At 38.4% G+C, this 72,089-nt stretch overlaps 1 protein-coding gene across 1 annotated transcript; it reads left to right on the top strand.

Moving 5' to 3' along the window:
• Nucleotides 1-41,635: 41,635 nt before the first annotated feature.
• LOC145104767 (protein S40-1-like) lies at nucleotides 41,636-42,010 on the top strand. The gene has a single exon (XM_079041954.1). It carries the CDS (start codon nucleotides 41,636-41,638, stop codon nucleotides 42,008-42,010), a length of 375 nt encoding a protein of 124 aa, XP_078898080.1.
• The last annotated feature ends 30,079 nt before the right edge of the window (nucleotides 42,011-72,089 follow it).

Below are 72,089 nucleotides of genomic sequence, written 5' to 3'. Positions count from 1 at the left end.
TGGAAGTTGGGAAGTTGATCTTCCAATCAAATTTGCTTTACCAGTGCTTCAAATCATTGCTGATTCAGCAACACCTAGCAAATAGATAAGATCATTAAGGGTCATGTCATAGTCTGTTTCATAGTAGTCCCAAATGAACTCACTATGTGACTTAGGAAGTGATTGAACATCCAACTTCCTCAAGACTTTGACACCCAACTCTCCCGGCTTGTCAATATGTGACTTTATCTCCAAGATGTAAGCACACATAGACTTTGCTTGCCAATAGGGCTTGAGTGACCTTGAACTATTCAAAAACTTGTGGGTTAGGGAGAATAATCAGAGGAGGTGGAGGAAGTGAAGTATGATTTCCATGAGCCAACCATGGGACATCATCTTCATTAGGAAGGCTTGTTCCTAGAGTTTTGGGAAGATCATAAACGTCTGAACCAGACATATTTTGGGAGATATTCAAGATAGTTGATTTAAATTCCTTAATATAACACCCAATATGAAATATTAAGGCTAGGACCCAACACAATATTTTATAACTTGGAAGAGGGATGCCGTAATCCAAGCTATAAAATATTTGAAGGTAGGCGAATGATGATTCACCAATTTCCACCATGAAAAACGAAATAGGAATTAGGTTTTAATTGGTTTGAAACTCCTAGATCTTTTGAGATTCATTGAACTTTTCAATGGCATGTTTCAATCTCGATTGTGCCCACTCAAATTTTGTGACTGGGATGCCGAGGATCACAAAACAATGTGTGAATAACCATGCAAATATACTTGGTACCCTTAATATTTACCACTCAACCGATGTGTCGGTTAACCACACGCACTCCACCGATACAATGATAAACATTAAGTTACCCTTTGCCTACCTTGTTAAATCCAGGTTAGTGTGCCGGTTAACCACACACGCTCCACTAACGACTTAAGCAAAGTGCAAAATGTAATTTCATGGGTTAGCACCAAATTCACATTTTCCTAAGTAACTAAGATTGGGAATTTATAAAAAGTTTAATTACTTAGTATTTATCATTAATACTTTTAATGAAGGGAGAATTATAGTCCTTGTCCTACCCGTTCGGTTAACGACCCTCCACCAGTCAAGGAAGTGGTGGGTGAGAGTGGACACCCATTAAACTGCCATTTTATAGGCAGTAACCTTATACCCCCCTTATAGACCGACTTCGTGAATGAGGCCTACTTATGTGTTTAAAGTAGTTTTAATGAAAAACTCTTCAAGTTGCATAACTTGAGGACAAGTTATGGAAGACTTTAAAACATTTAAAAAATGAGACTCTCCATTTTTGATAACTTATGGAAATATTATGAGTTTTAATAATCATAAATGTGACTTTTCATATAACTTGAGGACAAGTTACAAAAACACATATTATGAATAACTTTTAGATTAATTTGGATTGAAAACATATTATCACATAACTTTTCTATTAATCTAAATCAACTCATAAGAACAAGATAATTCAAATCAAACACTTTTCATGTAATTAGCCTAACCATTAAACTAATACAAAACATGAATCTATTGACAATTATCTATGAAATTGGATTAGCATGAACATTACCACATCAAAAACAGGTTTACAAGTTCAAAAGCAGCTTAGGGTAATGTTCCTAGTCCAATTCCAGCCAAAAAACACGAAAATCTGCAATCTGGAAGCTCAACTCGTCGAGTTCTTCAAGGATCTCATCGAGTTCATGCCTTAACACATGAACTCGGCGAGTTTTTGGCCAGAACTCGTCAAGTTTTCCAGTCAGGGCTGATTTTGGTTTTGAAAAACAAGTTTGCATCAAGTATAAATGAAAACAAGCCTAGGCTCTGATACCACTGATGGGTTTTGAGCATTCTAACACTCCTATGGTGTACATGCAACCCTAAATACCTTGGATCTATGTTTTCTCTATTATACATGCAAACTTGAACTTTCCAAGGTATTACCCTAACTAGCATACAATCTTTGATACTTGGGTAATATAAAGAAGTTAGAAGACATACCTTTTTATGTAGCTTGATTCCATGGAGCTTAAGAGCCTAGTGCCTCAAGTGTACACACACTAGTGCCAATTTCTTGAGCCATGGGGTCCTTATATATTGTGCCAATTAGGGTTACACCATGTAACCTATGTCTTTCCATATTCTCCATACTCCATGGGTTAAAACCTCCATGGAGTATCCATGGATTACTCCATGGGTTTAGCCCAACATGAAGAACTATGGATCATAAGCCCACATATATAAGAATGAATGATTTACACAATCAATCCCCATATATTTAATAGTCTCCTTTCGATCACAAAATTAATTCCAAATTAATTCTTGATCAATACTAATTAAATAATATGATTTCATATTAATATATTACAACTTATAATATATTAACAAATCATAAATATCCTTTTCTCACAAAAGTCTATCCAAATTGTTCCGATGCCATGCAAGCCAAATGGACCATTCCAATCGGGTCAAGTACATACCAATTATAGTTATGGACTTAGACACTAATCCAACATGATACTCCCAACAACCCTTAACCGTTCCCTTTATCCAAACCAGCTGATTTGTGAGTCTCCCGACTTCCGTCAATGCACCAACACCGACAATACTATAAGCAGAAGAAATCAACATCATGATCACTAGGCCCACAACCTATGTCTGGAATACCCCTACAAGGTCCTCAACATAGGTCTGGATTGCCTCCGAGCACACAACATGAGTTTGGAATGCCCTTCACGGCCCAGAGCCCATGTCTGGAATGCTCTCGGTATTACACCAATCTTGTCAACATTCCATCATTTGCCTGGAAACTCACAACCAGCACCACGAGGGCCCAAAGATACTCAACCTTGTTCCACCGCCTTGCAGGGACTTAATCAACATTCCTCCCAATGCTATCCGAGCACAACAATGCCACATTCTTTTACCACACAAAATTCCTTTCACAGAGCAAGCTGCTACCAATGCAAAACCCCATGAAATCATGGTCGCACACGACCCGAGATTAGGATAAACGGTCGTACTCTTGATCCAATTCAAAGGCTATAACCAAAAAAAGAACCATGCATATAATTCGAACCAAGTGCTCCATTGATATCTTGACCAACCCATATATACCACTCTTGGCAATATAATGAATTTACCACAATGCACTCCCTTAGGGAACCCATAACCTCGTCCAAAAAAAGGGGAGAAGTACCAGAGTTCAAACGGAATGACAAACCTCAATCATTAACAAATAACATCCTCACGATCGGTCGAAACAAGATCCCATACTTGATTGAGACTAAACAAATCCCACCAATACATAACTAGCTCGAGAAGACTTCCAAGGTGATCGTGAATGCTACCAAAACCTAAGCCTGCCATGAACCAAAATTCCACACCCCCATTGAGGGTAAACATACCCATAGACCAAAGGAACATAAACATATTGAACTTGATGATAGGTTGACACATCCATTGAACTTCAACTGTCACAACTTGAAACTTTTGTAGAATCTCCACTGAATGACGAACGAAACAATCAATGATCGAGGACGCATTGACATTAGATCTAATGAACCAAAACCCGTGCGGAGATGACGTACCTAACTCTGTGACTGATTTCCTGATCAAACTCTGCCCAAGCTAGACTATAAATAGAAATCCATACCACGAGCTGGCAATTCCCTCATCAACCGATACCCAACCTCAATGATCCTAGCGGCTCCTCATCTATTCATTGGCACCCCCAAAAGGAACCAATAGCTGCAACGAGCTCTTGACCAAATACTTTCTGCTGAGAGACAACCCATGTACCTCCTGGACACATACATTCGATCGCCACTTACTATATACCCCTGCCTTGACCAAATCCTGAAATGAGATTCCACATACCCGCACCGCAGATCCCTATGAGACATTCTTCCAACATCACAAACTCGAACCGATCGATGATCCATCCAACCAGAATACCTAGTTCTCCCCCACTTAGGGTTCGAACTACCACCCACTGGTGTTGAAACCAAACCATATCTCAAACCGGCTCAACCAGGTACAACATCCCTGACCGTGGAATGTATAACACACACATGGTGATCTTCTAGATAAGGATAAAAAAATCCTAAGAGAATTCTGAGTTTCCGCTGAAGACCTCTGATTTTTTTTTTCAATCATAACCACTTTAACATTAAGGATTTCATGCAAATGTAAACGCAAACACTGACTTACGATCCAAAACATACACCCCTTGCCTATAATCCACATCTTCAATCTGGTACCTGACTTTCCTATATCCAAGGAAAACAGACCCTTGATCACATCACTAAGCATCCATACCACATCAATCCTCTTGTGCTTCCCATGCTGGCAAACTGTTTCCAAACACCGCCACCAACTGGCCCCATGTTGGGTTTACATCCCAACTCTAAAAGTCACAAGCCTGCTCACTCCTTCTCCGAACTCAGAAAAACTAAAGGGGTATAATGCCCTCTATAGATAGTGACATTCCAATCCATCAATCAGCCACTCACTTCCACCTGCAATCCCCAAGCCGGTCATAACAATCGTTCCATTCTTGAGTCTCGTGACTCAAATGCGTGGCCTCGAGCAAGGCCTTCGAGACCTCAAAACTACAAAATTATCTAGGTCTGCACCATTCAACCCAAACCGACATCGCCACCGAGGCCCAAAATAATTTCCAGACCCATCCTCATGCCTGAGCAACCATAAACAAAAGATTGACAAATACGGATCACTGCCACAAATCATGGTATCAAACCATGCTATATTCCCCGACCAACCCTTAGAATCCTCAAAACTCTCCTTGATTCGAGTATAGATCCTATGCTTCCAGTAGTACGGGCCCAATACTACCTTCCACACCTATCCATACTTTCCTCAAAAATCGTCTAGGGTCCTCTAAGACCTACTCATAACAATACTCCAATACCTGCTTAACAACGAAACAACCGCAATAAAATACTTCTTAGGTTCTCTTAGGATTCCCCACCTCCCCTGACATCAGCTGCTGAAGGACACCAATCAATTTTATGTTGGGTTTTAGTATACTACAACAACCTAGTGGTGTACATACAACCCTAAAAGCTTTGGATCTATGTTTTCTCTAATTATACATGCAATATTGTTTCCAAAGCTTTAAGCCTACAACTAGCATACAAATGATATAAACTACATAAAATACTAGTTAGAAGTTTACCTGTTTGTGTAGCTTGTAGAACTTGATGAATTTGGCCTTTAAAAGCTTAGCCCCAATAGTGTGGAAGCCTCAAATGGAATCACAACACATCATGGAAAAAAGTGGAACTTAAGAGAGAATTACATGCACCCAAGAACACCCATGAGCTCCAAGAACATGCATGTAGGCGTTTTTTAGGTTAAGAACATGTATTTATATGTTGGATTTCAAGGGTCATGGGTAAAACCCAAAACCATACCCATGGGTTTATGATCCATGGTTAATGTGGCCCAACTCTTTATGTATCCATACATAAACTTGGTCCAACATGGATCATAAGCCCAACACATATAAATATAACTAATTACCATAATTAGTCCCCATAGATTTAATTAGACTCTTTTGATCACTAAATTAATTCCAAATTAATTATTGATCAATACTAGTTAAAACATATGATTTCATATTAATATATTATAACTTATAATATATTAATAAATCATATATATAACCTTCTCTCAAGAATCCATCCTAAAAAAGTGTCCTAATGATATGCAACCCAAATGCACCATGCTACTCTCGGGTCAAGTACATACCAATAATAGTTATGGGCTTAGACATCTAATCCAACAGTCTCCCACTTGGATAAGTCTAAAACTATTATTGCAAGTACTACTCCAAAACCCGACTAGCAATCGTAGCTCTTAAAAGCCGTTGTCGAACTCTGACCTAGTCAATGACGTGTCCATTAGATAAGGAATCATATATTCCTCCATTCTAGATACCATATGGACTGAGACATGGATTATAATCAACCTCTCTGTCCATCTGTTGTTTCCCGATTTCCGATTTATGACGGCCGACTAATTGAAAAAATCAAATCAGTCCAGGCCCGGCCGAGCACTTACGTTTGTCATCACTAAATCATCGAGGGGCCCACATATATCGCTTTTATCCCTCCAAGGGTAAAAGGAATATATAAACTTCAACTCATATGCTTACTCTATTTACTCATCAAATCACATACAACAATGCGTTTTATAACACCAAGTTACTGGTGCGTTTTCACATTATCAATGTGTAACCGACTTGTAGACTGCAACTCATATCTCTAAATTTGAAGAATATAAGATATTATCGTCTCATGATCACTCATGATAAAATCCATGAAGTGATTCAAATGAGCGTGGGTTTAATCCAATACTCGAATCTTATTCTAGCAGCACTCATGAATACTGCAGCTATGTCTAAAACATCTAGACATACTACAGACCCATTCATGACAGTCTTACCTCAATACCTACTTCCAAAGTATGATCGACTGTGGACGGTTTGAATAACCTAGTTATTCAGGAAGTCAAAATATGCAAAGTGAAACACAAGAATAATACTAATCTTATATGGCCCCAAAACTTTTGAGTCATATTGATTGCTCATTATTCATTGTATAATGTTTCAAATAATCAACTTAATGCTTGATCTAAAACAATAGTTGTCCCATGCTACAAGCATGCACACTATGTTTACCTATGGTCCTTTCTTTGTGGAATAGATAAATTGAAAACATTTCAATGATGCTCATTTCACAATTCCAAATCCTTATGACAAATGTAAGAATACAAGATTCTTTGCCAATCTGTTAGATTCTAAACTTATATGCCATGATCCTCTTGTAATGACTATGCACAAAAGTCACAAAGACTTGGCAACAGACATTACAAAGTATTCCAATGGAGACCAATTCCATGGAAACGGAGTCTCACATTCAAAGTACATTCCTTTGAACATCCTTCTTGCATTAAGTTTTTTAATCTTACACAGATTTAAAGAATAACTTCCACCTATTGAAACATTTCCATATTCCCATTTTGTCTATCACTTCTGAATAAGAGTTGCCTCTTTTCAGAATATGTCCATATGGTCCTTCCAAAATTAACACTATACTTCCAACTGTCTGTGAGGAACCAATCTTTGGTAAGCCTCAGATTGTCCTCGAAAATTGCTTAATCATTTTAGTCATATACAGTTCTGGTCCTTTTTCCCTCTTAATGTCCTAGGCATTTGGAAAATTCAGAACACATAGAAATATTATAACATATGTAATCAATCCTATACCCGAAGCATATGGGATACGATTCATAATGTCTCACATAAAGACATGATCCTAGACCAGTCTTTTGCTATAATTTTTCCTATTATCCATGTTCTCAAAATTCAGACTATGAAGAGGGATGCCGTAATCATAATCGAATATTGAGAACGCAATTAATATTTCCATATATAGAATTTCCTTATGTTAAACCATTCCAACATAACATTAATATATATACTTGACTAAATTTGATTAAAATCTCAATTTAAGCTTTTAGAATTTGAATGAAGTATAATTTCCTCTCCCTTAATTATAGCAAAACAACTTTTCAAACCCTGCAACTTTGCAAATTGAAACTTTTGTTTTCTATAATTAACATTGCTAACATGCAACACTTAACATAATAATCATGCTCCCACTAACATGATAATTATATTCTTATTAGCATAACACTTATGCTCCCACTAGCTTTGACATGTATCTAGAAATCAGCTGGACTTCTAGAAATCAATACTTTATTGACTTTCATTACCAAAGTTCAGGTTTCTGATACGAGATGCTTCGATAAGAATCTATCTAAGCTTCCCAAAATCATACACCTTTCCTTAGATAGCTCACATGTGTGTCTAAACATTTTTAGAACTATGAAAAGGGATGTCGTAATCATAGTCTCAAATGTTTAGACCTTTGCCATTGCTCACAATTCGAATTATGAAAAGGGATGTCGTAATCATAATTGAATTTGAGAATGCAAATATCATAATTTCTATCTGCTTAAAATCTATTTAGTGAAAGCGTTTCCTCACCATCATTTTCATGAATCGAAGAGAAACCTTATGAAACTTAGATTTTATGGTGTATGTGTTCCTATCCATATGAATTTGTCAAAAACATAACCACGAGAGGAGGTTAGTGACAAATCCAAACTCATATGGATTGAACTCATTCAATCTTAACTTCTTGCCACCTGGCAGCACAAGGGCCTACCATTGCTTCCAAGTAGTTATGCAAACAGCTGAGAACTCATAGAACTCACATGCATAGTCAACTTTAACTAGAATGGGCACAGAAACAAGAATATGTCAACACGATAGGCTATAAACCTGAAGTCGTGTGCTAGTGATAAACAATACCCTTGATTAGTTCTTGAAACTTTTCAAGATCTTTAAGACTCCCACTGAACTCTTGACATATAAGATGCTCTTGTCAAGAACCATTCCTTGACAAAGCAAATATATTCAAGAGTTAGTGCAGATTCTTATCAAGACAAACACTTCACACCATTGGCCTTAGTTGGTCTTTGTTTTATCCAAAACATCACAACTCACCAATTTCAAATGTACAAGAGTAGAAAACATTTTACTCTACATTTGATAAGTGTTTTAAACCTTCTTAACATTATGTCACTCAAGGCTCGGTCTTGGAGTGTTACTCTAAGACTCAATTTCGGAACGAAGTATGATTCATCTTTTGATTTAACCATTTCAACAATTCACGGTTCCTCTTCTTAGTCAAACAATTACACTAAGATGTCCTTAGAGGATCAATTTTGATATGGTTTTTCCTAATCATTAAGATGATCATAAAACATGATACTGAAGTACTCTCCCATATTTTCAGATAGGAGAAACTTTTATCTTTCTGCCTAATTTGATTCTTCTCATTCGTCCTGCCATACATTGAAACTTTTCCAATGTTTCAGAATTATACTTAAACTTGTAAGCACAACCATATTTAGTAAACTTTAGTAAATCATGACGAATGGCCTTATCGTTCTTTGTGGTGGACCTGATCAGCGCACAACCAAGTGTACCCGATCTCCTAGTCCTTCACTTGACTCACATATACATGTGAACAAGGAATTAGTCTTAATTTTCCAAAGATGAAAATTCTCATTCATCATATAATACAAGTTGCGTGATTCCAAGTTTCTATCCAACTGAAACTTGGGTGATGTGAATCTTTCCTTATTTGGTAAATTATGACACTACCACAAATGAAAGAATCAAATCTATTTTCCAATATTGCTATCATATAAAGAACAATTTCCACAAATCCCATTGTAAGGATACTTAAAATAAATAAAATCAAAAATTTTCCTTTTATTTTAAAATTGCGGAAAAAATTATCCTTACAATGCAAATACATATGAAAACTATGTTGTTATCTATTCCTAAGCAATTTATCATAACTCTTAAGTAGCAGCTCAAAATTTTGATCTTCGAACCATGCGATCGAAATCAATCTTCGCGATCAGATTCAGCATACTCTTCTTCTAAGCTTCCTCTCCTTTTTCGATTCAAGAACACCACCAAGAAAGATCAATACTTGATTTAGGGTTTTAGATAACAAAGGAGGCTGGTAAGGAGGCCGGTCAAGGGGACTTAAGACCTTTTAAATAGGGTGCAACACCCTAAAAATTAGGGTTTCCTTCCCTGCTGCCAACACGCCGTGTTTAGGCACCTCAACACGCCGTGTGGGCTCATTAAACTTCGCGGCCAAAGACATCTCGACACGCCGTGTTGAGGCTCCAACATGCCATGTCCCAAAGAGAAAACATAACAACTTGGAAATAAATTCATAACAGGAAATCAAGCATTACATACACACACACACACACACACACACACACATATATATATATATATATATATATATATATATATATATATATATAAGTTCGTAAAAAATATCTTTTTTAGGTTAACAAACGAAAATTATTAAAGAAAATCAAATTATATATGAGACGGAAATAAACACGAAAGTTTATAAAATGGAATATGGAAATAACATTTTACAAAGTTCTAAGTGAATGTGTCAAAATGACATTTTGTAACATCCGGATTTCCATGCATGACAATTTGAGTATTTCTTTTGAGTTATGAGGAGGGACTCGACGAGTAGGATCGCGATTTCCTTACTGGATTAATGAAGGGACTCGACGAGTCGATGGGTGGACTCGACGAGTCCGAGCTGTGGGCAGAAACCCTAAATCTTTGGGCATGTGCCCTATTTAAGGGTCCATATAGCCCTCAATTGCGGCTACCAGTCCAGAGAGAGAAACCATAGAGAGCTTGAACGAGTGGTATAAGAGAGAAAGCCTTTTTGATCCTTATTAGTGTGATTTTGCAAAGAAGAAGGTGTTTCCAGCAAGAGGAGGTCAAGGGGATTGCTATTCTGTGGGTTTCCAGCTTGGATCTGCAACTTTGAGGTAGTAAATCGATCCCTTCTTCTGTTTAGTATGAGATCCTTGAATTTAGGGTTTTCTATACCCTTTTATTGGCTTGAAATGATGAGTATATTGTCCCTTTGAGTGTTAGACTCTGGATCTGGACCTTTAGAGGTCCAAAGAGCCTTATCCAACCTGCTTTATGTTGTTCCATGGAAGAAATGATCTTAGGTTGCCTTTTTAGAGATGATTTCACCAAAGAGAGCCCTATGTGTGTTGCATGAGTGTAAAGGTCGGACCTTTACGTGATTATTTTAATTGGGGAGGGTAGATCTATAGGTTAGAGAAGCGGATCTGACCTCAGAAGGTCATTTGAGTGTTGCCATGGACGCTTCTCGCCGAGTTCATAAGTGGACTCGACGAGTCGAGTCAGGGTTGCCCCGCGATTCGTGACATGTGTAACCCGTCGAGTGAAGGGATGACTCGACGTGCCAAGTGAGGCTAGAAGGATTCAGAGGACCCGCATGGACTCGCCGAGTCGCCCATGTCCACTCGACGAGTCGGGTCAAAGTTTGACCGTTCACTTCAGTTGACCTTAGGGTTTTGGTCAAGCTGATTCAGGAGAGTTCAGAGAGGGGCAAGATGGCCTTCTACCCAATCTTTAGAGATGAGGCTATGAGAGGGTATTGATCAGTAATGTTATTCGTATGATAGGAGGAGGCTAGGTCGGGACGTCAAGCACGAGAGTTTATCCGACTTCGTACGAGGTGAGTCTTCTCACTATACTGTACCTATAGTGGTACCTATGTGTGACCGGAAGGTCTTATATGGTATGGGATGTATGTGTTGTATGCTGTTATATGATATGGATGTGTTATTTATGAATGCTAAGGACCGGAAGGTCATTATGATATGGACCGGAAGTTCATTATGATATGGACCGGAAGGTCAAGATGATATGGATCAGAAGGTCATTACGGGTAGGACCGGAAGGTCTACCAGGGTTGTGGGACGGAAGTCCTTTGAGACACAGTGACCGGAAGGTCTTATAGCCTTGAGTGGCGTATGTGCGTATGTGGTATTTTGGGGAACTCACTAAGCATTTATGCTTACAGTTGTTGTGTTATGTGTTTCAAGTACTAGCGAGGATCGCGGGAAGGTGCCGGCATGATCCGTACACACTCATGGAGTTTATGTCTCGAGATTCTGGGATATGTTTTGTTATGATAACATTGGATACATTATGTTTTGATATTACCTTATGAATAAAAGTATGTTTTAAAAATGAAAAATTGTTTTGGAAATTTACGTCGTTACAAGTTGGTATCAGAGCCTTGGTTTGAGGGATTCGGATGCACCTTCGGGCGTATCTGAACTCAAACTGAGGATTTTAGGAAGTTTTTCATAAAAAAGGAACAATTTTTCAAAAAGAGTAAAAGACTTTGAGAAAAGCAGAAAGGAGCAGTGTGTACGATCAGCCAGCGCCCGAACGGTGATTTCCCAAAATACCCTTACATTATGTATTATGAGATATGATATGATATGTTATGCATGCTAGAGTAGGCTAGGTATTCATATTGGGACTAGAGTGGCCTGATTTGTGATGCCTTAGCCTAGGAAGATTTCTGTTGCTATGTGATGCTTGAGAGTGAGTAGGTAGCATTGAGGAGCTTATGAGAGGTCTACCGAAGGGTAACCTATGATAGCGAGATGTAGAGTACTTGTCATCTGGGATCCTAGGAGGAGGACTTGGGGTGAATACTGATGCGGTGTGGACGGTAGTATAGGGCCCGTACTACTGAAGACACCGGATCAATGAGCAGTCCAAGTAAGAATCCTTAGGGTACCAAGGAAACAAGTAGGGTTGGGTGATCGAGTACGAGTATAATCGATTGAGTCTTTGGTATCTTTGTGTTGTGTTTCAGAGACATCATGGTTGGTACACCACACACACCGGAGAACAGCGGTGTTAGCGATGATGAGATTCGCCGTATGATTTATGACGAGATGACCGCGGTGATCCGGAAGGCTAATCCGGAGGATTTTAAGTAGCGGATTGAGAAGTGATGTCATGGTTCGAGTACCATGATAAATAGCGGATTGAGAAGTGACTTCATGGTTCGAGTACCATGAGTTGTAGCAGGTCGAGAGGTGATATCATGGTTCGAGTGCCATGATGTGAGGTGGAATGAGAAGAGGGAACATGGTTCAAGTACCAGGATTCGTAGAAGATTAAGAGGAGATAACATGGTGCAGGTACCATGATTCATAGCAAATCGAGAGGTGGACACGCGGTTTGAGTACCATGACATGTGGCGGTTAGTATTTCTGGTTTTTACCGGTTATTCTGTGGGGATTGTCTAGACTGAGATCAGAGGTGAATAAGTATGGGGCCAGAAGGCCTTGATGAACAAGTTTTAGTGGAGCATCCCTTCAAAAGGGAAATCGAGTGAGCTCCGAGGGATTGTGGGTGATATGCCAGTTGGAGTCGCAAGACTCAGGGATGAGTAGGGATGGTGCATTATGGGAGAATACGGTCTGGGCTGGGCAACCGGCCGATAGTGGAGAGGTCACTTTCTGTGACCCGAGTGGTGCTATTTCCGTTTCCTGTGGGAGACGTAAGAGGTGGTGAGATTTTGGTTTTTGAGTTTGGGGGTGAGCCCTGTGGGATTGCACGGATGGTGATCTCCAACCAGAGTATATGGCAGTAGGTCTGTCGCGAGGTAAAGATATAGCTTGAACAGGTCGTCAGTGGGGACTGAGATGGTCAAGGACCAGGATACACCCTAATTGAGTATAGTAGGGTATGTGTTAGCTGCAGCGTCGGACGATCAAGAGGAGTATATCACGGCGGTGGCCCTTATTGTCTTTGATGGGTATTAAGAGTGGAAAAATGGTTTCTGCTCTTATGATAAGTGACGTGATGGAACGTTGGTTGAGGAGTCGATGATGAGGAGTACGGTAGATCATTACTTCCAGACTAAGAGTCAGGGTTAATACTGGATAGTTGGGAGGTCCGGTGATGGAATGGTGTGAGATTCTGAATGACTAGAGGCAGTCATGGTGGGAAGTTCTGAGGATTTCATCTGAGTTTCAGGGCATTTGGAGTTGCTCGATCTCTGTCGAGAGATCATCGAGCGTTGCGTAGCACCTTCCAAGAGTAGGTGCGATGACTACTGGTCGAATCAGTCGGTGTGATGGATTGCTGGTGCGCCGATTGGGGATGGTTCGAACCCTAAGTGGGGGAGAACCGGGTATTTTATTGAGGGGATCAGAAATTCGATCGAGAATGGTTAGAGATCTGGATATAGAGACCGGCGGTGCGAATTCATTTGAGCCCAAGGTTGTTGGTGATTGAGACAAGGTGCAGAGCGAGATAATGCATGTGTTATGTTTGAAAAGGATGAGTGCCTCCACGACAAGTGGCTGTTGATCGGAGACCTTGGGGTGAACGGGAATTCTTCAAGGTCATAATGGTGAATTCGAGATGGTTGGCTCGTAGGGTGAGTTCGGCGGATTAGAAATTCCGGTTCAATGATGGGGCTGTTATTCAGCTTGAAAAGGGCAGAAGTTGATTATACAACCAATTTCAGGTTGTGGAACAGGAAGATCAGTGGATGAGACGAGACGTCGTGAGGCCCTATGAGGTCTATCGAGGTATCCGACTTTAATGCATTGGATTTCGGATAATTTTGAGTCTTGAGTGGAGACGGCAAGTGGTGGGTCAAGCATCGATGATTCCAGTGGGAGCCCTTTCGGTTAATAACAACAAGTGAGATTGTCCAAGAATATGGATCGTAGCAGGGAAGGGTGTTTTGTTATGACGATTGCCGCCAGATATAGTGATGCATAATTTGGGTAAGTGCATGCACCTATCTATGATTGATCCGCGGATTGTGAATCAGTCAGAGGTTGTTGTGATGCTACGGTAAGCCGTAGTACTCACTAGTCAGAGGTTGTTGCGATGCTACGGGAAGTCGTAGTACTCACTAGTCAGAGGTTGTTGTGATGCTACGGGAAGTCGTAGTACTCACTAGTCAGAGGTTATTGTGATGCTACGGGAAGCCGTAGTACTCACTAGTCAGAGGTTGTTGCGATGCTACAGGAAGTCGTATTACTTACTAGTCAGAGGTTGTTGTGATGCTACGGGAAGCCGTAGTACTCACTAGTCAGAGGTTGTTGTGATGCAACGGGAATCCGTAGTACTCACTAGTCAGAGGTTGTTGCGATGCTACGGGAAGCCGTAGTACTCACTAGTCAGAGGTTGTTGTGATGCTACGGGAAGCCGTAGTACTCACTAGTCAGAGGTTGTTGTGATGCTATGGGAAGCCGTAGTACTCACCAGTCAGTGAGAGGTTGTGGTGATACCGCGGGAAGCCGTAGTATTCACCAGTCAGTGAGAGGTTGATGTCATGCTACGGGAAGACGTAGTACACACTAGTCAGCGAGAAGTTGTCATGATAAGGTACTCTTTGATCAGAGCATGGCGCAGAAGAGTTTTAGGCATGGGGTGGCCCTAATTTATGAGTTTTTGGGAACCTGGTGGTCGGAACAGGGGCGAGACTGGGGTCTCCTCAATGATAGGGAGTCATTATGTTCTGAGTAAGGTGTGGTCATCGCAATCCGAAATAATGGGATAAGTGAGGTACGCATGGGTTGCAGGAAATGAGTTCTGAGTTGAGTGCTTCGTTGGGACGAGTGGTTCCAACTCTGGGTCAGACCAAACTCTCGAGTTTGAGTTTGGCTCTGGTGGCGTGTTGGATAGGCGAGATGAGATTCTGGATTCTGAGGTGGGTTCCATGTTGAGGAGTATTGTTTGTCATCTGATGTCTTAGACATGTGTGGGTCAGTACTCGGGAATGGGAGGTACCGCAAGTTGCATGGAACGATGAGTAACAGATGACAGAGGTCAGGGTTGATTCAATCTCCAGTTGGGAAAGTAGCATTCACTTAGGTTTAAGCGAACTTCGCTGCTTGTGTGTCACTTTGGGCCGATGTAGTTATAGTAAGAAGGAAACCATGGAGACGGTTGGGATAATGCAACGGATGACCCTGGAGGTCCAACTGTTGGGTCGAGATCAGACCTGGTACTTAGTGTTAAAAAGGGATACGAGGGATGCAGCTGAGGCTTATGATTTCAGATGTCTGAAGATTTCTGAGCGAGCATGATTCTCTTGTGTCAGAGAAAAGGATGTTGAAAGTTTATTGTTCGGATGGATTCTGATAGTAGTTCAGTGGATGAGCCCTGGTGGGATGTAAACCCTTTCGTTCCTTGGGGCGTGATTCAGACTGTTTTGGTACGTTGGTATGAGTGATCGGTAGCCAATTGTCGGATTTTGTCTTGTGAGAATCAGAGGAGCAGTGAGTTATCAGGGTTTGATGTTCGAAGAGCGAATATCATGGTGATAGCGTAAGGGAGCGGTCTGGCGGCGGGCCAAGCCACTAGAGTTTCCCGATTCTGGGAAGGTCAGAAAGCGGTATTTAAGCGACAGAGGGGCCGGTTTTATTCCAAATTTGGAGTTCCTGGTCGGATCCAGGTATTCATGGACAAAGATGTCGTTTTGGTGTGAGAACCTCTCAGTGGTGCTTTTTGAGTGTTTGGTTTCTATCTATGTGATTGAGGAGCGATTTCGAGGGCGAGATCTATTTCAAGTGGGGGAGAATTGTAACATCCGGATTTCCAGACATGACAATTTGAGTATTTCTTTTGAGTTATGAGGAGGGACTCGACGAGTTGACGCCTAGACTCGTCGAGTAGGATCGCGATTTGCTTACTGGATTAATGAAGGGACTCGACGAGTCGATGGGTGGACTCGACGAGTCCGCGCTGTGGGCAGAAACCCTAAATCTCTGGGCCTGTGCCCTATTTAAGGGTCCTTATAGCCCTCAATTGCGGCTACCAGTACAGAGAGAGAAACCATAGAGAGCTTGAACGAGTGGTATAAGAGAGAGAGCCTTTTTGATCCTTATTAGTGTGATTTTGCAAAGAAGAAGGTGTTTCCAGCAAGAGGAGGTCAAGGGGATTGCTATTTTGTGGGTTTCCAGCTTGGATCTGCAACTTTGAGTTAGTAAATCGATCCCTTCTTCTGTTTAGTATGAGATCCTTGAATTTAGGGTTTTCTATACCCTTTTATTGGCTTGAAATGATGAGTACATTGTCCCTTTGAGTGTTAGACTCTGGATATGGACCTTTAGAGGTCCAAAGAGCCTTATCCAACCTGCTTTATGTTGTTCCATGGAAGAAATGATCTTAGGTTGCCTTTTTAGAGATGATTTCACCAAAGAGAGCCCTATGTGTGTTGCATGAGTTTAAAGGTCGGACCTTTACGTGATTATTGTAAATGGGGAGGGCAGATCTATAGGTTAGAGAAGCGGATCTGACCTCAGAAGGTCATTTGAGTGTTTCCATGGACGCTACTTGCCGAGTTCATAAGTGGACTCGACGAGTCGAGTCGGGGTTGCCCCACGATTCGTGATATGTGTAACCCGTCGAGTGAAGGGATGACTCGACGTGCCAAGTGAGGCTAGAAGGATTCAGAGGACCCGCATGGACTCGCCGAGTCGCCCATGTGCACTCGACGAGTCGGGTCAAAGTTTGACCGTTCACTTCAGTTGACCTTAGGGTTTTGGTCAAGCTGATTCAGGAGAGTTCAGAGAGGGGTAAGATGGCCTTCTACCAATCTTTAGATATGAGGCTATGAGAGGGTATTGATCAGGAATGTTATTCATATGATAGGAGGAGGCTAGGTCGGGACGTCAAGCACGAGAGTTTATCCGACTTCGTACGAGGTGAGTCTTCTCACTATACTATACCTAGAGTGGTACCTATGTGTGACCGGAAGGTCTTATTGATGGGTTTTGAGCATTCTAACACTTCCTAAGTGTATATGCAACCCTAATAACCTTGGATCTATGTTTGTCTAATTATCATGCAAAGTTGAATTCCAAGGTTATATTCCTATCTAGCAACATGAGGAACAAATTTTAACTTGCATGAAAGATAGAATAACTTACCTTGTTGTTGCTTATGATCCTTGAAACCTTGTGAGCCTAGCACCCCAAGTGTGATGCCTTAAATGCTTCACACAACACCAAATGCTTTTGGAATGACTTTAGAGAGAATACACACTTCTAAAATCGGCCTAGCCCTCTTGTTTCTTATTGTTGCCGATTTTGGTGGAGAATGGGTTTCTTATATAGTGTTGACACATCTAGGGTTACACCATGTAAACCCTAATGTGTCATGACTCTTCATTTCCATGACCCATGGGTTTGTAACTCCCATGGAGCATCCTATGGGTGGAACCCAACTTGATAATCCATGGAGCCTCTTAGCCCACGATATAAGATATGGAAGATTTACATAATCTACCCATATATTTAATTAGTTATCTTTTAATCACTTAATTAATTCTAAATTAATTCTTGATCAAACTAATTAATTAATATATTAGAACTTATAATATATTAATAAACCATAAGTGTTATTTCTCTCATTTTAGTTTATCCAATTGCATGGTGCCATGCAACCCAAATGGACCATGCCGGGTCGGGTCAAGTACATACCAAAAATAGTTATGGACTTATACACCTTATCCAACAGTCTCCCACTTGGATAAGTCTAATAACTATAACGGCAATACTTCAGGAACCGATCGGCAATCGTAGCTCTTTCAAGGTCTCTCGGAACTGAGAAGATGATGATACGCCATTTAAGATAAGTGATCATATAATCCTTTGTTCTAGATATCAGCCGGACAAATACATGGAACAATGTCTTACTTATTGTCCAGCAGTTTGTTTCCCGATTTCCGATTTGTTTGACAAAGAACTTAATTGAACACATCAACTTAGTTCTGACCGGGCCCGGTACATAGGTCAAAACAAAATCATCGAGGGGCCCAAATATCAGCTTCTAATCCAAGAAGGAACAGATAAACTTCGACTCATATGTTTGTTCTACCACTCATTGAATTATACACAAAAGCACGTTTTATAACATCGAGTTACCAATGCGTTAACGTACAATCAATGCATAACCAACTCATAAGTAACAAATCATATCTCTAGGTTTGAAGACTTATATGATATTACCGTCTCACGATCACTCGAGATAAATTCCATGAAGTGATTCCAGTGAGCGTGGGTTGAGTCCAATGCTCAGAACTTATGAGCACTTATGAGTGTTGTAGCCATGTCCAACAACTTAGACCTCTGCAACCAATCATGACAGTCTTGATTCATACCTACTTCCGACATATGACCGACTGTGGAGGTTCGAATAATATGATATACCAAACATAATTATTCTGGAAGTCAAAACATGCAAAAGAAATATAGTAAACGATCGACAAGAGATAGCAACACTTTACTCATAAATAAAACACCTTTTATTCATCATCTAATGTCAATTACACTTTACAAATTTCAAGGTTATCTAACTACTAAATCTAATATCATCCTTCAGCCCTATGCTCCGAGCATGCTGGATATGCTTAACCCGAGTCAGTCCTTTCGTGAGGGGATCTGCTGGATTCTCATCCGATGATACCCTCTTTGCCACGAGGAGTCCTTCTTCTATTCGATGTCTGATGAAATGATATTTTCTGTCGATGTGTCTGGATCTCCCGTGATCCCTTGGTTCCTTGGCTAAGGCAACTGCACTTTCACTATCACAAAAAATTTCCATTGGCTCTTTAATAGCTGGTACAACTCCAAGGTCTCCAATGAAGTTCTTCAGCCATATCGCCTCCTTTGCTGCCTCGCTAGCTGCTATATACTCTGATTCGCAAGTTGAATCAGCCACTGTCTCTTGCTTGGAACTCTTCCAAGAAATTGCTCCTCCATTTAAGGTAAAGACCCAGCCTGACTGAGAGCGGAAATTATCCCTATCAGTCTGAAAGCTAGCATCACTATACCCTACAACTCTCAAGTCTTCACTCCCACCGACGGTAAGGACCCAGTCCTTAGTCCTCCGTAGGTACTTGAGGATATTCTTTACCGCAGTCCAGTGTGCCTTGCCAGGGTTCCCCTGATACCTGCTAACCATGCTCAAAGAAAAGGCTACATCAGGTCGAGTACACGTCATAGCATACATGATCGATCCTACAGCCGAAGCATAAGGTATTCGACTCATTTCTGCTATCTCAACCTCAGTACTAGGGCTTTGTGTCTTACTCAATCTGGCGTTACTCTGGATGGGTAACTCTCCTTTCTTGGAGTCCTGCATGCTGAATCTCTTCAGCACCTTATCCAAGTAGGTACTCTGACTAAGTCCAATTAGTCTCATACTCCGGTCTCTCAAGATCCTTATCCCTAGAATATAGGCAGCTTCTCCTAGGTCCTTCATAGAAAAACACTTCCCAAGCCAGGACTTAACTTCCTGCAGAGTTGGGATGTCATTTCCTATGAGTAGTATGTCATCCACAATACCAAAAAGTTAACTATACTCCCACTAGCCTTGACATATACACAAGATTCAACTTCACTCCTAGAAAAGCCAAATTCCTTGACTTTCTCATCAAAGCAAAGATTCCATCTGCGAGGTGCTTGCTTTAACCCATAAATGGATTTCTCAAGCTTACACACTCTATTAGGGTACTCTGTGTTGACAAAACCCTCTGGCTGACTCATGTAAACATCCTCAGCCAACTTTCCATTAAGGAAAGCGGTTTTGACATCCATTTGCCATATTTCATAGTCATGAAATGCGGCTATGGCTAACAGAACCCTAATAGACTTAATCTTGGCCACTGGAGAAAAGGTCTCATCATAATCAACTCCCGGAGTTTGTGAGAAACCCTTTGCAACCAGTCGTCCCTTATAAGTGTGTACATTACCATCCATGTCGGTCTTCTTCTTGAAGATCCATTTGCACCCTATAGTCTTACGACCTGGTACATTCTCAACCAAGTTCCAAACTTGATTGTCATACATGGACTGTATCTCGCTGTCCATTGCCTCTTTCCACTTGGCTGACTCAGGGCCTGCCATGGCTTCCGCGTAACTGTTAGGTTCATCCAGACCTATCAGTGTCTCATCACTGATAAGTGTATCACCTTCCGCAGTAATATGGAATCCATAGTAATGCTCAGGTGCATTCCTAACCCTTGTGGAACGCCTCAGAGGTACAGACTTGTCAATTAGCTCAACAGAAGTTTCCTCCTCAAGTTGAGTGCTAGGGTTTGAAGTTCCTTCACCACTTGACTCTTGAATTTCTTCAAGGTCAACTTGCCTCACACTGTCTCCTTGGCTTATGAACTCTCTCTCTCGAAAGAAAGCCCTCCTAGCTACAAAGACCACATTCTCACTAGGTCTGTAGAAGAGGTAACCAAAGGATTTCTGTGGGTAGCCGATGAAAATACACCTCTCACTTCGAGGTTCGAGCTTATCATGAGTCTCGCGTCTCACGAAAGCCTCGCAACCCCAAATCTTAATGTGGTCTAGTTTGGGTACTTTACCAGTCCACATCTCATGAGGAGTTTTGGCAACTTTCTTTGTGGGAACTAGATTAAGGATATGGGCGGCAGTCTCTAAGGCATACCCCCAAAATGAGATTGGTAGTGAAGCTCGACTCATCATGGAACGAACCATATCCAACAAGGTTCGATTACCCCTCTCAGCTACACCATTCAACTGCGGTGTCCTGGGAGGTGTCAATTGTGAGACAATCCCACATTCCCTAAGATAGTCGAGGAACTCTGAACTAAGATACTCACCACCTCGATCGGATCGAAGCATCTTAATGTTCCTGCCCAATTGATTCTCGACTTCCTGTTTAAACTCTTTAAACCTCTCAAAAGTCTCTGACTTATGCTTGATTAAGTAGACATATCCATATCTATTGTAATCATCAGTAAAAGTCAAATAATAACGATTAGCATCCCTTGTGGCATGTTTGAAGGGCCCACACACATCCGTGTGTATAAGATCCAACAAACCTTCACCCCTCTCACAAGAGCCTGTGAAAGGTGACTTTGTCATTTTTCCAAGTAAGCATGATTCGCAACTATCATCTGACTTTAGGTCAAATGACTCCAATACTCCATCCTTTTCGAGTTGGCTTATGCGTTTCTTGCTTATATGTCCAAGACGACAATGCCATAATGATGCTTTATCCAAGTTATTATCATTAACAGAATCAATACACAATACATTATTTCCTAAGTTATCAACCACAGATACAGTTTCATACACACCATCACAAGGTAATGCTTTAAAATAAAGAACATTATTATAGAAAGCATTAATCGAACCAACTTCATTATCAAATGAAAAGGTGAAACCTTGTTTATACAATGCATGAAAGGAAATAATATTTCTTGCCATTTCTGGCGAATAACAACATTTATTCAAATCTAAACTAAACCCACTACTTACCAATAAAGTATAAACTCCAATCTTGGTGACAGGTAAAGCTTTCCTATTCCCCATGATTAAGTTTATTCTTCCATGCTCCACATTCTCACTTCTTCTTAGTCCCTGCAAATCAGAACAGATATGAATACCACAACCGGTATCAAGGACCCAAGAGTTAGAATGGGGTGAGTTATTAGATAAGATAGTGTAAATACCTGCATGGTTGGGTTTAACTTTCCCATCCTTCACATCTTGCTGGTACTTTGGGCAGTTCCGCTTCCAATGTGACTTTTCATGGCAATAGAAGCATTCAGCCTCTTTAGGGTCAGAAGAAGGAGTGACAAAACCTTTCTTGGTTCCACTTGAAGAAGAGCCATCAAGGGTCCTAGCCTTGGTACCCTTCTAAGAGCTCTTCCTCTTCGTCCCTCTACCTTTCCCGATTGCCAAAACCGGGGCAGAGTTTGGAGTAGGAGTGTTAACAACCGACTTACCCTTAAGACCTGTTTCTGCGGTCTTGAGGAGTCCCTGAAGTTTGCTGAGTGTGACCTCTTCCTTATTCATGTGATATGTCATGCGGAATTGATCATATCACGATGGTAAGGAGTGCAAAATGATATCTATTGCAAGCTCCTCAGGGAAGTTCACATTAAGCTTCAGCAACCGATCCACATACCTTTGCATTTTCTGTATGTGGCTCGTGACGGATTCCCCGTCCTTCATCATGGTTGTTATGATAGAGCATATGATTTCATACCTCTCTTGTCGTGCACTTTGATGGTATCTTTCCATCAGATCTTGGTGCATTTCAAAAGGGTAGAAGTCCTCATAGGACTTTTGGAGTTCCGCTGTCATGGTGGCCAACATGATGCATGCCACTTTTGTAGCATCCCTTTCATGTGCCCGGAAGTCAGCGATCTCCTGGGGAGTTGCAGTGGTCTCATCAATCTCCTTAAGCTCCTTGTCAAGGACATATTCTTTGTCCTCGTAGCGGGTAATCATCCTGATGTTTCTGATCCATTCATTGAAGTTGGATCCATCAAAAGTGACTTTCCCACACAAGTTCATAAGGGTAAAGGAGCCATTAGGATTAGAGCCAGAAGCAGCATTGTTTGAAGACATCTGAAAGAAGAGAACAAGATTAGTTTAGATATTAAGAGAGTCCTTAATAAAACACCCAAATGTGATATTAAGGCTAGGATCCAATCACAATATATTATAACTTAGAAGAGGTATGCCGTAATCCAAGCTATAACATATTTGAAAGGTAGGTGAATGACGATTCACCAATTTCCACCATGAAAAACGAAATATAAATATTAGGTTTTTAATTGGTTCTTAGAAATTCCTAGATTCTTTTGAGATTCAATGAACTTTTCAAAGGCATGTTTCAATCTCGAGTGTGCCCTCCAAGTTTTGTGACTGGGATACCGAGGATCACAAAATGAGGTGTGAAGTAACCATGCAAATCACTTGGTACCCTCAAGGTTTATCACTCAATCGATGTGCCGGTAAACCACACACGCTCCACCGATGCTATGGTAAACCTTAAGTCACCCTTTACCTACCTTGTTAAGTCCAAGTTAGTGTGTCGGTTAACCACACACGCTCCACCAACGACTTAAACAAAGTGTAAAGTGTAATTTCATGGATTAGCACCTTATTCACATTTTCCTAAAGTAACTAAGATTGGGAATTTAATAAAAGCATTTAGTTACTTTATAATATTCATCATACTTTTAATGAGAATTTATAAGTCCTTGTCTTACCCGTTCGGCTAACGACCCTCCACCGATCAAGGAAGCGGTGGGTGAGAGTGGACACCCATTAAGTTGCCATTTTATAGGCAACAACCTTATACCCCCCTTATAGACCGGCTTCGTGAATGAGGCGTACTAGCGGTAAGACGACTTGACGTTATACATATATATATTAGTAACTTATAATATTATAAAGTATAAGGGTTGAATTTTAACTTTTAAAATTCTAAGGGTTGGAACTAAAGTTTTAATGAAGACTTTACATGTTCCAAAACTTGAGGGCAAGTTTTGTAAACTTCCAAAACTTTTCATTTCTTATAACTTATGAATTAATTGAGTAATAAAAATGAAGACTCTTCATTTTTATAACCCTTGTGTTCTTTTAATGGCTTTAATAAAAGTGAGACTTTTGGTTTTCCATAACTTGAGGACAAGTTATGGACTCCATTAAAACACATTATGATCATGAATTAAACTACCATGAAGGTTACAAACAATTCCTATGATCATCTAATCTTCATAAGTTCAAGAACATGAATATGAACACTTTCAAGAATCAAAAATTACACTTAAAAAAAACTTGTAATTTTAATAATTGCCATTGTAAATGGATTAGCATAAACATTACACCATCTAAAACAAGCTTTAAAACATCAAAACAGTTTAGGGTAATGTTTCTAGTCCATTTCCAGCAACAAATGTGCAAACTTTCATACGAGCAGAAAACAGAAAAAACGATTTTTTTTCAAGCTGTTTGCACATAAAAAAAAAACAACAAACAAACCTAGGCTCTGGTACCACTGATGGGTTTTGAGCATTCTAACACTTCCTAAGTGTATATGCAACCCTAATAACCTTGGATCTATGTTTGTCTAATTATCATGCAAAGTTGAATTCCAAGGTTATATTCCTATCTAGCATACATGGGGAACAAATTTTAACTTGCATGAAAGATAGAATAACTTACCTTGTTGTTGCTTATGATCCTTGAAACCTTGTGAGCCTAGCACCCCAAGTGTGATGCCTCAAATGCTTCACACAACACCAAATGCTTTTGGAATGACTTTAGAGAGAATACACACTTCTAAAATCGGCCTAGCCCTCTTGTTTCTTATTGTCGCCGATTTTGGTGGAGAATGGGTTTCTTATATAGTGTTGACACATCTAGGGTTACACCATGTAAACCCTAATGTGTCATGACTCTTCATTTCCATGACCCATGGGTTTGTAACTCCCATGGAGCATCCATGGAGCATCGTATGGGTGGAACCCAACTTGATAATCCATGGAGCCTCTTAGCCCACTATATAAGATATGGAAGATTTACATAATCTACCCATATATTTAATTAGTTATCTTTTGATCACTTAATTAATTCTAAATTAATTCTTGATCAAACTAATTAATTAATATATTAGAACTTATAATATATTAATAAACCATAAGTGTTATTTCTCTCATTTTAGTTTATCCAATTGCATGGTGCCATGCAACCTAAATGGACCATGCCGGGTCGGGTCAAGTACATACCAGAAATAGTTATGGACTTATACACCTTATCCAACACTTATATGCTATGGGATGTATGTGTTGTATGCTGTTATATGATATGGATGTGTTATTTATGAATGCTAAGGACCGGAAGGTCATTATGATATGGACCGGAAGGTCATTTTGATATGGACCGGAAGGTCATTACGGGTAGGACCGGAAGGTCTACCAGGGTTGTGGGACGGAAGGCCTCTGAGACACAGTGACCGGAAGGTCTTATAGCCTTGAGTGGCGTATGTGCGTATGTGGTATTTTGGGGAACTCACTAAGCATTTATGCTTACAGTTGTTGTGTTATGTGTTTCAGGTACTAGCGAGGATCGCGGGAAGGCGCCGGCATGATCCGTACACACTCATGGAGTTTATGTCTCGAGATTCTGGGATATGTTTTGTTATGATAACATTGGATACATTATGTTTTGATATTACCTTATGAATAAAAGTATGTTTTAAAAATGAAAAATTGTTTTGGAAATTTACGTCGTTACACATTTTCAAAAGTAAAAAGAAGAAAAAGACATAAAATATAGACAAAATTACGTAAATGGTCTGTATGGTTTATCCATGGTCACAAACTTAATCATTACTACCTGAAACGTCAAATTACCCTCACGCTAATGGATGAAAACTAACGGTATTAGCAAAAAGGATCATGCACGCAAGTTTTGATAACCACATGAGCCATGCTCGTCAAAAAAATTTAACAATGACTAAATTTATGACATTTGTTAAACCATAAAGACCATTTATATAATTTTGTCATAATTTAATTATGCTTTTAATATAGTAAAGTTGATTTGTATAGATAAAATGACATGATATCAAGGTTTCAGTAGTCTTTGAAAGTTTTTGTTTTTTATTATTTTTATAAAAATATCAAAGTGAAAATAATTTCATTTTAATGTACGAGATTAAAGTTTTTATTTTAAATAAACACTTTTAAGATTTGTTTGACAAAACTAGTTAGAAGTTATAGCTTTTATGTGTGCAAAATGTTTCACAAAAGTAGTTGTTAGTTTTTAGGTTTAGGTCATTTTTAGTCATTGAGCTTTTGTAGGAGTTCTATTTTGGTCATTATAATTTGTTTAAGCTACCCTTGGTCATTAAACTTGTTTATTATTTTTTTTCATTTTAGTCTCTAATCGATGATAGTCGGTGTACTACATCGAATGAGTTGTCAGGGTTAAGATTTGTCATTGAAGTTTTATATGTGTTAATTTAGTCATTATACTTTGTTTAAGCTCGTGGTCACTAAACTTGTTTATTTTTTATTTTAATTTTTTATAATCATTAATAAAAAAATAAAAAAAAGCTACTACTTTTTTCATTTTCTCTACGCCTAAACTTGTTGCATCAATTATTTTAAAGTAAATTATACGAATAATCATTGTGATTTAAGGTAGTCTTCACATTTAGTCCTTTAACTTTTTAAACTCGAACGGTCCAAATGGATTTAAAAATACTATTTTTCCCTTATCCACCACATCGCTCCCATCATTGGTATAAACTGTTGAGTATTTGAGATATTGAAACTGATTTGGCATATTTGGTTATTTAGGGAAGCCTTTTTAGGGTTAAACATTTTATGATTCCCTACGATGCCTTTACAGTAGAAGTTCTTAATCGAGCTCTTCTAATGCATTGGTTTTATATTAGACATTTATTTTATATTTATGGTAGATATTTATTGTTCCTTATAAATAATCATTAGGTTTACTTTTGGTGTAAGCTTTTGACCAGATTAGATTTTTCTTTGTACGTTCATCTCATAATCAATACAAGAAAAACCTTTATCAGATTACTTGCATATGTTGGTGATTGATTCTTGATTGTTCTTGATATTCCATATTCGTCATCTCGGATTTTATTCTCAACAAGTGGTATCAGAGCGGGTTCTTGTAGATCTCAGCGATTTTTGCAAGAATCGATCTTGTTTATGGCGATATTTTATCATGAATCTCACCTTGTTCTTCAAGTTTTGTAAGTTTTCTGAAAAGAAAAAGTCTTTACCTCGTTTTTATTGAAAAATCTTGTTCAGATCTGTTATCTTCTACTCATTATTTCATCTGATTTGTTCTTGAATCGTGTTCTGGAAGAGAGTTAGAAGAAAATTTTCGTGTTTATTTGAATTTTCGTGTTCAGATCTGTTTTCTCTCACTAAAAACCCTTTCAGATCCGTTTTTCTCTCTCTAAAATCTTTATCAGATGTATTTTCTCTCTCTTCAAGTTCTATCATTTGTTGAAGATCTAATGGATCTTTTATTCTGTAACTCAATTTTAAAACTTGGATTAAAGGTCACTAAACCAATCTATGGTGTAAACAAATCATCTTTATTTCATGTTCTTGGTGATTCTACGTTGAGGAATGTTACTGAGTTATATAATTCTTTTGTTGATAAGAAAATAAATCATTACTCACGGGTTGATGAACGTGAATTGCAAAAGAATGAGAGAATAGTAGAACAATTTCGTTTTATCTATGAACATTTAGATCGGGAACATCAACAGATGTTGAAGATAAAAAGGGCTGAAAAAGAAAAAGAAGAAGTTCATAATGTTCCTCATGTTTCTGAAGAAAAGATGACTCCAGATGTTCTTGTTGAGGGGGAGTCAAGTGGTTCATGTGTTTCAGATGAGTTACAATCCGATTTTAGTTGTTCTGAATATGAATCTCAAAGTAAATCTTTGGAAGTCATGAAAGTAAAGACATTTTGTTCTATTGGAACAACAACAGATGATTTATTGTGTTCTGATGATATCTTTGAAGGATTGGTTCCCTACAGAAAGCCAATAATTCAAGATGTTCATATTTATCAAACTCCTAAGGATTGTGTTCAAAAGTCTTCAAATGTTCAGTTTCAGAGAAAAGAAAATGTTGTTCAGATCCGAAATTTGTTTCTGAAGCCTAGAAATAAGAAAAGGAAGAAGAAGAGAAAGAATAAGAGTAAAACAAAGAAGGTTTGGATGCCCAAGGTACAAGTGCCCATTGCTTGTGAAAAAGTTGAAAAAGCTGAAGTCAATAATGTTCAAAGAAAATTTCATTCAGATGAATATGTTAAGGGTTGGAGAAAAGAGAAAATAGTGTTCTGTTGGTTTAATGAATTTTTTGGAAATTTTTGTTTTCCAACTAAAAAGCGGGTATTATTTTCAGAAGATGATAGATTCTCTTCAAATAAGTGGGTATGCAAGAAACCAACTTCAATGTTGAACCTTAAATGGGTATCAAAAGTCCCATAAAAGATTTCGTCATTGATATTAAAAAAAAAATGGTGATATGTTTTGAAGATTTAGTCAAAGAGGAGAAATTTTATTGAAGAAATCAATTTCCATTGAGTTTTTATTGTTGGAAATGACAAAAGGTGAAAAAGTTGATATAATGGGGTGAAAAGTGACATTTTCTACAAAAAGGTCTGATTTCTTCAGCAAAAAGGGCTGAAGAAACTGTATGCTGCCAGCTGATACATTTCAGCAAAAAGGGCTGAAACTGTCATTCTACTGCAAAAAGATGGTCAGATTCTGAAATTTTGTCAAAAGGCTGTTAGTTTGGTAATTTGGCAAATTCTGCCATTTCCTTCAAACCTTAAGGGTAGTTCTCGTAAATATATCATCAACTGCTTGTGAAATTGGCTTGCGAACCTACTTTCAACGATGAACTTCTGCAACGTAATTTTTCTTAAAAACTGAAATTCACGTTCGGACTTTGTGCACCTGAATTCTAGTTCGGATTTTATTGTTTGGCTTTCGGAATCATTGGCACATTCAAGCCTCAATTTTAAAATCGGAATTAACTATAAACGAATGTTCGTTGAAGAAACGAATGACACAAAATCACGAACGAACTTCATCAAACAAAAGCGAAAGTCAAATTCAGAAAGGAAAGTCAATGAAGCGAACGTAGTGAAGCGAACGTTCGCTTTGAGTGTAGAATCAACGAAATTGGAAACGAAACTCACAAGAAGCGAACTTGGGTTAGCATCAACAAAAATTGGAACCAAAATAGACCGAACGTTCGGTCTATTTCGCTTTCGGTCCTGATTAGCTTTCGGACCTTAATTAGCTTTCGGTCCTTAATCTGCGTTCGGTCCTTGATTGCTTTCGGTTCATGAACAATTGATTTGGAGCGAGAGGATTAAGTTCGCTTCCTCATCTACATCTACAGGTTCGTGTTCGATGGTTCACAGTTGCAAATCAAACGAATCGGAATCGGATTTTTAATCGGAGATGGAATTTACAGTCGGCATAAAAGAAAACGACATTTGATTTTAGAAATTCAAGATTGGGAATCTAGAATCGGATTTCAAGAAAAATTTGAAATCTGAACGATGCTATACTGTCGATCGGAACTTTCTTTGGTGTTGTTGTTTGGATTTGATACGATCGTTCTTTAATTATGACTTTGAAAAGTCAATGGACTGGTATCATCGGCATTTAAACGAACCAGTTGACTCGATTCGCATCTCACAAACGATCACTGTGTTCATATCGAAAAGGGAACATTTGGACTATGGATTTAATTCGCAGCGAACGTGTCAATCAGGATTCATAGTGAACCGGTGATTGGGTTCGTGTTTGAAATCAGATTCGCTTTGGGGTATAATCGATGGGCTTGGATTCGTCTCCAGAACCTATGCTTGGATTCGCATCTTTATTCTCGAAACGAATGTATAAGTGAGATTGGTTGGAATCAGTGTTTGTGGATTTTGTTTACAAACATTCCTACTGAGTATACGAGTTACAGGTGTTCTTTTAATCAGGGGTAAAGTTAAGTGGGGAAGAAAGATCATGTTACACTATCGGTCCCTGAATCTTCAGCTACTTTACAGTTTCGGTCCCCTGTGTTTGAACAAATTGGCAACTTCAATTTATTTTGAAAGTCAAAGATGCGTGTTCTATAGATCAAACGAAGAAGGGTTAAAGTTTCAACTCCGGTCCCTATATTTTTAGAACTTATCAGTTTTTATCCCAGAATCCAAAATATTTTCATTTCTTATCCTTTTCTTTGGTCTTATTCTTTTCAAACCCTTCTAAAATAATTGCTTCTTATTCTATTCTTTTGTCTAAATTTAAATATTGGAAAATACAAAACTATTTTTTGTTATTTTTCCGGTTTTAATTTTTGAGAAATGGGTTTATTCTAAAGGGATTTATTTCATCATATCTGATGGGTTTTGAAGATTGTTGGTGATTCTTCTTAACTTTCCGGATTCTCTTCATGGTATTTGTTGAAGATTCAAAGGGGAGTGATGATTATTCAAGGGGGAGTTCGTATTTGGAAGATTATTTCTATTTCTCTCGCTTTGAAGACCCCATGTGCTGATGAGTATCACAATTTAGGGGGAGAAATGCCAAGAAGATCGGAAATCGTGATCTTCATCAGTTTCAACATCTAGGGGGGGATTGTTGAGTACTTGAGATATTAAAACTGATTTGGCATATTTGGTTATTTAGTGAAGCCTTTTTAGGGTTAATCATTTTATGGTTCCATACGATGCCTTTACAGTAGAAGTTCTTAATCGAGCTCTTCTAAGGCATTTGTTTTATATTAGGCATTTATTTTATATTTATGGTAGATATATATTGTTCCCTATAAATAATCATTAGGTTTACTTTTGGTGTAAGCTTTTGACCAGATTAGATTTTTCTCTGTACGTTCATCTCATAATCAATACAAGAAAAACCTTTATCAGATTACTTGCATATGTTGGTGATTGATTCTTGATTGTTCTTGATATTCCGCATTCGAAATCTCGGATTTTATTCTCAACATAAACGCACTCAATCAACGTGGAAAATTATTTTCACTTTGGGTGACCCCCCTGGGAGTCTTCGTATCGTGTGGCCCAAAGCGGACAATATTTGGTATATGTGAATCAATTGAAAACACGAACAAGTCTACATCTTCTTTCAGGAGCTCGAATCAGGGGACTCGATCCCCCTCCATTGTACACATACTATATTTTTTGTATAAAGCAATTGAAAACACGAACAAGTTGGACCAAATAGAATGCAGGTAAGAGGTTTGATGGTTGCCTTAATTATATGCTAAGTGATTATTCTTTGAAGTATAGAAATCCAAAATACATATAAGGAAAGAATCAAGATGACATTAACGTTCTGGACATCAAAATGACAACAAAATGCAGAGTGTGACAACCGTTAAATTCAAGTCAAAGTCAAAGTCAACAAGTCAAAGTCCACAAGTCAAACCGGTCAAACTTAATTAGTATTTGTATGCTAAAAGTTATTTTATGTATAAAAATGTGCATTTATATGTCAAGAATTCAAGTGTCTCAAAGAATCTATGTGGTTAGCAATGTAAAAACCCTAAAAAGGGAGTTAAACGCATCAAAACACGACTAAGGACCCTTTCGGGGACTTAAAACAATCATAAAAAAAGCATAATGGGGTTCACGAACCTTGCATTACGAGATTATACGATAATAATGGCTAAGGTTAAATCTCTCCAAGTATGTGAAATCTCTCCCAAATCTCTCCAAGTATGTGAAATCTCTCCCAAATCTCTCCAAGTATGTGAAATCTCTCCCAGATCTCTCCAAGTATGTGAAATCTCTCCCAGATCTCTCCAAGTATGTGAAATCTCTCCCAAATCTCTCCAAGTATGTGAAACCTCTCCCAAATCTCTCCAAGTATGTGAAATCTCTCCCAAATCTCTCCAAGTATGTGAAATCTCTCCCAAATCTCTCCAAGTATGTGAAATCTCTCCCAAATCTCTCCAAGTATGTGAAATCTCTCCAAGTATGTGAAATCTCTCCCAAATCTCTCCAAGTATGTGAAATCTCTCCCAAATCTCTCCAAGTATGCGAAATCTCTCTCAAGATCTCTCTCAACTTTTTTTAGTCATCCCGACCCTTAACTTGGCCAAAAACCGCTTGAAACGGAGAGTTATATCAAAAAACAGCTAATTAGGGCCGAAACCCTCCTTAGGAACCGAACCTCTTAGGAACCGAACCTCTTAGGGCCGAACCCTTCTAATAGGACCGAACCCCCTCGGAGCCGAACTTGTCAGAAGCGAGCCTGTCAGAAGCGAAGCACCCTTCTCGAACCGAAGCTCAGCAGACCGAACCGAGACCTACCCTTCGGTCCCTCCCCCTCGCACCTTCGGTCCCTTCTCCTCCTCTCGGTTCCTTCTTTCCCTTCTCTCGGTTCTCACTCTCTTAGAGCCGAACCTCGCAGGTTCGGTCCATATTGCCCGATTTTCGACTACTTTCGCTTCCTAAGCCCGTTTTTGACGTTTTTGACGGGATTTTTTCACCAAATTCATATTTTTATCATTTTTAACCCCCAGAACTCTTATTTTAATTATTTTTCAAGGATTTATTAAATAAAATAGCTTAGATTATCAAGTGGGTCAAGTGTGCCCATTTGCCCTCCATGTGTCATCCTCTCATTTGCCACCTTATCCACATCACACAAACCAAGGCACACATCACTTCAAACTCACAAGTTGCTCCAGCAACCTTCTATATAAAGAAATCTCTGGAGGATTTCTTGATTTACTTGCTCATTTCAAACATACACACACTTCTCATACCACCTCAAGAAAGCTTCTTTCTCTCTGCTTCCCACCACCTTGTGAAAGTGTTCTTGAGTTGCTACTGCACTTTTTGGTAAGTATTCCATCTAAACTCAAGTGTTATTCCATAATTTCATAACACTCTTGGATCATCGACTCATATCTTAACACCAAAAATCGTTCTTAGGATCATCCAAGCCTTCACGTGTTCATCAAGTGCTCTTGACTTGATACTACTTGACTTCAACCTTCCACTCTTCAAGAAATCACTCAAGGTGAGTTCATACCCCTACATTTTCTAGTTTTCTTCAGTTTTCAGGGGGGGAATACAAGTTAAAACACCAAAACATATTCAAAACTTAACTTGACAGCTTATAACAGAAAAGTTGTGACCTGTTCACAAACTGTTTTACCCAACTTAAACTTAATATTTTTCAAAACTGTTTAATATGAAAATAGTTCAGGTTTATACCTTTAAAATGACTACTTGCACATCTCCATACGATTTTTCTACAATTTATGGTGATTTTTACAAAACTGTCTATCATTTCAGAAACGAATTCGGACCAGTCTGTGATTATGAACACTTTCACATAAGTTAGAGAATTCTAAAAATCATAATAAAAATTATGAATAAACTAGACATATTTTCTAAACTCTCAGAGTTTACGGAATTAGTTTTCGACTTCGTTTGATTTTTCTATGATGATTTCAAAACAGTGCAGAAAGAGTAAAAACTGGTTACAGAGCTTACCATATTAACAACACTTTGTAGTATTTTGAGCAAAGTGCATAACAATAAGTTTCTAAATGTTTGGATGCATTCTTGTTAGTTGACCATCATAAACAGAAATTAGTCATTCATGTTAAGGCTTTTCCATTCATTTCGAACACATATAATAAACTATAATAAGTATGGTTTATGAAATTCCGATAAAAGCATACTACATGGAAAAGGTTTTACTCTCAAAACAAATGAGTTTTTCATATACTATATGATAAACTATAATAGTAATAGTTTATGGATTTCATATCACTAATTTATTTCATAGAAGGTGATTTCACTTCCACCACGGAAGAGGTTTTATACTCAAAACTATATGTAAACTAGTTAACATAAGTTGTGAGACATTCTCTATCGTACTCTTAGGGTACGGGTTCGAAAATCCTGTAAGTTATAACCAGAGTCTCTTGTAGGGAGAGCGTTATAATTGTGTATAGATCTATATTGGGATTGACAACCCACACCCATGTTGCTTGCATAAGTCCGATCGGCCGAATCGGGGGTGACAAATGTCATTTCGTTTCCGACGTCTGAAGAACGTCGCAGCAGGTCATCCGGTCGTAGTATGGTTATAACGACTCACATAGGGAGTTAATAATCTTTCAAGTTTACAGGGAAAATTCTACTTTGAAAAGGGGTTTTATCTATTTAAAACTACATGAACATTAATAGTACAAAACACACACTCATATTCTCGGTCTTGGGATTTAAGGCTACATAACTTTTTATAAGGAAAATATTGAATTTTCTTTGGGAAAACGCATTATGATTATAAATATCATAAGTACAAAACACACACTCACATTCTCGGTCTTGGGATTTAAGGCTACATAAATTTTATAAGGAAAATAAGGGATTTTTCTTGAAGTATACATGACAAAGTACCATATTTAATACTAAATGGCTTTCATGATATTAAAACTACGTTTCATCTAGAATTGTTAGACTTCAGCTATAATTTGCAAAGTGTGCATGTTAGAGTTATATATGAATTTAGTCGCAATCGACCTAGAATTGGTGGACCCGCCTTACTTCCTGTTCCTTGTTTGGTTGTGGACCTAGGGCAGACCCATTATATTCGACAGTTTATTTAACTTAAATTTTATATAACTTATATACACTGGGTGATTATAAAAGGAATCTACAGGTCTTTCTAGGGTACATTATTGCATAACATAGGAGAGTTCATTTCGCGTTTAATAAAGAAAATATTGAATTTTCTGAAATCATACTCTATCGCTTTTTACAAGGAAAACGGCTTCTTTCTCAAATAAAACTCTTATGAACTCACCAACTTAATTGTTGACACTTTTTCAAACTACTTATATTCTCAGGAATTCAGTGAAACAGGAAATCAACCGCTTTTGAGGATGGGACGTTAAATCGTCAAACATTTAATTTTGTCATCATAGTGTAATTGAATTCAAATCATGTAAAAACATACTATGGTATAACTTTTTCAATTATATTTATGATGGTTGTATTTACTTTGAGCACTATTATACTCGTTGTTGTGATACTATACATGAAGTCCTCCACCCCCGGACGTTTCCGCCATCCTTGGTTTGGGGGTGTGACACAGAGGGTGTAGCCGTGTAGTAGGCCAAAGTGAAAACTAATAATTGGAATTGAATAGGTGCAGGGTACCTTAAATTGGAGGGATCATTCGTATAATTTACTCTAAGATAATTTGATATAACAAGTTTAGTTGTGGAGAAAAGGAAAAAAGTTTTTTTTTTTTTATAAATAATAATAATAAAGCAAAATGACTAAAATGAAAATTTTAAACAAGTCCAACGGAAAATGGTAACTTAAACAAAATATAATGATTAAAATAAAACATCTAGAAAAATTCAATAACTAGTTATAAACTTGATAAAATTGTTCGTTGTTATAAACTAGCTAATACCGGTTATAATCACTAAATGAAAAAATTAATAAATAAACAAGTTTAGTGACCAATGGTAGCTTAAACGAAATATAATGACTAATATAAAACACTAAAAAAATTTAGTAACTTAAAATGAGCTAAGCTCTAGTTTTTAAAGAATAAAATTATATGAAAACTAAAAGTTAAAATTCTGAAATGGCAAAAGTTTTGCAAAAGTCGTTGAAATATAAAAATTCTTATTGCCGAACAAATTTTTTTTTAAAGTAAAAAGTGAAAACTTCAAAAAGCTTTCAACTATTATTTAATGAAAAAAAATTCGACCTATTACAACAAGTTTATTAGATTATTATTATTCTTAACAATAATTATCCTAATCTTGTTTCTGGTATTAATTTACAACTTTTTATTTTTCAACTGAGTTTACCAAACTCAAACACATCTTACTGTTTTTATATAGTCTTAGTCTAATGGGTAAGAAATATTATTAATTTTTTTAGGAGAAATGACTTACCAAAGTGATCATCTTTGTCGTTTTGTTTATATTTACATAATTTTTTTTATATGTTTGACTATGTAACTTGTTAATTGTATTCATATATTATCATTGTCACTGGCTATCTCAGATAACAATTGTAATATGCAAACACATCTAACAAGTTAAATGGTCAAACAAAAAACAAAAAAAATATATTTAAATGTGAACAAAACGAAAAGTTAATTACCATAATAAGTCATTTTCCTTACTTTTAATAGCGGTTTTATTTTTCATATTTGTTTGTATTATTTAATCAAACGTTTTATTAAAACATCTATAATGATTGATTATTTACCTCATTTATAATATTATGATTTGACAAATCAATTCTCTACTAATTTATTTTTAGTAAAAACTTATTATCATAAATATAAAGTAAATATTGACTAATTCTAAACTTTATTTTTTAATTAATAAATATGTTTTTTGTGAAATGTTTTATATAGCCTCATTTTGGGTTTTTTATTTTCCATAGAACCTATATATATATATATATATATATATATATATATATATATATATATATATATATATATATATATATATATATATATATATATATATATATATATCTTTTGTTTTTAAACAAATGAAATATTTTAAAAGTAATAGTATCCCACAATAAAATTAAATAAATCAAATATGTACAATAAGTATTGAGAGTCTTATAAAAAATAAAAAGAAAATATTACGTAGCAAATAAAAAAGAAATCTATATAATGTAAATGTTTTAAAATTATTTCAACTTTTTTTATACTTTTTAATTAGAACTTTATAAACTTTTTAACTTTTAATATAATGTTCTAAATTATCACTTAACGAAAGTATTTTAAAATGTTACAAAAAATATTAAATTGTCATACAAAATCTATGAAACATTTTAAAAATATTGTAAAAGAAAGTTTATAAATAATTGTATGAAAGTTATAAAAAAATTGTATGAAAATATAAAAATAAAAAATAAAAAATAAAAAATAAAAGAAAATAAAAAAAGGGAAGAAAAAAAGCTTATAAGAAATTTTTTTAATATTTAGCAAATATTTGGTTAAAAAAAACTTGTATGAAAATTATATGAAACTATAAAAAAAAGTTTAAAAAAATTATAATCAAAGTTTAAAACATTATATTAAAAAAACCTATAAGATTTTTTTTTTCACGTTTAACCATTTAACTTGTTAAATATGTTCACATGTCACCATTAGCGCCTAAGATAACAGTTGACAATGATAATATGTGAACACATTTTTAATAAATTAAATGATCAAATATATAAAAAAAAGTTACATAAACAAGAACCATACCAAAAAATAACTATCTTTCCAAAAATTTTAGAGAAAATTCGAGTAATAATCAAAAAAAGTGGGTGGTTTGAAGAAAATAACCAATGAAAAACACATTTCGGAAAATGACCAAAGGATCCGCAGAGCACCCTCTGCGGATCCATTAAAGCCTCTGCGGATCCAGCTACAACTCTGTGGAATGTTGGTTTTTTAATTTTTTTATTTTTTTTTTCGTTTTTTTTGCGTTTATTTTCGTTTATTAATATTATTTTTTTTAAATACACTTATACCTTATGTGATTATTATGTAAAAAATTTGACAAAAAAAGGTTAAAAATAATGAAATGTTTTATGTAATACGTTTGCTACTTATGTATGTTTTTCATGTATTTGTACTTATAAATAACGTAATACAAACCGGTGCATATAAATAACCTAATTAAAATTATACAAATATTCCATGGTTTTTATAGGTTACAAAACATACCTTAAAAAACATAAACATACAACCTTCATAATAAACATACTTTGAAATAAACTTCATCCATTCAAATCGAACCACGGAAACTTTGATCTGTTTTCGTATTCCGTCCATGGGTTATCTGTTGCTTGTGTCCCTAGGTTTACTGTCTCTTGCGTCCATTGGTTATCTGGCTCTTGCTGCCATTGGTACTCGGTGCAACCCTGCCATTGGTTCTGTGGCTCTTCCTGCGGTTGGTATTCGGTCTCTTGCGCCCATTGGTTATGTGGCTCCTGCTGCCATTGATGTTCGGTCTGTTGTGTCCATTGGTTGTCTGGATGCTGCTGCCATTGATGTTCGGTCTGTTGTGTCCATTGGTTGTCTGGCTGCTGATGCCATTGTTGTTCAGTATGTTGCGTCCATTGGTTCTCTGGCTCATATTGCCATTGGTTTTCGGTCGCTTGCGTCGGTTCCTCTTCTGTCGCTTTTGTCCCACTCCCTGACGCCCCGGTACGTTTTTTAGTTTTACTTTGGTTCTTTGGAACGATTTCCTTACACGTCCTTGCATTATGAGTTGTGTTATGGCATCTAGTACACCTTCTTATTTTTTGGTTCCTCACCTTGAGATGGAATACGATTGGTGTTTTTTGGTCTACCGGATTGACGTATTTCCATCACAGGAGGGTTAACAACCATAAGGTCATCCAGAACCTCCCAATCACTAAGTTCTGAAAGAGGGTATACGGCTTGCTCATACGTTCTTCGATATGTTTCAATTATATGCATCTATAGCCATATGCCCACAATGATCATTTTTCAAGTGTGTTAAAACCATTATCACATGACCACATGGCAAACCAGTTAGTTGCCAATATCTGCAAGAACAAGTCTTTTCCCTCAAATTCACTATGCCCCCGCTTTTGAAGTCATGCACTTGATATGTTGTATTGTCAACACCGGATACCGACCATCCTTGAATCCCCTCTTTATTTTTTTTAACCATATCTTCAGCCCACTTCGTAAGTATTGTCGTACTTTTTTCTGTTAAAACAAACATATATTATTATATATGACATTTATCATATAATTTAAAATTAAACATAATCATACCTGCAGCCATCCGCTGTTTGTAAAACCATTTTTGCATAAGTGCGCGAAAGAACTCAAGAAGTGGTAATATAGGCAACTTCCTTGCTTTATTTGATACAACATTCATGGACTCCGCACTATTTGAGGTCATATAATCATACCTCGTGGTAGGGCAATACGCTCTGGTCCATTTCTCACGTGGAATTTGACTGAGATATGTCGCTACATCATCTCTTATATTACGAAGTCTCCCCCAATAGAATTCAAACTCAATGGTTTTGTAAGCTCTTACCAGCTTCCAAAACAAAATTGCTGTTTTTTTGTTTTTTCCAAAGGTGTGGACTATGTTTCCTATTAGATGAAAACCACACAATCCATGTTGAGCATTTGGAAAAACATTTTGAATACTTACAGCAATTGCGGGTGCTCTATCTGTAACCATTGTCAGATCTTCCACATCACCAATGCATTCATGTAGTTTTTCAAGAAACCATATCCAAGAATCTGTAGTCTCTTTTGGGCAAATTCCATACCCGATAGGCAAGATCTGATTGTTGCCATCCATGGCTACTGCATGCAAGATGGTGCCTTTGTACTTTCCCTTCAAATGAGCACCATCCATAATAATAACTTTTCTACAACACTCTCTGAAAGCACGTATTCGCAACAACAATATAAAAACCGTTAATATATCAACAATATAATTTGTTTATAAACATTTAAGAAAATAACAAATATATTTAAAAATATATTACAGCGCATCCAATAGCGAAAAAGCGATACCCAAAACGATCATCCGAATCAGTTTTTATGTACGCCACAGTACCATGATTATGTTTCTTCTGATTGTGAAAATAAATTGAAAGTTTGGAGAAACTTTCTTCGAGGGTCCCCATTATCAATCCCAAAGCAAATTCTCTAGCATGTCACGCTTGTGAATAACTCATATTTATTTGTAGCAAAGCATTCATATCTCTAATTATATCATTAGGCTTCCAAACTCTCAAACTTTCTTGACCCATAATGTTATGTATTATGGTTCCCACAACTTCGCTATTTGCTTGCCTATGATTTGGGTGTATAAGTAATGAAGAACATGTATGCTCGTCATTAAACGTCTTAATTTTAAACATTTCTGTTCCTTTAATGACACATGCGTATAAACGCCAATTACAGTTTTCTTGCATACAAACAACCTGGTACCGAGATTTTGAAAATTTTTAAACCTTTATCTGAAACTTTTCTCTAACGGCTTTGAAGTTAACAGCAAATGCTAGCTCTTTTTTGGTGTTATAGGTTTGATTGACAATTAATTTATCATTCGGACCTAAACTGTGAAATGGTCCAGGTTCAAGAATATGTTCTGGACAATTAGGAATAGAAGGAATACAATACCATGGATTAAAAGCAGTTTTTCGTTGCGTGTACTCATCATCCGATCACCCTTCATTTGATTTTTCCTCACATCTTCGATCATCAATTTCAGGAACTTCTCCAAACTTGAACAAATTTTCACGTTGTAATTCAGTCATGCCCACTTTTGGTTCTTTATCATTATCTGATACAAAAGTGTCATTCCCTCTTCCCCTTGAACGGTTTCCATCACATTGGCTTTCTCTACGACCTCTATTAGTTTTTGTTGGATTAAACTGGTTGTTAACCACTGCTTGTTCTTCATCTTCTTCACCTACCACTGTTAAATACAAATGCACCGTCTTCTTTGATTCAGACATTACATGTCTCAATTGAAATACATCAGTTTCATCTCCAAGCTCCATGATATACTCTAACTCCGGGTGTTTAAAAGACAAACATATATGACTATTTAACACACCCGCCTTACTTCTAACCATTTGTAATAACATTTCATGGTCAATGTTAGGAGGAAGATTTAAACCATAGTTTTTCACATTATTTCTAACGTAAACCTCAACTCCATTAACTAACTGCCACGACCCTCCTGTACACAAAATAATAAAACTCATTTTACAAATCACTCTCTACAAACACAACAAAAAAACAACTTCTACTAGTAATTGAAACTCACAAACTCACAAATAACTACTTAAATACGTCTATAACTTCTATAACTGATCCGCAGATGTGTACACTGATCCTTAGAGGTGTGCACTGATCCGCAGAGGTGTGCACTGATCCGCAGAGGTGTGCACAGATCCGCAGAGCTGTACGCTGATCCTTAGAGGTGTGTACTGCTCCGCAGAGCTGTACACTGATTCTTATATATATATATATATATATATATATATATATATATATATATATATATATATATATATATATATATATATATATATACTAACCCGATCAATATATTTCCAATGTGGTCCATCAACCATCCCGGCTGCTATACGCCTCAAATATCTACTGATTTAATTAGGTTATTTATATGCACCGGTTTGTATTACGTTATTTATAAGTACAAATATATGAAAAACATACATAAGTAGCAAACGTATTACATAAAACATTTCATTATTTTTAACCTTTTTTTGTCAAATTTTTTACATAATAATCACATAAGGTATAAGTGTATTTAAAAAAATATATATTAATAAACGAAAATGAACGCAAAAAAAAATTAAAAAAACTAAAAAACCAACATTCCGCAGAGCTGTAGCTGGATCCGCAGAGGCTTTAATAGATCCGCAGAGGGTGCTCTGCGGATCCTTTGATCAATTTTCGAAATGTATTTTTTCTTGGTTATTTTCTTCAAACCACCTACTTTTTTTTTTGTTATTACTCGAATTTTCTCAAATTTTTATTCATAAATTCTAGGTTCTACTTCTACCCACTATAGTATTATTATTATTTATTATTATAAACAGTTAAAGACGTCAACCTTCCCGATTAAGTGCTCATCTATAAATTCGCAACCTCGTCCACCCTTCTTCCAAATTCTATTTTCTACAACGCCAATTCCATTTCCGATGACCGAGGAGTTTCAAGAATCGGAGGTAATCTTCCCGGAAAAGCCCTCCGGGAACGGAAAAGAACTCCGATATCCAAAAGTCGATAAAAGAAAATCCGATAAGAAAAAGCTGAAGAAAAGTTCAGTTCCCATGAGCATTCGGGAAGAATTTTCCGACAGTTCATGGATTCGTCAGTATTTACAAACACATTCCATCGAAGACGATGATGCAGATGAAGATGAGAAAGTGCCGCCCCACGTGATCTTGGAGCGCCGGATCGCCGGAAAAGCTGCGTTTTCCCTTTGCTCCGGCAACGGGAGGACTTTGAAAGGAAGAGATTTAAGTGAAGTACGGAATTCGATCCTTAGGATGACGGGATTTCTAGAATCCTGACATTTCTTCTTTTAAATTTTACTTTTGGATTAGATTGGGTTTTTGGATTCGATTGTTGCATCAAGATTTTTTTGCTACACTAATGATGTCATCAAACCAAGGTAGCCTAAGATTTTAATTAAATTCTCCTCAAGATAACTGGAATGTAACCGAATCCAAACTTGAGTTGAGTTTACAAAGATGTATGATTAGTATATGAAAACAAACAATTTGTGCTTAAATATATAATAAAATAGATAAATACATTATTAAATGTTTTTCCTATTGAAATTGTATGAATGTTGTAAACGTTTTGTGTATTGAAAGATAAAATAACATTTTTTTTATGATTACTTGACTTTCGGATAATTACATCAAATCATAATGAGAAAATCATTTTTTCTTTTGAACACAAAAAGTTGATAATACGTTTTTCAAATATACATGGGCTCTTTAATATTTTTCTTGTTAGATGTTACATTTAGAAGCCTCTGAGTCGATATGGCCTTCTTTAATATGTATCTTACCGGTTAGATTCAAGGGTGTGTCTGAGTCAGTCAGACTTGACTCAATAAAACCTCTGACTCAATCAACAACTATCAAACAACCTCAACGTTGAACAAAACATGCAAAATGTTATCAAATATTTGTTGTCAAATCATTAGGAAATATAATCGTGCCCCCTTAAATTAGTATGAGATTTAAATTACAAAATTTAATGGAAAATATGGAAGTTTGTTATTAAACACGAACGTAAAATGAACTGTTTCTCTTATGTTCAACGTTATGCTCACAAAGTACACAGTAACAAATAATGATTAACTAATAGCAAAGTTAGAAAAAGAACTTGTATTATTTTTATGATTATCACTTGATAAAACAATAATTTTTTTGAGATTTGATATTTATCATGATAAGCACAAGTTGTTACACATAATTGACAAAAGTATATGGATGACTATTGAGAACGACATAGTGGTCGTACGGATGTAACACTTGTTATTGATGTTGAGAAAAATACGGCTTAAATATTATTGTTGGTTTATTCAATTGTTCATAATATATTGATTATGAATAAATTAATGGAGTTTAATTGGATGTAGGGAATCGAAATGCTTGCTCTCTTTTGGTGAGAGTCTAAAAAACGTAAACAACTCAAGAACTTTCCAACATCATCATTTCATTCACTATGAAAGATATGGTTTACATCAACAGATTACACCTGAAACCTCACTACATATCACAGTCACACTCATACTACATAACAACTAGAAATGTGTACATCAAACACGATATATGAACAAACCCTAGATAGAAAACCCTAATCTAAATGACCAAACACCCAACTACAACACTTAAGTATTCCAGATAGAAAGATCCATGGATACGACCCGAAGTCCGCGTACGAACTTGACTTCTTGCATAAAAGATACACAAACACACCCCCACAAATATACACTTATACATAACTTACCCAATAATCTATAAATTAATGTTTAAGTTTGATTATGAAAATATTAACCTTTTAACACGCCCCCTCAAACTAAACATTAATTTGAAAGAACATATAAGCAGTTAATTTCCTTTAAAAACATCAACCATATTAAGACGATTTACAATATATTCCTGTTGATTACTTCCAAGAGCTTTGGTTAGAATATCTGCATTTTGGTTTGAAGACTCAATTTTATTCACTTTTAAAATTTCATTCTCGATCTTTTCCCTCACTAAACGAATATCAACTTCAAAATGTTTTGTTTTTTCATGAAATACAGGATTCAATGCCAATTTGATTGCTGACTCATTATCACAAAAAATATCAACCGGTAATTGAGATTTTATACCCAAATCATTAAGTAATTTTAAATTCCAAATTATTTCACATGTAATGCTACCCAAAGCTCTGTATTCTGACTCTGTGGAGGAGCTGGTGGGTTTTAGCCAAAAGAACATCCTATGTGCTCATGCAAACCCTAAAGCTTGGATCTAGGCTTCTCTATTGTACATGCAATTCATCCAAGACTTTCTAACCCTAGATCTAGCATACATGATTCCAAATTGACATAAGAAACCAGATCTAGATAATTACCTCTTGAACAATAGCTTGAATCTTCTTGTTCTTGGAGCTTAGAGTCACAAGTGTCACTCCTCTAATGGCTTACAAACACCAAAGAAGCAAGAGGATGATATTGGAGAGAGGGGAGAGGCACAAATTCGGCTATGATCTTCCTAGGGTATCAAGTGTGATGGGAATATTGAGTTATAGATCGATAGATTCTAAATAGAAAAACAAGAATGAAGTAATCAAAGAACACAAGAATGGATCAAATGGTGTCGAATGATTAATAACTCACACCTCAGAAGAGCTCGATGAAGAACTTCGATTGTAGAGGTGTGTTTAGGGTTACAATGCAAAAGCAATTAATGAGAACGATAACATGAAAGCTATACATGCATGCATAATATATACGCTAACCCTATTGATAAACCACGGTTGGACAAGCCCAAACCGGGTAAACAAAATAACGACACTAAGCACATATGACGCAACACTCTAGACCCAACAATCTCCCCCTTTGCATCAATAGAGGCGAGATACTAGTTCGGTTGAGTAAGAGCAGACTTCTTCACTGTCTTGAATACATTCGGTATAATGGCCAAAAGAGTGTGACGAAATGCTATATACCACCGAAGCACGTCAGAGAAGTTCTTCTTATCTGAATCACTGTTCTGTTTACACCTGTGAGTTATATCAAGTACGTGCTCCAAGCAAGTTGTGGAGAACAGGTGCTTGTCAACAAGAGCAAAAAGGAAATTTTCACCTTTGCCTCTAGTGAACATTACAGTGTGATGAACCGGATCTATCTTGCCCATTTTCATCTTATTTAGATCACTTGGCTTCCCGATAGGCTTCACAATAGGCTTCTTTCTCATAACATGTGCAATCTCCTGATCCAACTTAGCAACTTCATGGATGTAGGAAGCCAACATTCTTTTAAGGTGAGCAAGGATCGGCTCATACTGATGTTGATTGGTAAGCAGAATGTTGAACAGCAAAATCCAATCGTGTGGGTTCAGGTTTGGAAGATCAGCTAACGAAATCATATGAACTTAGTTATCCGAACCTCGGGTCACCTTGAACTTCACATTGATAAATTTTCCAGCAACAGTTGGTTTCAATACCTTGACAGAGGTTATTTTCTGAGCACTCCATGTCAAGTATTGGGGTTGGGCAAATTCAAGATAATAGTCGATTAGATCTTGATCAACTTGTGGATGAGGTGAAGGGACTTCAACCGTGGAATCAAAACAATGGAACACGGATGCCCTACAGGTGATGGGCATGTCAAATTGAGAATCCCTCGAGTTTTCCCAGTCAAACGAGGCAACAGGTTCCAGCCACTGAGTACTTGGAGACTCAATCGCTTCTTTGATTAATCTTTCCCGGGTCCAAGGGGGAAAGAGAGCTTGCTTGCAAACCAGAGCATCTTGAGCTTCTTTCTGCTTTCACTCTTTCTCTTCTTCCTCTCTGGCTATCCTCAGATTTTCATTGAGCTCTTTATCCCTTTTCTTCCTCTTTAAAGCCCCAGCAATCGTTTCTTCTTCTTCGTCTTCACTATCTTCCACAACACCCTTCAATTTTTCCTATCCACCAGAACCCGAAGCTGCATTAACCTTCGGTTCGGTTTCGATAATGATTTTGTGTGGATTTGGAGAATTTTGAGCAGCTTCTCCCCCTTGTTGCGGAGTGACCACAGACTCCGTAACACCTTGCATCTGATTCAATATCTGAATAGTAGGAAGAAGTCTAGCAGTCAAGTGATTTCGGATAGTAAGGGTTAGAACAGGATCATGAGCATTAACAAGATTCCTGAGAATTGAGAGAACATCCCCAGCACAACTTTTAAGAACTTCCCGTTCAGTCTTAAGTGATGCAATTTCAGTCTGGGCTTGAGAAAGAAGAGTAGACCGGACTTCAAGTTGTGTAGTCTTTTGAGCAAGTTCGTCCATAAGCTTCTTTTCCGTGGCAAGGTCAACCTGAAACTTATCAAGGCGAGAGTTGACCGAAGTGAGAAGAGAAGTGTGATCAACTTGGAACTCAGTGCGAACAGTATCAAATTTTGCTTTCTCTTCTTGAAGGGACTTGGAGAGAGAATCAACAGAAGCATTAACCTTTGCAGCATTGGAATCGGCATGGGCTTTGAGTGATTCCAAAAAGATCTTTGACTCACGAACGAGATCTGTGACTTCTGTTGTTGCGTTCTTGCAGATAGATTTGGAAGCTTCCACAGCCTTTGTAGATTTATCAATTGAGTCTGTATATTGCTGAAGAGCAGTATCAAGAAAAGCTTTTAAAACAACATCGGAATAAGTTGTTGAAGTACCAAGCAATTTGTCAAGCTTATCATGAATATCTTGTAAATGTAGTTTAGTCACCGGAGCATCATCAGCATCTTCACTTGGAAGTCGATAAGGACTATAATAAGTGGAATCAAAATCAAAGTCTGCACCTCCCAGAATGGGCTCAGAATCTGTTGAAGGTGATAGTGAGAGAGGTTTAGTGGTAACAGGGGTGGTAATGCCAGCGGTATGTGCCCCCGTATTAGATACGTTGACACTCACCGAAGGGCCAGTGGTTGTGGTTGTTGTAGCTTGAGAAAAGATTGGTGGTGGTAGTGGAGCAGTAGTAGTAGGTTGAGAAGTGACAGGTGGAGGAACGAGAGCAACTGAGATTGGTATAGTGGTTTGTTTTGGAGAAGGAGGAGGAGTAGAAACATGAACCTGTACGTCAGGAGTTGGAGATCGGGGAGGAGTATTTCCCCTTGGTGAATGTTCGTGTTGAACTTCCTCTTCTTCATTGTCTTGTTGCTCCTCTTCATTGGAAACAGAAGGCGTTTGTGCCTTTGGACGCTTTGCCATCTGCTTAACCTTTTTCTTTTTGGGAGCCGAAGGTGCAGCCTTATCAGCCTTACGCTTTTCAGGAGAGGAGGGACCTTCGGTCTCGGCTTTCTTAGTCTCCGGTTTCTTCCCTCTCTTGGCAGGTTTGTCAGCTATCTCCAAAGCACTCTGCATCTCAGGAGTGAGTTGTCGTGGACCCGAAGGAGGCAATTTTCTATACTCAGCCATGACTCTACTTTCCTTAGAGACACATCGGCTCATTGATTCAGGAATAGAACTGATGAAGTGGAACTTAGTAGGGCCAGCAAAAATAATTTTGACCGTGTGAAAAGTACCAATAAAAGACAACAGAGCATCCGCCATGACTGGAATGTGAAAAGTCTCAATAGCTCTGCGAGTGACTAAAGTCCAGAAACGAGCACATGAAATCTCAGAATTTCTAGTTGAGGAGTTGAGGCTCTGCACCAGTTGAGACCAGATGAGAGAACCATAATCCAAATTGATGCCATTGTGGAGACCATAAAGGATGGTCATGAAACATTTACTTGCACCATCGGACCCTGCAACCCTTTCTGCTAACCACTTGTAAAGAAGTGTAAGCAGACCATTCCATTGCGGTGGTAAACAGGACTTCTTGAATTTCGTCACCGTAGTTAGAACGTCTGTGTATCCCATGTCATAGAACATCGAAAACAACTGAGTTGTTGTTATGAAATCCGGTGAGATGACAGAAGCATCTGCAGCAAGTTGTAGTAGTGAACAAAAGCGGGCTTTTGATACAGATGTCCGTTGATCAAAGATATCAAAGTAGATCTGTTCCTTGCGTTTGTCGTAGGAAGCAGTGAAATAGACCTGTGATAGAAGGGACATGGGAACTGATTCGACTTGTGTAAGAGCAATCACCAATGGAGAATACTTGAGACACTCGACAACGTGAAGCATATACGAATCATAAAGGAAAGGGTCCAGTTGAATGATGAGATTCTGATTGGGTTTTATCGTTAGCAAAGTTGATGAAGCAGTTTGATCTTGATGAGAGGATGCTTCCGCCATTGTTGTAGTGAAGAAGAAGATGAACAGTCGTATATCGCCGGTTGTTTGCAAGAGAGAGGGTGAAGAATGAAGGAGGTACAATAGGTGTGAGAACCCCCTTTTATACCATTGGCAGGAGAGAGAAAATATCCGCTGTGATGATGATACGATCTCTGAAACGTCGCCTGAAAAAGCGCGATTTGACAGCTTGGTTTCCCTAGATATACGTCAGCAGGCGTGGGTGTAGGAACCGTTTCAAATTCACGCGCCTAATTCAAATGCTTATCCAATTACCTTCTCTTCAATTTTGAAAATACAAGCAACCACAAACAAGACTTATTCGTTCGCTTCATGTTAAGAAAGGGAACCATCATCTCTGTTAGAACTGAAAGCACAAAGCTGAAAAGTGCCATTACTACCACAAACAAGAGTTTGGAAAATCATAAAGATCTTCGTGCAAGAGTGTTCCAAAGAAAAAGAAATAAAGCAAAACATTTGTGAGATTTAAGTGATGTCTATTTAGACACGAAACTGTGGATCCCGGGCACGAATCTCTTTCTTCAAAGTCAAGAGAGACTGAGAAGTGTCTGTGTGGTTTCCCGTGAATTACGATCCAATGTTTGTAAAGAAACATTGAAAGGCATCTTTTCAATTACGGGCTTTAGTGGGTAGTTTACCTTCAACCAAACATCGATACTTAAAATAAGACCGAAAGTTGGATGAAGTACTTGTGAGACCGATGTGGCCTGTTGAACAAGTAGGTTTGATTAAATATTCAGTAACTGGATGGATTTTAGAAATCTCAAAAAAAAAAAAAAAAAAAAACTGGATCTTATGGGAAGAAACGTCCTGGTGTTAGACAGTTTCATAAAGATCACGCAAAAATAAAAAAAGATTTCGTGAGGTAACAAGTAATAGCTTGAACATTAGAGCGTACACCGTCAATGCATTCAAGGTGTTAGATTTTGGGTTTCACTTAGCACGTGGTAAACGAAACTAAGATCATCAACACAGAGATTGTGTAACCATAAACCTCAATGGTAATTGATGAGAGTCTCAAGGGTTGCTTTTATGAAGCGAAACTTAATGGAGAAATGTGAGAAGATGGAGAAGGAACCGAAAGTACCTCTGCTATATAAGAATGACAAAGCAGAAAGCTCTTAACTCACTATGAGAAGAGTAGGTAGCTCGTGACTTGAGTGATTTTAGCAGCCTAATTGGAAAGAAACGATTGGTGTTTATCGAATCATTAAGGCTTCACTCAGAGTCATGGAGACTTCAGTCTACATGCAGCAGCATGCTTCTAGGGACACTTAACTAGTACATAGATAAGAATGTTATACCTGCCCCATCGTCATTATGTTTCGCATCTGTGAGCTTGAATTACAAATTGAGAGATAAAACTTAAAAACACACAAAAATATTTTTGTAGTTTTTGGATAATAACAGAAGAGAAAAAATATTTTTAGATTTTTGGAATTTCTGAAAAATAATAAAAACAAAAAAATATATTTTTGGATTTTTGGAATTTCTAAAAAATAATAAAAACAGAAAAATAAATACTATCGACAAACACACGAACGAATAAATAAAAGCTTTACAAAGATATACAACCGAAACCATACCTTAGAAAAGATGAAGCGAAATGGGCCTAGCGTTCGGTTCATTTCGATTCCCGAAAATTCCTAGAGCCGAAATAGACCGAGCGTTCGGTTCATTTCGGTTCCCGAAAAATTCTAGAACTGAAATACACCGAGCGTTCGCTCTATTTCGCTTGTACACTTTTAGTGAGATGAAAGGGGTTTCGGTACAGACTCAGCTTCCATCATTCCCAAGCCTTGGAGTATTTTGTTAAAACTTGCTTCTGGTAAGGCCTTAGTGAAGATGTCAGACAGTTGATCTGAGGACCGAACGAAGTGAACTTCAACATTTCCATCATCAACGTGGTCCTTGATGAAGTGGTATCTCAGTGCAATATGCTTAGTCTTGGAATGTTTCACTGGATTGTGACATATTCGAATCACACTTTCAGAGTCACAGTAAAGAGGGATATTTTTCATGCTTAAGCCATAATCTCTAAGTTGGCTTTGTATCCATATAACCTGTGATGTACAGGATGCTGCAGCGATGTACTCAGCTTCGGCTGTGGAAAGAGACACACAAGTTTGTTTCTTTGACTGCCAGCTGACGAGTTTGCCATCAAGGAAATGGCACCCGCCGGTTGTGCTCTTTCGGTCCAATCCACATCCACCGAGATCAGCGTCAGAGAAAGCTTGAACAAAGAAGCCGGATTTTGCAGGATACCAAAGACCAAGAGACGAGGTTCGCTTCAAATACCGGAAGATATTTTTCACTGCAATCATATGAGGTTCTCTTGGATTTGCTTGAAACCTGGCACAATAACAGACAAAAAACATTATGTCCGGTCTACTAGCCGTTAGATACATTAGTGACCCTATCATTTGACGATAGAGAGTCACATCAACAGCCGGTTTCTCAAGAGATGGAGTCAGCTTTGTGCCAAATGCCATTGGAACCTTTACTTTGGAATATCCCGTCATGCCGAACTTTGCCAACAGAGTCTTCGTGTATGCTTCTTGATTAATGAAGATGCCTTCTGGTCCCTGTCTTATATTCAGTCCAAGGAAAAAGTTAATCGGACCCATTGCGCTCATTTCAAACTTAGTCTCCATCAACTTCCTGAATTCAGCTGTTAAGCTAGGATTCGTGGAGCCGAAGATGATGTCATCGACGTAAATTTGAACTATCAATAAGTGTTCGCCTTCTTTCTTGTGAAAGAAGGTTGGGTCAACCGAACCTTGTTTGAATTTTGACATTTTGAGAAATCGTGTTAGAGTTTCATACCAGGCTCTCGGGGCTTGCTTCAATCCATAAACCGCTTTATCCAGTATGTAGCAGTGATTAGGATGCTTCTCGTTCACAAATCCGGGTGGTTGCTCAACGTATACCATTTCTTCGAGTTCTCCATTCAAGAAAGCGCATTTTACATCCATTTGGAAAACTTTGAAGTTTTTATGTGCAGCATATGCCAAAAAGATTCTCACTGATTCCAACCTTGCTACTGGAGCGAAGGTCTCTTCATAGTCTATTCCTTCTTCCTGGCAATATCCTTTCACCACCAGTCTCACTTTGTTTCGAATGACGTTACCCTCTTTATCCAACTTATTTCTGAAAACCCATTTTAAACCGACTACTGATACATCCTTTGGTGTGGGAATCAGCCTCCAAACCCGATTTCGTTCAAACTCATGGAGTTCGTCTTGCATTGCTTGCACCCAATCAGAGTGATCAAGAGCAGCATTTACCGTCTTCGGTTCGACTTTAGAGACAAACAAATTAAACATGCAGAATTCTACTTGAGAGAATAGAGCAGTTTGCTTCGCTTTCATTTGGGAGCGTGTGAGAACACCCTCAGATGATTCACCAATGATCTGAGTTTTAGGATGATCCTTTGTCCATTTAATGAGAGGAGGGTAATTTGGATCCTAGGCAGGATCCAGCTCAGCATTGACTTCTTCCAGTTCTGACAGATTGCCTTCGTCATTTGTATTTTCGTTCTCCCCCTCAAATGGCGAACCGAATCCTATGTCAGATTCAGTACTCTCCCCCTCAGATGGATCGTCATGGGTTGGGGTTTTTGAGGGATTCTCCCCCTAGAAAGGCATGTTAGTTGTTTTTGGTGTAGACGAACCCTCCCCCTGGATTGTAGTGCTTTCTCTTGGAGGGTCATTAGTGGCTGGATGATCACCTGATGTAGTAGGTTTGGTTTGTGTCTGCTTCTCGGTTGGTTGTTGAGGTTCGCTTTCCATGTCTTTAGCAGCTTCATCGATGATTATCTTCAAGGTATCGATTTTGTTATCTGTTGCTTTCGCTTCTTAGTGGATCGCCTTCTCTGGTTCATCAAAGAGCAGCATGTACTCTTCAAACAAATTGGAATTGGGAATAGAGACTTTACCTGATTCCGGAAAGATTTCTTCGGTTGAACCTTCACTTGCTTGAATCTTCTTCATATAATTATCATCAAAAGTTACATAGTAGGTTTCTTCAATTTTCCTTGAGCGTTTATTGAGAACCCTATATGCTTTTGAAGTAAGTGAATATCCAAGAAAGATCCCTTCGTCTGCCTTAACATCAAATTTGTTTTAGTTCTCTTTGGAGTTGAATATGAAGCATCTTGAACCGAACACGTGGAAAAACTTTACATTGGGCTTGCGATTGTTCAAAATCTCGTATGGAGTGATGGAAAATCGCTTGTTAAGGAAGGACCGATTCTGTGTGTAACATGCAGCAGCTATAGCATCTGCCCATAAGTATAATGGAAGGGAAGCGAAACTCAGCATGGGTCGGGCGGCTTCACACAGTGAACGGTTTCGCCTTTCAACGATCCCATTCTGTTGTGGAGTATAAGGAGCAGAGAAGTTATGAGTTACTCCCTTTTCAGCCAGAAATTCTTCAAAGTCTGTATTTTTGAACTCCAGACCGTTATCGCTTCTTATGTTTCTTACCACCTTTCGCACCTGCAATTCCACCTGCTTGATAAAAACCTTTAGCTTGGGAGTCGCCTCAGATTTCTGTTTAAGAAAGAAAACCCAGGTGAAGCGCGAAAAATCATCTACAATTAAAAGTATAAACTTACTACCACCGATGCTTTCGATAGCCGAAGGACCACATAGGTCGATGTGCAGTAGTTCAAGAGGTTCGATGATTTTTGTATTGATACGAGAAGGGTGACTCTTTCTGCTTTGCTTGCCCATCTCGCATGTTGTACACAGGTGTTCTTTGTCAAATTTGAGAATAGGAAGTCCACGCACGTGATCACCAAGCACCAGTTTATTAATATCTTTGAAGTTCAGATGCGATAGTCTTCGATGCCACAACCAACTTTCATCTAAGTTCGCCTTCGACAGTAAGCATATTGTCGGCTTTCCTTTTATCGGGTTGAGATTTAGAGGATACATCTCCCCTTTGCGCTCAGATTTCAACAGAACTTTCTTTGTCTGCTTTTCAACTATTTCTAATCCCTCATCATCGAACGAGACTTTCAAACCGGTTCCCACGACTAGTTGAGAAACATTGATGAGGTTGTGCTGCAATCCTTCCACGTAGGCTACTTTTCGTATTGAGAACTCTCCGTTGGTGATCATCCCATACCATTTGATCGTGCCGTATGAGTTGTTTCCATATTTAACACATCCACCATCCTTAAGGGACCGAAACTCCCTAAGCTCTTCCCTAAACTCCCTAAGCTCTTCCCTCCTTCCTGTCATGTGACAAGAGCAGCCACTGTCAATATACCATTCGTCGTCAAAATGCTCGTCACTGATAACCTGCAAAATTTAAGCAGATTTATTGAAAGGTCCAGTTAATGTGGTTTGGTCTAGGCTTTCAATGTAATAGTTCAGTATGAGTCTGTAACACAGTTTGTGGGTTGTTTAAGTGTTTTTGTTCAGAAAGTGTGTTTACGACCGTAAACAGAGTTTACGGCCGTAAACACGTTTACAACCGTAAACCGAGTTTACGGTCGCAAACCCTGTTTCCGGTCTTGTTCAGTATAAATAGTGGAGGTGTAGGTCATTGTGTGGTTGTTGATGCCATTGCGTTTACAGAGTGTTCCATCGAGTTGTACCTGACGTTTTTCTGAATATAAACGTGTGCAAGCTCGATTTCTTTTCTTCTTATTCTTCTTTCTGTGATTGTTTGTTGCTTGATCATTGGTAAAGATCCTTTTCAGGACCTTACAATTGGTATGAGAGCAAAAACCGGTGTCAAAGCTTCATTCAATCGAATTTTGGGCTATTTAAACTGATTTTCTTATTGTTCGAGCCAGGTTTTAGTGTTTTAGTGGTTAAAGGAACTGAATCAACTGCAAAAACGTGTTTTTGAAGGCTTTCTTGGAGTTTACTGCCAACCGTAAACCCTGTTTACGGTTGTAAACTCAAGATCTTGAAGAACCGTAATCTGTGAATCTTCAAAAACCGTAAACCAAGCTTCATTAACCGTAAACACATAAACCGTAAACGTACAAACCGTAAACTCATCAACCGTAAACATAGTTTACGGTTGTAAACTGCTCAACCGTAAACCAAGTTTACGGTCGTAAACCTTCAACCGTAAACTCAGTTACGGTCGTAATCATCATCAACCGTAAACACCTTTGTGACTTTAATTTGCTTCAATTTCAAATGGAATCTCAAAGTCAAAATCATTTTCACGAACTTGATACTGTCATGGGCACTACTACGCGCATTCCAAGATTGATGTCTGTAGATGGTTTCCCTGAGTGGAAGTATAGAATTGAAAAGTACATCAAAATGAAGGACTTTAAAGTCTGGAGAAGCATACTTAGAGGACTTGTCAGAATCACTATTACAGTTGGAGGACAGGTGATTGACAAGGCTGTTGAAAACTACACAGATGAGGAGTTTGAAAAAGTGGAAGAACAGGAAAGGGCTTTAGCCACTCTAACCATGACATTATCTCCTGATATTGCTCAAGGTTTCCGAGAGTACATATCAGCTAAAGATTTGTGGGAAGCCCTAATTGAGGTATATGAGGGCAATGAAGATATGAAGGAGAGTTGCCAGGACATGTTGAGACAAAAGTTCAACATGTTCAACTACATTCCCGGAGAGACTCTTGAGACACAGCTGTAACGGTTCACAACTCTCACCACTGATATGAATATATCTGGGATTTTCTTAACCAAGTCAGAGATTAACAAGAAGCTTCTAAATGCTCTTCCTAGATCATGGGATATGAATGTTGCTGTGATTAAGAAGACCAAGGATCTAAACCGCCTTACTCTTGCTGAAATCATGGCAATCATCAAAGCTTGTGATATTGATGACAAGCAGAGAGAAATCAACCATGTGAACTCGTACTCTACTACGAATCTTGGAATCTCATCCAACAATGCTCTCTCCTCAATCATGACTTCTTCAGGCCATGTGTTTGCTGCTCAACAACCTCAGATTCAAACATTTGCTGCTGCATCATCCAGTCCACAAAGTCAACCATTTGTCACTCCACAAGCTGTTCCCCATCCAAATGTACCAGTTGTAGCATCTTCCTCAAACACAAAGTACACTGATGAAAATCTGGCTCTAGCCACTGGGCTTGTTAACTGCTACAATGCTTTCGTAGCTGGAGAGCTTCCACCTCAGCTGTCATTTGCTGATCTGGATCAGATTCATCCAGAAGACGTGGAGGAGATGGATATCACATGGCAGATTGCTATGGCTGTCTTTAGGGCCAAGCAGTTTGCTAAGAAGACAGGGAAGAGCAACTGGGGCATGAATGCTGACAAGAAGGTGGGATTCAACAAAGGCATGATGCGTTGTTTCAACTGCCACGAGTCGGGTCATTTTGCTCGTGAGTGTCCAAAGCCTGATTGTAGGATGAACAACAACAGGACGATGGTTGCAGTGGGAAACAACCGTGCAGGTGCTGCGGTCAATGGTGAGACTGCTATGGTCGCTCAGTCTTTTGACTGGGAGGACCAGATTCAGGCTTTGAATATCTCAGGGCTAGAAAATGCTCACCTAGCTCAGATTAATGATGCTTCCTTGAAGAATGATGCAGCTGATCCCGAAGCAGAAATGATGGAGCTGCAGTTTGCTCTAATGGTGTCTACTACTTCCGAGCCCAGGAAAAGTGAGGTAAATCTACCGTCTTGTTCTCAGGCCTGTAATGAATATGTTAAACTTCTTCATGATGAAATTAAATTATTACGTAGAGAAGTAGAGGACCTTAGATATGAGGGCTACCAACTTAGGAAAGGACAAAAGCCCCTTAAGGCCCAGTTAGAAACTAAGATAAAAGATTTTAGAAGAATTCAGGCAGAATACAGTGAAAAGTGTGAGCTTTATGATTATATTAAAAGACAAAATGATGCGCTAATTACCGAGCTTGATACATTAAAAGGACAATTTGAAACTGCAAATTTTGATTTTAGAAAATTTGATGGATCAAGCGAGGTAGTTGCCAACATGATTGATCACTGCATGCAGTTCAGACGAAAGCAGTCAAAGGGTTTAGGATTTGATAGTGTACCTCCTCCTTATAATCATACATATCAGTATCAACCCTTATCCAAGGATGAGATTGCCAATGAACCGTTTATGGTTTATGGCAAGCCATCTGGTTTCGTTTCAGGAGGATTTATTAATGTTGAAAGTACTGACATTTCTATTTCCCCTGCAGATCAACCATTAGATAAGGCAACGCGTGAAGCTGGAGAATCTGTTTCTGTTTCTGTTCCTAATTCTGATATTTTTGTTTCAAATGAAAATGTTTATGTTTCTAATGTTCAGACTGATAATGTTTCGTGTGATGCTTCCACATCTGATACTGTTGAATTTAATTTCTTTGATATGTATGATGAACTGTTTGGTAATTCTGATGCTTGTGATTCTCATGAAAAACCATCAATTCCACAAGTCACACTATCTGAGGCACCCTCACTTATCTCACAACCTATTTCTCATGCATATTCTTCTGAGAAGAGTAAGAGTGTCTGTCAAGAAAATAAATCTGAGAAATGTAGTACAAGTTCAAATAATAAACAGATTTGTTTTAATTGTGGTGTTGGTGGTCATATAGCTAGGAATTGTCAAAATAGGATCTTTGTGAACTATATGTCACCAAGAGGAGAGAATGAATCTCGAGGAAGGTCTTGAATTAGAAAATCCTCAAGAACTCGTTCTCGAAATGATGATTGGAAAGATGATCGAAGCAGAAAAAGGACGGTTTTTCAAAAGAATAAAAGGGTTTTTACTAACAAATCTCCAAATAGTTTGCCAAAACCGAACAAGGCTCCGCCATGATCGGTTTCATCAAAAAACAATTCTGGGTCTTCCACTTCTGGTAGAACATCCAGAGACTCAGTGCAAACTCATAAGAAACCTATTTCAAAACCACCTGAGAATGTTTTAAAACCTAAATATCATTGGATACCCAAATCAATTTCCAATCCATCATTACCATCCTCTGAAGTGATTAGGAATGAGGATTCTAATTTGAAAACATTAAAGGATAAATCAGAGAAAGTGAAAAGGAAACCCAGGACAGTAATGACCTGGGTTCCCAAATCTAAATGATTCCGCTCATTTTGCAGGGACAGTTGCGGAGGAATGTCGTTCGTCCTTGGTACGTCGACAGCGGTTGCTCCCGGCATATGATAGGAGACATCTCCCAATTGAGCGAAATTCAATCTTTTAATGGGGGTATGTTTCCTTCGCGGGCGGAGATGGTGGCAAGATCACTCAGAGAGGAACCGTTACAAATTGAGTGCTAAGCTTTGAAAATGTCAACTTTGCTCCCGAGTTAAAGCACAGCTTGTTGAATGTTTCCCAAATTTGCGACAAAGGCTATTCTACCCATTTTACCGATAAAGAATGCATGATTTTCAAGCCAGGCATTGTCATCCTGGAAGAGTGGATTCTTGTCAAATCAAAGCGGGATGGGAATGCTTACATTATTGACATGAACAGTAACCTACCTGAACAAGTCACCTGCCTATTCTCAAAAGTCTCCGAACAAAACGCAATGTTGTGGCACCGAAGGCTCGGTCACGCTAACGTGAAAAACCTGAATCGCCTTGCTAAGAATGAGATGGTCCGAGGCTTACCTGTCAGAGACTTTATTACATTTGAGAAGTGTGTGTCCTGTGCTCAAGGAAAACATCACAGAAAACCACACCTGCCCAAGCAAGTCAACTCAATTAGTCAGGTGCTTCAATTATTGCATATGGACTTATTTGGTCCGGTCAACGTCCTGAGCATCAATAGAAGCTCGTACTGTCTAGTTGTGATCGATGATTTCTCTCGGTTTACGTGGGTCTTCTTCTTATCCAACAAAGCGGGGGTTGCTGATCTGATAAAGAAGTTTATTGTGATGATTGAGAAACAAACCAACAACCAAGTGAAGGCGCTTTGTACTGACAATGCAACTGAGTTCAAGAATGCAGTTGTTGACCATTTTTGCGCAGAAAAGGGGATCGTGCGTCAATACAGCTCTGCTCACACGCCTCAACAAAATGGCGTTGCTGAAAGGAGAAATAGAACTTTAAAAGACGCCGCAAGGACAATGCTTTGTGATTCCAAATTACCTGTTTTCTTTTGGGCCGAGGCGATTAACACTGCTTGCTACGTGCAGAATCGTGTTCTAATCAACAAAGCACAGATGAAGACACCATACGAGATTCTCTATGGACACAAGCCTTCAGTCAGCCATTTCCGTGTATTTGGCTGCCCTTGCACCCTTCTTCACTTGGAATCCAACCCTAAATTCAATGCCAAAGCCGATGATTGTTACTTTATAGGATATGCTGCGCGCACCGCGTATAGGGTTTACAACAAGAAGACTAGGCAGATTGTTGAATCCTATGACGTGCGCTGGTTGGAGGAGAATGAAACAGACGCTCGAGTGGGTCCTGACTGGCTATTTGATTACACATCGCTTTTCAAATCCTTAAATGTGTCTTCAGATGGTTCGAATGGATCCTCTTCTGGTTCGAAGATTGTTTCTGAAGACGAAGACGAAGAAGTTGTTTACAGACCTCCAACAGTTGAGGGGGAGTCCTCTGCTCCATCTGAGGGGGAGTCCTCTGCTCCACCTGAGGGGGAGTCATCTGATCGACCTACTAGTCCAGAGTCTAAAGTTCAAGATGGAACTCCTGATGCTGATGCTACACCTCTTACCCCTATTGAAAGAGAGTTCATGTCTAGAGATGCTTCCGCTGCTAATCCAACTTTTATGGAACTACTCTTTCCTGACGAAATTGCTAATGAGTTTGTAGCAGATTCATCCAATGTGGATCAATCAGCAAATGATGGAGGTTTCAACATTCACACTCTTCCTGTTTCACTCAATGATATCAGCCAAGACATTCCTTCAAGAATTCAACGCGATCATCCGATCGATAACGTCATTAGCCAGCTGGGTGACGGAGTTAAAACTAGAAGTCAGAGTGGAGATGTAAATGCATGTCTCTATTCTTGCTTTATATCTCAAATAGAGCCCAAGAACGTTGACATGGCTTTGAATGAGCCCATCTGGGTAGATGTGATGCATGAAGAGCTAAATCAATTTGAAGAGCTCGGGGTTTGGAAGTTGGTTGAGTTACCGAAGGGCAAAAGGTCTCTTGACACGCGTTGGGTCTATCGTAACAAGCAAGACGATTCTGGTGTAATAGTGCGCAATAAAGCAAGGTTGGTAGTTCGCGGGTTTCGACAAGTTGAGGGTCTTGACTATACTGAGGTTTATGCTCTCGTGGCTCGATTAGAGGCTATTCGTATCTTTCTCGCATATGCTTCCTACATGAACTTCACGGTCTACCAAATGGATTTCAAGACTGCCTTCTTGTATGGCAAGGTGAAGGAAGAAATTTATGTTGATCAACCCCCTGGGTTCGTTAACTCCAAGTTTCCTAATCATGTCTACAAGTTGGACAAGGCATTGTATGGGTTACATCAAGCTCCTCGAGCATGGTATGCGACTCTAACAAAGCATTTCCTCGAGCATGGATACTCTCGCGACACTATTGATCAAACTTTATTCATCAAGCATGTTGGTAATGATCAGATACTAGTCAAGATCTATGTTGACGACATTATCTTCGGGTCTACCAGTCCACAGCTTTGCAAAGAGTTTGAAGGCGTGATGAAAAAGCGGTTTGAGATGAGTTCACTAGGCGAAATGACCATGTTTCTGGGGCTTCAGGTCAAACAAAATTCAATCAGAATCCTGCTACATCAAGCTAAGTATGTGGAGGATATTCTTGAGAAGTTCGGGTTTCAAGACGCAAAACCTGCATCGACACCAATGGCTAAAAGACCGCTGCTGAATCCAGATATTGATGGCGAATCCGTAGATCAGACACACTACAGGTCGATGATCGGATCGTTGATGTATCTTACTGCAAGTCGTCCCGACATCATGTTTGCAGTTTGTCAATGTGCTCGCTATCAGGCTAATCCTAAACTCTCTCATCTTATTGCTGTCAAAATAATTTTTTGGTATATCAAAGGCAGCCCAAAATTGGGTCTTTGGTATCCAAAAAATTCTGAATTTGATTTATATGCTTTTGCTGACAGTAATTATGGAGGCTGTGAGCTTGACAGGAAATCAACATCAGGAGGGTGCCAATTCCTTGGCGATAGGCTGGTGTCGTGGCAGTGCAAGAAACAGCATACCGTCTCTACCTCAACAGCAGAAGCGGAATACGTTGCTCCATCTGCCTGCTGTTCTCAAGTTATCTAGATCCAACATCAGCTGTTGGATTACGGTTTGAATTATCTAGAAACCCCAATTCACTGTGATAATGAGGCCGCAATTCAAATCACTAAAAATCCGGTCCAACATTCCAAAACCAAGCACATTGATATCAAAATTCATTTTATCAGAGATTGTTATGAGCGCTCGCTCATTAGGCTAGAACAGGTTCCCACTGCAAATAATGTGGCGGATCTGTTCACCAAGCCCTTTAACAAAGCTCGATTCGATGTGCTTGTGGGATTTTTAAAAATGATTCGTTTTGAGGATTAAATTTTTTTTTTGTTAGGTTCGTTTAAATTTGCGCATTTTAGTCATTTCATTCTCACCCATGCACAAATTTATGGGGAGAAATAAACAAAAACCAAACAAAAATTTAAAAATTTAAAAAAATCCAAAAACATTTTGTTTCTGTTTTATTTTTTTCAGAAAACATTCAAAAAAAATCCAAAAACATTAAAAATTCAGAAAAATCAAAAATATTGTCGCTTACAGTTTTGCTTATTGATGTAGTACTGGGAAGTGATATAATCATGTGATAACAGGCAATCTGAGTCTGCGTAACGTACCCAAAGTTGAAGGATCTATGCTCTGGGTTTGATGCGTTGGTAGGCACGAAAGATTCTAAATGGACATGACTAGGCAGAGTTGAACTTAAGGAATTCATAGACTTGACAAATCTTGACCTAGTTAGATCCGTTTAGCCTGACAATACGACGCTCAGATAGGTTGAGCAGGGAGATATACATGATAATCCACCGGTCACATTAAAGTTATCCGTATCTAGAACTGTGGTTTAACTCTTCCTCGATGTACGGACTTTGTCCTTAATTTCGGTATTGATGGGGCGACTGGGGAATTCCGATAAAGTAGGTCTGTAGAAAATTATTTTCTTGCTTTCCTTCTGTTAGTCATATGTTGCCTCCTCTGTGTGATTGAAATACATCCGACCTGGACTGCAACATATGCAACTCTATTTCTCTGCATCCTCTATCTATGCAATTCTTTCTATCTGTTAGCCATATACTGTCTCCTTTGCGTGACTCACAATCCGACCTGGTACACAGTATATGCATCATTCTTTTCTCAATCCCTCTAAAAACTTCAGTTAGTCATATGTTTCACCCTCTGCGTGATTGGAAGAGATCCGACCTAGGTGCATAGCATATGCATTCTAAATCTGACTTCTCTCATAATAATTGTCTGCTCACCTAAAGTAAGGAGTACTTTGGAAGTTCCTGATTATTGGGGTATGTCAGGAAGCGGGAAACATGTTCTAGTACATTTAAAATTGAACAATCACTAGGTTGCATGTAGATCTCGCTGCTCAATTTAGGTGGACAACAATATCTTTGGTCGTCGTCAGCTGAATGGTCCTTAAGGAATATTATCTAGGAACTTAGGATCACATTGTCTTGTCACTTATAGTATGTCCTAATTTTGTCACAATCTCTCGTGTTTAAGTGGACCACAATACCGGTGATCGACCAGACAAAGATGTGAAGATGAAAGGTACCGACAAGCGGATTAAGGCTGTCTAACAACTTTGATCCCAGTATCACAAAGAAAATTTTCAGTAAAATTTAAGATAAAATTTTGTCTGTGTTTATTCTTATTTTATTTTATTTTTATTTTTATTTTTATTTTTAATTTTTATTTTAATTTTATTTTATTTTTATAATTGTCAAAATTTAATTTTTAAATCCTTTAATTCTTAAATTTTAGAAATTAGTTTATTTTATTTTTAGTTTAATTTTAATTTTACTTTCATTTTTAATATCCTCAAAAGTTTTATTTTTAAAATTTTAATCGAGATTTGGATTGTGCATTATACTGTGTGGGAGACAGGTAATCTCGAAGGAAGTATAAAAGGTGGGGCTTACTACCGTAAACCCTTTTTCACCTCCCATTTCTCCCTTTTACAGCCGCAAGCTCTTTCTCTCTCTACTCTCTCTCCTCGAAATTTATTTTGTGAGTTGTTGCGAAATCAACTAGTCCACTTCGAAGGTATGCTAAAACCGACTGGGGAAATGCTGTTTGTTCTTCGATTCGACTGAAACTGAAGGAGTAATCGGGGTTTAAGTGTTCGTCAGCGTTTACGGTTTGGGGAGGGTTTACGGTTTGGGGAGATTCAAGAACCGTAAACTCCTTTTGGCCTTACGACCGTAAACTCATTTTGGGCTTACGACCGTAAACTCCTCCGAGTTTACGACCGTAAACTCTGTTTACAGTCAGGTGACCATTGCTATGAGTTTACGGTCGTAAACCCAATTTGGACCGTAAACTCTGTTCGAACACTTTGAACCGTAAACTCAATGTTTGACCAATTTTGACCATAAAATCCAATTTTTTTGATCAAAATATTTTTTTAAAGGCCAAATTAAAATTGTTTAATTAAGAAAACTTAAAGCTTTAAATTGTTTAACTACTTTGTTTTCTTACTTGACCTGTTTTAGTGCAGATCAATGGCGAATCTTAAGTTTGCTGACATGCATAACCTGGCGATTGTGTTGGATGAACCTCCTGTTGCTCATGGAGATTTCAGATCAATGATCTACAGATTAAGAGAATGCTGCCTGGCTTGTGCCATCACTGTGAATCTGGTTATTTATCAGAACATTGTCCGGGAGTTCTGGCAGACGGCCAAGATGTCAAAAGAAAATGGTGCGATTGCTGTTAAAGTTGTGGTTAAAGGATGCAAGATCATAATCACTGAGCAGTATATCAGAGAAACATTGCTGATCAATGATCAACCCGATTTTCCTACTGAAATTGGGATTGATGATGTTCAAAAGGTTCTCAAAAGGATGGGATATGAGGGCATCTACCCTCCCACGGTGAAGAAGTTTCTGCCTCCCTACTGGAGATTTTTTGGCGCATGTGTTCGTGAGCTGTATCTCGGGAAGGAGATCAGGAGCTGATGAAATCTCTCTCAGGAACACAGGGGCTATCGTTTCACTGGTTGCTGGCATCAAATTCAACTTCTCGAAATTCATTTTGGATGAGTTCTTGGTAAATATCAACGCTATAAGCCGGGAGACCAGAGATGCATTCTTGATATATCCGAGATTTATTCAGACGTTCATCGACAACCAATTCCCAGAGATGATCAAAGATGGTGACAAGCTGGATATAAAGTCATTAGGCCCGCACACGATTGGACTCATTAAGCAAAATCGAAAGGGCAAAGTCGTCTTCCAAGGCTTACATCCTCTCGTGAAATTCGGGAAATTTGCTGAAATAGATGAATCTTCCGAATCTCATGGAACATCTGACAAGATGTCTTCTGAGCCCACTTCGTCCGAGAGAGTTGTTTCTGAAGATGTCATCACAGTTTCAGATCATGATGAAGAAGAAACTCCAACTGCTAATGCTCAAGTAGCTGAGGAACACGAATTGACATATGTTCAGGTACAAGGAGATTACAATGAGGGGTCTGGAACGGAGACTGATTTGTACGAAGGCCTCGACCTCACAGGATTCGATAACGATGAAATTCCTCTCAACATCGGTAGCAATGAAGATTTCATGACCGGTGTAAACCTCAACACACTGCTTGAAAATATCGATGAAGTTGCTCATCCAGCAACGGAAATAAGGGAAAAAGAAGACGTTCTTGAAGCCACACCTCCTCCTACCAATCCATCGGCGGAAATAGCAATTCCTATGGTGACAGTATCAGGGATTCCTCCCCTTGATGTTGTTTTACCTACTTCTGAGCCTTTGGAAAGTGATCATACTACTACACAAGCCTCTCCTTCACCTCCAACTAAAAGACGAAGACTTGACCCTAGACAGGGAATTCCTGACTCGGGTATACTTCAAGGTTTTATAGCTCCACCAACAACAACTCCAGTTATTGTCTCATCTGAACCTATAAGTGAAGGTCCTAGTACCTTCTTTGAAGCTGGTGGATCTTCCTTCCCCACAGATTTCTCTCCTTCCAGGCCAGAGCATGATGCTGCCTCGGTTAAGTTAGCCAGGTTTTTGGCCAGAGAACAACTCACAACGCCTCCCTCACATGGCAAAGGAATTTCTATTGGGGGTGGCAGCTCAGGAGAAGAGAATCCTTCACTTCTTGGACTCCAGAAAGAGATCGATGCTCTGAATCAGAAAAATGTTGATTTAGATCAGAGAAATATTGAGCTGGATATCAAGGTCGCAGACCTTCAGACTGAGAATACAAAGCTCAATATTCAAGTGGCCGAACTTATCGAAGACAAAGCTCTGAAGTCGAAGCAAATTACTAACCTTCAGACGCATTTCGGCCTGTTGACCGCCAGCTACTACGATCTTAAAAAGAAGCTGGAAGAAAACTTTGGCGACAAATTCAAGTCATCTGTTGATGAGCCAAAGATCTATCTTCCTGATCAAGATACTCCCATAGTTCCACAACCTACAAGGACGACCACCGTCGTTAATCGCTTTGAGAAAGAACCGGCTCAGGCTCCAAGTATAATGGCATTAAAACGCGCTAAGTTGGCCAAGTCAGCTGAAAAGGGTCAACTTCTATTCAAAAGAAGCGCAGATCATAATGCCCCCTGGGATCAACAAAAGATCACCGTTACGGATCTGGGCGAACATCGTTTCAGAGACGTTTATGGTGATAGGTCAGGAATCATCTCGTGGGGATTCCATGACACTATGAATATGTTTATGGTGAGAAGAAAGAGCGGCAATACTTAATTATACAAAGATGCTCACGATTTTCATTCCTTTACCAGGATTGATCTTACAGAGCTGTCTAAAGCTCCTTTCTCAAATCCATCAAACAATCCCAGGGCGACTCAGCTCAAATCATTTTTGGAAGATCAAGTAGCTAAGGGTTTCCCTTCAATGAAGACTGCAGAGTCTATTATCAAGATTTATCCTAGCGTCATTGATCCTAAAACAAGTCAGCCACTTCGATCAGTGATGTGGCTCGCTACTGCTCAAGTAAAGCAGGTTCCCGTTCTTCAAAATTATCCACATGGATCTCTCGCATCCATGCAATACTGGGTGTTTGATGAATCTGCTGCTGCTGCTGTCATCAAGCTTAAAGACGATTGTATCCGCTTGTATGACAAGAGGGATTTGCTTCAATTTGGCAAGTGGGACATACATCAGCTCTCCATTCATCAGATCAAGGTGGCTGAAGACATTTTTGAGCCCATTGCAAAGGAATACACTTCGATGGTTGCTGAGATTATCGAGAAGGAGATGTGGAACGGAGCTATGGGAAAATCTGATGTGCTGGTGGTCGACAAAAGCTGAGTCCAAGCTAGCACCAAACCAAGGGGGAGATTGAAAGGTCCAGTTAATGTGGTTTGGTCTAGGCTTTCAATGTAATAGTTCCGTATGAGTCTGTAACACAGTTTGTGGGTTGTTTAAGTGTTTTTTTTTCAGAAAGTGTGTTTACGACCGTAAACCAAGTTTACGGTCGTAAACCTTGTTTCCGGTCTTGTTCAGTATAAATAGTGGAGTTGTAGGTCATTGTGTGGTTGTTGATGCCATTGCGTTTACAGAGTGTTCCATCGAGTTGTACCTGACGTTTTTCTGAATATAAACGTGTGCAAGCTCGATTTCTTTTCTTCTTATTCTTCTTTCTGTGATTGTTTGTTGCTTGATCATTGGTAAAGATCCTTTTCAGGACCTTCAATTTAGGAACCCAAAGTCTCTTGGGCCCCGGTGAGTCTTTTACAGAATAGGGAATTGCAACCGAAAGATCAACCATATATGTTCTTTTTATTAAAGTGGTTTCATCTTTTCGTTTGATGGTGTAAACTTTGATTTTATTTTTATCTTGTTTTAACTGGGGTGTGTTATTGTTAGATGGTTTCTCATCTGAGGTTTTCTTTGGAGTCCTAGAGTTAGCTGCCTTTTTGGTATTTTGGACTTCAGAATCGGAGTGCATCTTTCCCTTTCCTTATATATCCTTTACAGAGTTGGACTTTGGTTGAGAGTGAGGTGGATGAGATTTAGGACCGAAACTCGACTCTTGGTTCTGAGCACTTGTGTTGGGACCGAAACTAGACTTTCGGTTCTGAGCACTTGTGTTGGGACCGAAACTAGACTTTCGGTTCTGAGCTCTTGTGTTGGGACCGAAACTGGACTTTCGGTTCTTGGCGTAGTAAGAGTTGGGACCGAAACAGGTCGTTCGGTTCACCTGACTGCATGAGTGGCATTGATTGACCTGTGCTTCCTTTTTCATCTTTAGATTAGAAGCTTTTTCAGAGCGAACATAAGTGTGGTTTTGGGATTGCCAAAACTGTTTTCTCTCATTGAGGTTCTTCATGTATCTTTTGTTCCTATGGCGTTTCTATTCAGCAAGTTGCTCTTGAGTTAAGTGAATGTTGGCCTTAGGTTTCGTTTTCTTCTCATGAGCTTCGGTTGTTGTTGATGATTCGCTGGAGACTTTCAGTGGTTCGCTTGGTATATCTTTTGTACCACTTGTACTAGGTTTATAACAGCTTGAGGGTTTGTTGAGGGGTTCAGGAATGTATCGTCCCTTAACTCTCCATGAGGTTTGCTCTGACAAACCAACTGTTTCGTCTGCATTGTCGATAGGAGCAAACCAGAAGTGGTTATCGCAACCTTCAGCATTATCCTTGTCAACCATGGACTTCAACTCCGCTGTCTGTTTCTTAGTTACTCCAGTGACTGCATACACTTGGTTTAGTGTAGTTTGCACTTTTTGATAAACAACATCCTTTTCTTTGAGTTTCTTGGATTTGTCCTTTGACACCCGAGCGTATTCAACCGAATTTTCGGCTATGAGTGGTTTTGCTGCTTCAGGTTCGCTTTTAAGAAATTCTGAACAATCGACCTCGTCTTCTACGGAGATTTCGCTCATCTCACTATCCTCATCAAATTCAGAAGTGGTTTCTAAATTTAATTTATTTTCTGAACTTAATTTGGCGTTGGATGAGTCAAACTTCTGTATAGTCTCGGTCTTGATTTTTAATTTATCGTTTTCGTCCAGTAAGTTCTTAAGCATGCATTTATGTTCTTTGGACTCAATGAAAAATTCAATTTTGTCCAATCCATATTTGTAGGTTACTGAAATCTCATCTGAGGACATTATTGATTCACATTCAGCAATGACTTCGTCTTCCTTAAATTCAAGGAAGGGCAAAATCATTTTATGAATCTTTTTACCTATCTCACAATCTAGATGTAACTGGGTGATGTTAGTATATAAGCGTTTAGCAATCAAACAGAAAACATTTCTTTGTTTCAAAAACTTCAAATTGTCTCGTTGCACATAAATAAGTTCATCCCTAGCCCTAACTAACTCTAACTCCTTCTGCTGTATCCAGATCCTTCTTTCCTCACTCTTGGAAGACTCCCTGCTGAGTTGGTCAGTAAGGTTAGAGAACTTGAATTTTAATTCATTTAGTTCTTTTTCATAAGACTTCCACTTAAGTTAGAGAACTTGAATTTTAATTCATTTAGTTCTTTTTCGTAGTTTGTTACTGGTATTTTGAGTGATTCTAGGATAGATTGTACCTTTTTGATCAACTGATCGCAATCGTTGATCTTTTCACTCACATGCTTGGCAGCGAAACATTTGTCTTCCTTAAGCTTCGCTTCCTCATGCTTACTTTCGGTTGTTACCATTAAGCATCTCCCAGCCGACTCAGCAACTCCTTCTTTCGCCACATAAGCTCTTCCATGCGAGGGTCTGCGAACCTCTTCATCTTCAGAGTCTGTAGACCAGACTTCTACTCCACCAAACTCATCATCAATAACATGTTCCCGCACAATTAAAGCATTCATAGAAACGTTAGTTGCTTTCTTCTTCTTTATCTCCTCCAGCTTTCTCATGTAGTAAGCTTCGTTATCTTCACCATCCTTCTTCTCAGCCATCTTCCTTAGCATGCAATCCTTGGCAAAGTGGTTCTTGCCATGACAGTAGTTGCAATCGAACCCAGAGTCTCCCATAATTTTACTCTCCTTCTTTTCATCGTCCTTTTGAGAGGTGTTTCTGGTTTCTTCTTTCACCTTATTCTCAGAAGAGCTGTAGCTTCCCTGCCAGTTTCGATTGTTGTTGACCGGGAACTTTCTGCGAGCAAACTTCTTTGGGTTTGTAACCATCATTGTATATTCTTCATTGGACAGGTCACACTCTGACATATCAGATTCCTCCTCTTCGTCTGCTACATTCTTGCTCTTAGAAACAAGGGCCAGTGAACCCACACCCGAAACTATCTTCGCTTCCTTTGTCACCTCACTTTCATGAGATTTGAGTATACCCATCAGTTTCGCCAGCGAATATGATTTGAATTGCTCATGAGCTTTTACAGTCGAGATCACTGCCATCTATTCGGGCCTTAAGCCATTCATGAATGTAACCTTTTGTTCGATCACTTTGCTTTCAATACCGTGCTTCATCATCTTGCTGAGCAGATGGTTGAAATGATCGAACGTCTGAATGAGTTTCTCTTCAGGTTTTTGTACGAAAGCACCAGATTCAGAGAGCAATAGGGTTTGGATCGAGTGCTCTAGATCATCATCAGTTGAATATAATTCTTTCAACTTATCCCATATTTCTTTAGCTGTTGTGCATGCACTTACCAGACGAAAAGTGTCGGATTGCAAAGCGAATCTTATCGTCCTCATGGCTTTAACGTTGCATAACACTTTGTCTTTTTTATCTTCAGGGATCTTATCTACGTCCGCCAAGAGTTGGTTATACTCTTTTTGAGTCTTGACCGTTCGGTTTGTTCCAGAGTGAACAAACGGACCCAATGTTATTGCTTCCCATATGAGATAACCGTTTTCTTCAGATCCAACGACATAGTCTTCAAAGTGATGCGACCATACTTCATAATCTTGAGTGTGGAGAATGGGAACCCTCGTAGTGGATCCTATACTGTTGGAGATGTTCATTGGATTGACTTGAGAATCGTCGTGAGACATGATGAAACACTTCTTCTTTTAATCTGCTTGAATCAGACTTGTAAAGTTGAAACTAGGGTTTTATCGAACACCAGATACACCGTCGACAAGAAGAAGACGGCTTCTATATATATAATAGAAGCGGAAACCCTAATGGATTCTTCAAACAGAAGAGATGCGTATATATTACACAGTCTCCTGCTCTGATACCAATTGTTAGGATTAAAACCCTAATTGTGATTTAATGAACAAGATGCGGAAAATAAGAACAAACACAAATATGAAGATATGTCGAATGATCACTCGATTTATTCAAAACATGAGGAATAGATTACACTTTCAGAATAGACTAAGAATCTAACTCTACATAAGAAACCTTACAACGTGGAGGCTATATTTTGCCTCACTCATAACCCTAATTATGAATAATACATGACTATTTATAAGGAAAAGACAAGTCTTGGGATTTTAACCTACACTTCATCATGGGGGCCCATTGCCGTAATCCATGGAGTACTTTGAAACCCTACAATCTCCCCCTCAAAGTATGGAATGGATGACAATGTTTCAACTTCCAAAACAAGCATCTAGCAAATAAGAAATGATCTCGCAACAAGGAATATTTGAAGCAATCCACGAATCTTGATTCTTCAATAGTCTTCAAAAACGGGTTCTAGGATATATAAACCAAGCACTGAAGTAATGTCTTTAAACTTCATTTTCTAATGTAATCCCAAAGATCTTCAATAAAGCCAAACCCGCCATAAAAACCCATTTCAGAATTAAGAAACCAAATCACTTCTTGTCTTTGAAGAACTCCCCCTCCAAGTCACAATGATCTTCAAATAAGCTAATGATATAAGCCACCAAAAAATATCATGTAACAACCCAAATTTTAAGATTTGTAACGCCACTTGATCGAGAAAATACTAGAAGTCGGAGATATAACAAGTCCTTAGAAGAGCTCGATGAAGAACTGCTACTTTAAAGGATACTTCTCTATAAAAGCTTTAGAAGAGCTCGATGAAGAACTGCTACTGTATAAGCTACCTTCATAATTCTACCATAAGCTTTATCAAAAACCTTCAAATTTGAAAAGTCACAAAACCAATTTTGAATGGCCATACCAAATTCTCCCTCGATTTATAATAAAAAATGTGATTATAAAGCCTTCAAATGGTCATGAGAATGGTCTTGAATGGATAAAAAAATTACTATGCTCCCCCGTGACAAAATGATATAAACGATGAAGTAAAAAATCCGAAAAAGTCGAAAAATTTGATGTTATCACGAAAAACGACTTTCCGAACCGCCAAGACTTGATGGAATCCTTAATTTTTTGTTCACGAAAAATATGCACATTAAAAAAATCCAAAACTGTTCACTCGCGCTTAAATTTGCAAGGTTTTCGAAAAATGGGCTGAAACCGTCACATTGCTTAAAGTTAGGGGATTAAAATAATAAATCTGCATCATATTCCCCTTCATTTGTAACAGTTTCTGGAAATAGTCCATAATCGCCAAGCTGTGAAAACAGCATGGACCAAAAGTGTCAAAACGTTGAAGTTTCAGGGGCCAAAAATATAACTTAAGTCATCATCCCCATTTAGTCGTCTGATTAAAAGAACACGACTGCATCATGCTCCAGTCTTCTTTCAACGGCGACTCAAACACGTATGTTTGCAAACGAAAACCTCAAATCTGATTCCAATCAATTTCATAACACCGATCAATCCATTCATTCCGAGCACGTTCGCAGATCAATTGCTATGAAACCTGGTACAGGTACGCTGCGAATCAAGGCACCCCGAATCCTTGACCTCTCGCTACGAATCAAGCGACCACAAACCCGATGCGAATCTCCAGTAAAACCGAATCCAATCACAGGTTCTTGAGTGCGAATCCGAGCCCAGTCCCGCCTTTCGTTTCGAATTCGTCGATTACACACCCAAAGCGAATCACAGTCAAACCGAATCAAGGTAACATTGACCGATCGTGAAAAAGAGTGCGAACCCGGAAAAACAAGCTTCGATCGGTTCGCAAGTAAGGTTTTTCAAGCCAATTTTGACTTTTGCATTGACCACCAAGAACGTCCTTAAATCAATCAGGTTTCATTCGTTCGCAGGTAACGTCTTTCACAATATTTTAAGTTCATTCGATCGCATAACACATCCGGTCACAAAATTGATTAAGATCGCAATTCCAATTTTGACCTTGAGGTCTGACCTGCAAAAGCGAACAAATACACAAAAACCATTCCATCTCGTTCAGATTGACGCCATCGGACATCACAATTTTGAAACAGATCTGAGAACAAAGATTCCTCTCGATTCCGAGAGACATCTGATAACCATGGTCACATTCGTTTCAATTCTGTCTTCGTTTGCAATTACATTTGCTTGATGATCCAATTTTGCTCCAATTTTGACTTTTACTTCGGCAATCACTGAGACCATCGAAAATCAGTTCTCGACAATCGCCAAACACCCATCAAATGTTCTTCGGATACATAAGTCGATTTTAACTTTTCATACTTTGACCAACTGTTCGTCAATTGTACATCTCAGGACTCCAAAAATTGCATTCAACAATCATACAATCGAGATGAGGAACAAATTAAGCAAATCAAATCAAACAACACAATCAGATAACAAAATCAAAATCGATTTTGTGAATGAAACAATTCTTACATCTCGACTCAAGAATAGAAAACGGGTGATAAATCAAATTGGTACAAATGATTAACTAAATCAAATAAATCGTTTAGATTAACCAGAGGATTTTTGATATGCAATGTTCCCAATCTAGAGATATGTCGACAACGTGATTTGTGATTTAGAACGCCATAAAGGAACGATCAGCAAACAAAGATTTTGACTTACGGATCTTACAATTTAAACAATTAAGTGGGCTAAACGATGAATAGTAAACAAACACAACGAGCCCAATAAATGGAACGAATGAACAGTAATCGAAAAAGATGGGCTCAAGAACAG

Source organism: Lactuca virosa, chromosome 4 (assembly GCF_052849685.1).
Source record: "Lactuca virosa cultivar CGN04683 chromosome 4, Lactuca_virosa_CGN04683_v6, whole genome shotgun sequence".
Classification (NCBI taxonomy): Eukaryota; Viridiplantae; Streptophyta; class Magnoliopsida; order Asterales; family Asteraceae; genus Lactuca; species Lactuca virosa.
The sequence above is the reverse complement of the archived record's forward strand: the minus strand, read 5'-3'. Positions and strand labels throughout refer to the sequence as shown.

What these genes read in the sequence shown, in the direction of transcription:
- LOC145104767 (XM_079041954.1), top strand. Translation starts at nt 41,636, where the DNA reads ATGACCGAGGAGTTTCAAGAATCGGAGGTAATCTTCCCGGAAAAGCCC.